General features: G+C 42.3%; 1 protein-coding gene across 1 annotated transcript; it reads left to right on the top strand.

Annotated features, from left to right (window-relative positions):
* Positions 1 to 18,689: 18,689 nt before the first annotated feature.
* OPRM1 (opioid receptor mu 1) lies at positions 18,690 to 42,882 on the top strand. The gene is made up of 4 exons (XM_064447064.1): positions 18,690 to 19,217; positions 33,236 to 33,588; positions 34,557 to 35,077; positions 41,316 to 42,882. The coding sequence occupies exons 1-4, from the start codon at positions 18,865 to 18,867 to the stop codon at positions 41,352 to 41,354; spliced, it is 1,266 nt and encodes a 421-aa protein (XP_064303134.1). The 5' UTR covers positions 18,690 to 18,864; the 3' UTR covers positions 41,355 to 42,882.
* The last annotated feature ends 19,329 nt before the right edge of the window (positions 42,883 to 62,211 follow it).

Here is a 62,211-nt window from a genome sequence, read left to right on the forward strand (position 1 = left end):
TTAATGAACACGTAAGTCAGGAATTCATTTTGCTCTCCTATTAGGACAGCAGACATACAAGTGCCCCAACCTCCTCCTGAAGTACTGGTGCAGTAACAATTCTGCCAAAAAGTGCCATCCATTGCTTCTCTGCTCCACCTCCTGAAACATTTGCTATTACTGCATGGTAGCTGTACCATCAAATATGGCTATTGTACAATCTCCCAAAATGGGCCCTGACACAGCTGCAGGGGGAGGTTGTGCAGCCCCAGGCATCGCCAGGTAGGTGAAAGGCTTATTGTTGCTGTTTCCTTTCCCCTTGGCAGCCCCGCTCCATGGGACCAAGGCTCTAGCGACCTTATTTGCCATGACTCTCTGCCCTGGTGCTCCACACAGTTATTTAGAGCAATAGGAAGACTTTTCCCCCCAGAACTTACAGTCTAAGTAAACCAATATACCAGAGAGAATCTGTTCCCCCAGGTAATGATAACTGACACCAAGTCTTTCCTCAAGTTCCTGTTGCCCTGTGCAGCTCCACTGATTTCTGCAGAATTATATCTTCCTTACTCTGGTAATATCAAAGCCAAATTAGTCTCATAGTTTTTTTTTCTGATTAAGTGCTTTATGGTACATAAAGATAGTAGCATCCACAAAAGGAACAGTTTTGTAATTTGAATGTGATACTTTGGGTAGCATACCCAAAACAGACAAGAATAAGGCTAACACAGATATTACTATCCTATCATTTCAAGCACCTCACATACATAAAAACACTCGAAAACAAAAAAAAATTATGCAGCTGCGGCATCCATGTTTTTAGTCATCCATCACACAACTTTCCATTGCACTCCCCATATGTGCTCCCATTTACCTCAGGCAAAAATGCACATGCTTCTTCACTCTGTTAATTCTTTCAGGCAAAGACAACATCAAAGTCACACTTCAGAGGTTACAAGAGATCCCAACTTAATAGACTACAGATATTTCATAGGAGAGAGAAATCAGAGAGAGAAATCAAAGAGATAAAAGTTTTTCTAACACAGCTGAAATCATGGAACTTTCCATAAACGATCATTTCTACAATCCAAGTGGGGGAAAAAAGGCTATTTTTTTTCTTTCACTTCAAATGTCAGTGTACCTCAACAGGACACCTTTTTATTGCTAGTGGCTGTTAGCATCCAGAATTTCAGTGACAAACTAAAGGTCATCTTCCTACATGTCATCTCCTACTTCAAATTAACTTTTGCAATCACTAATTTATGAAAAATTACAAGTGCTTATTATGGAGACAAGTGTAAAAGCCTCACTTGAAGTTGTTTTCTTTATAGTATTGTGTTTTATTTGGAAGTGAATCATCTTCTATGCTCACTTTTTAGTAACTGCAAGCTACATAAATAAAGAGAAAATAGAAAAGGAAGGAATATAGAACAAAACCCAGAGAAATCAGAAACAAATGTTTCTTTCAAATTTTAGTTTCTATGTCACTTAAAAATATGTAAATAAATACAGGACATTCTTACAACCTTTCATCCTGATATAAGTAGTACTATTACGTCTTCTATACAAATGTGAAACTATGACTCAGGCAAGTTGTATAGTTTGCTGACTCTGTTATGCATTTGATAAAGAGGCTTAATAATTCACTGAGCAGAGTCTATGCATGCCTGTACGCATTCACAACACAACTACCTTATGGCACTCTGAATGCAATAATACATCTTCATGTTCCACTGAAATGCTATGCCATGTGGCACTAGAAAGATTACTACCTGTTCGTAAGTGTCTCTTGTACTTGCTTCAAAGAAATAAGCTGAGGAGGTATACCTCTCCTGCAAAAATCGATCAGGAAAATTCTTTTTCTTCCTGCAATGTCTCCTTTCACTGGGTTCATCATTCAAAACGGATTAGTGTGGGAACAAGGCTACAAAAGTTCACCTCTTTCCTCAGCCCATGAACTGACAAGTCACAGGTGAAAGAAGGATCATCCCAAGACAGTTCTGCTTTCTGAGGCAAGCGGAGAAGTCTAAGTGCCTTTCTTTGGTGCATTATGTAGAGACACAATACTTGTAGGATGCAATCCTGAACATTTGGCAAAGATATGACAAGGATGAATGCAAGTAAGGCGCTCAGAAAGAGAAGTGTTGTGTTTTCTGTCATAAATCTAAACTGAAGCTCAGGACACTCCATCAGCATTCTGCTAAGGTAGTCTATTTAGACATGTGATTATCTGGCAACAGTCATCTATAGAGGATTGAGTGGGTTGAGTTAAAATCTAAGGGTTTCTTTACAGCAAGCATTTGCAAATGTTAAAGGGAGTTTGAGCACCAAAATCAGCAGTTCTGCCTGGGACTTAAGTTCCCTTAATCTACATTTCAGGGAGATACCTCCCTCCAGCTTGAAATCACAGCCACGACTTCTTCCACTGTTGGGTGCCCATCTCCATGTCATTTCATAAATCACTGCTCCTGCCGTGATACTTTCTCCCTCATACATCCTAACCAGCACTTCAAGGACAAAGGACACCTGCCCAGGAGCTAGAAGGCCTCAGCTCATCTCTCTCATGATATCAAAAGGAGTTAAGGACAATTTTCAGCAGAGTGCCTAAACAGTAGATGATAGTTCAGGGCAGATGAGGAGAAAACATGACGTGAAAGCTCTTTCTTTTTGGAAGCTGTTCCACTTTGCTTTGGATAACTAACCATTTACTTAGCTGGAGCAAAGGGACAATGATAATTCCCGATTCAGCAGCTAAGGAGCTTTCCTTCCCGAGGTGAGCCTTAGTACTAGTTCTCAATCCAAAGAACTCTGTAAGGATAAAATATTTAGCATCTAGTGATAAATGGCAGCCAAAGAGAAGTGTGGAACTTTACATTTTAGAAAGGTTTGTGATCTGGTGGTTGTGGATCTAAACCTTTTGGTCAAACTGACCCTTTGTGGCTAAACCGATGACTTGACCTTTGATGACTTGACCATTGATGTATCTCAAAGTGATTGTTCCCACCACCCAGTGACCAAAATGAGGTTCAGCATCCCTCATTATTCGCAGAGGTTTCTATGGCTGCATCTGACGTGTATGAGAAGCCAGAGTTTGACATTAGACTCTTTATGGAATTCAAGGTTTCCCAGCATGTCTCTTCCTTTTCTGTTCTTTATGTCTTTGCTTAGTCTTTAGCCCTCCTTCTGCCTTCTGGTCTACATCTGTTAAGTGCAAGCTTTAAAGCGTAGTGCTCTGTTACAGAAAACAGGCAGTCTTCCAGACCAGTTCTGAAAGAAGCTGTCATGGTTCAGCCCCAGTCGGCAACTAAACACCACGCAGCCGCTCGCTTACTCCCCCCACCCCAGTGGGATGGGAGAGAAAATTGGAAGAGCAAAAGCAAAAAAAAGAAAACAAACCGGTGGGTTGAGATAAGAACAGTTTAATAATTAAAGTAATAATGGTAATAATTATTATGATAATCATAGAATCATAGAATGGTTAAGGTTGGAAAAGACCCTTAAGATCATCGAGTCGAACTGCTAACCTATCAGTGCCAAGTCCACCACTAAACCATATTCTCAAGCACCACGTCTACCTTTCTTTTAAATACTTCCAGGGATGGAGACTCAACCACCTCCCTGGGCAGCCTGTTCCAACATTTGACAACCATTTCGGTAAATAAGTTTTTCCTAATATCCAACCTAAACTTCCCCTGGCGCAGCTTGAGGCCATTTCCTCTCATCCTATCGCTTGTTACTAGGGAGAATGATCATGATAATATAAAACAAAGGAAAAGGGAAAAAGGAAAAAAAAAAAACAAAACCACAAACAATACGACCGCTCACCACCTGCTGACCAATGCTGCCTGTCCCCGAGCTGCGATTGCTGCCTCCCTCCCCTGGTCAGGTCCTCCCAGGTAACATACTGGGCATGACGTTACATGATGTGGAATATCCCTTTGGCCAGTTTGAATCAGCTCTCTTAGCTGTGCCCCCTCCCCTCCCGGCTTCTTGTGCACCTGGCAGAGCACGGGAAGCTAGAAATGTGCTTGACTAGTGTAAGCGCTACCCAGCAACAACTAAAACATCGGTGTGTTATCAACATTACATTCATACTAAGTCCGAAGCACAGCACTGTGCCAGCTGCAGTGAAGAAAATTAACTCTATCCCAGCTAAAACCATGACAGCAAGGCACGCTGCCCACAAGAAGACTGCACAAAAATGTTTCAAGGAGTATTTTGAGTATACATTGCAATAGGAGACAAATCAAGCGGGAAACAACAATTACTGTCATGAGCTGGCAAAGAGAGTGCCTTCTTTCACACTAATTGATAATTACTGGGAAGACAAAAGAGAGATTAATTCACCTTACAATATCGGTTACTGTGGAAAGATTTGAAAAGAAAAGCCCATGGCGTGCCTGTAGGTAATTGCTCCCAGTTGGGTTTGTTACTGGTGCCTTTTGCAAAAACTGTTGTGAGGACAGTGCTTTCATGATTTATATTAGCTTCTAAAATTATTTCCCTTAAGTTACTATGGATATGGTGGTGAAGTCTGCTTCCTCTGCATGTGGAAGAATAGAGAGATAAAGGCTGTGAGGAGGTGTGCTCAGTTTTTATTCTGCCTCAATCCAGTGGTGTCTCAGCTCTGTCTTATGCTTTCATGGGGGAGCAAGCAGGGTGTTTGTAGGACATACCAATGGCTTTCTCTCTTTATCCCCATTCAATATATTTTATTCAACTTGGTCTGAAAAAGAAACAAAAATAATAGAAAAAAAATCCTAAAATAAAACATTTACTCTTTGTTATGAAACTTCACATTTATTAGAAAATATTTTTATAGGATTTAAGGTCCATAATCCGAGCCAAATAAATAATCTCTTCCCTGCTTCTCTTCATAGTTATTTACAGTCTATCTAATATAATTTTTTATTAGTCCTTTGAAATCTTCCACCAACTTCATGAAGTATTCAGGGTTCCCCAGTGGAGGACTCTGAAACACTATTATTCCTTCAGGTTTTCTGAATGGCAGAAGCTTCTTCTAGGAAGTTTATTTTTATGTTTTACATTAACAGCAAGCATATTTCTGTCAGTATCAAAATAAAAAGCTGGGGTGTGTGAATATATATATAAAGATCATTTGCTATCACCGCTGGCTTCTTATATTAGAAGCTATCTCAGTACAAAGAATCACTATAGTGTTTAAAAAATCAATAATTATCTGAAAAACACAAGTAATATCTCCCCACAAAACTCTGGAAAACGTGTTCTTAACTTTTCCAGTGGTGCTAAGAAAAAGAGATCATAACTCCTTGATTAAGATTTAAATTTAAAATACTGTCTTTAGGACGTATTCAAATTCAAAAAGATTGCTTGACAGGCAAAATGCACACATACATAAAACTCTAAATCACCAATTTAACTACCACAGCATTGACTACTATGTCCTTAGCCAACCAGCTGGTTTAGCTGTCAAATTGAGAACACAGAGTCCAGAGTTCTTGCTTCCCTGTGCACCAAACAAACAGGTTTAAGCACCTCTGAATGTCATCCATCAAACTGCCTGCCAAGGATGTGACCCTTGCGTTAGCTGACATGACACAGCAAGGACAAAGGTGAGTCTGACACCCTGCCCTTCTCGGTGCCTCAGAGATAACAAAAGGTATCACCCTCCACTTACTTGATCCTTCTCTCAACCCCTGCCAAGAAAAGACAGTTTTGTCTTTGAATATAAAGCTGAAAGAGATTGATTTTAGACAACAGTTAGCAATTCAGAACAATGAACAGACATGGGTTCAGATCCTTCCTTTACCCTGTGAAAACATCTGGAAAGCAGTCGCTATTCCTCTAGAACTTGTCTGATCAATAGGAGAAAATTCAAGATTCAGTAGATGAAGAAGAGGAAAGCAAGCACATAAATCTATAATCTAATAATTAGATCATAAAGACCTTCTCTTCCCCTAAAAATAAATTATCACTTAACACAAAATACACAAACAATCTTTGCAGCAGGACCAGAAATCTCCCAAAAGCCCAAAAATCTCCCAAAGGCACATACCCTTAGCAAAATAATCCTCGCTCTCCTTTTGTGGAGGGTGAAGTTCATCTAACCATAAGCAAGAAGTTTCTGAGCAACTTTAACAATGTCTATGGATCTCAGATTTCTCCAGGATTAAGGAACAACTGACAGGCTCATAATTTTGAACCTCAGAGCTTAAACTGTGCTGACATCCTGCTGACCAAGATCCAAATGATATTTGATATTTTTGTCCATGACAGGATGTTATTTGAGTTCACTTAAGGCAAATTACAACTCCTAAGTAACTGCATTGAAATTAAGGGAGTATCTAAAGGGACTGAAGACAAGAAGGAGTAATTCACTAACCTAAACAAAGCTCACTAAAAACATTCTGAGGTCCTTCCAGAAGAACACAGAATTAAATTCCATTGAATGCTCATAAAAACCAATGTATCCTTTTATGGGAAACATTACCAGGATGATCCCCTAGTGTGCTGAACACCTAATATTTATATCTAACCAACCCTTAAAGTACATCTCATCTGCAAATGAACCTCCCAGAAGAAAAAGCATACATATCTCTGATGCAGGCAAGCTGCTGACACTGCGCTGCCATCCATCGGCTTCAGTTGCACACTTTCCTCAGCACTTTCATCTTGTCTTAGTGTATTCACCCCTTGTGAGCAAACAGCAGCGAAAAGCAACAAAGTATGAACATCATAACACAAAGAAGCAGCAATCCTCTTCTGTGCAGCGTGACTTGTGCAATACATATAACACCAGGATGTCACTATGAAAAAGGGAAAGAAGATTTGCCAAAGCCTTGCCAGTCATTAGATTTTAAATCGTCGTCTTGAAATTTAACAAAATATTGCTATTACAACTTAAGAAGGCAACAGTTCCTGCCACTGAAAAAAAGGAAAAAACCTTTGCTAACCAGCAGGAACTTGCAGATTTAATTTTAACATGATGCTTTCAGTTCTTGTGGTTAAGCTGTTTTCAGTAGGGGGCTTTTAAAAGTAACTTAGCATATATTTTTCGTTAAGTTGCATAAACTTCAGATTGGAATAACAGATACTTTAATCTTGGCCAGCACAGGGAGGAGTAATTTCCCAAGACAGGCCCGTTCTGAGAAGTTAGACATTGAAAATTCTCTATGAAGAGATGTATGAGCAACTGAACTTGAAGTCAGTGCTTATTACTCCTTGTGCTTTTTGGACTTTCACCCCTCTTTTTATATAAAGAACAACTGCACTGTTGCATGCCAAAAGACAAGTCTGAGAATCTGACTAAATCTGACTAAAAGAGGTGTCAACAAAGAGAAATATGCTTAGCGGTACAGGGCACCTGCCCCAGGGGTAAGTTAATCAGCTGTTTAAATCAAATCCTGTCTCCTCTCTCTCTATCTTTCCAGTAGCCAGGATCCAAACATTTTCAATTTTCCAACCTTAGAAGCTTACAGCTGGCTTTCCTGAGGGCTGAAGATCATGATTTTGCCTTGAGAGCAAGCTGCCATATGTGCTCCACCTAAACTTCAAAAAACTGAGATGCATATTCCGATATGGATATTACCATTAGGGAAGACAATTATTCAGACTTGGCATCCTATTTTTCTTTTCTCTAACTGTGAAATTTTAGAAAGGCAGGAAGGTGCAGCTCATATTGTATTTTTATTAGCTTTCTACAATTTTGTTCCCTGCACCACAGGAACCAGGGGAGACCTGAAGCATACCAAACATGAGTGACTGCATGGCTCTGTGGATGATCCAACTATGGGACCCCCTTTGAGGATCAAGAACTACTAGGAAGAGATGCAATCCATCTGCAGTGGGGCAAAGAGAGAAGCACTGGTGGGACATGTGGCAGTTGGAGGCCGTCTTGAGCTTAGCAACCATGAAATGATAGAGTTCTCAATTCTTGGTGAAATAAGAAGAGGGGTCAGCAAAACCACTACCATGGACTTCAGGAGGGCAGACTTTGGCCTGTTCAGGACACTGGTTGGGACAGTCCCTTGGGAGGAAGCCCTGAGGGGCAAAAGAGTCTGGGAAGGCTATGCATGCTTCGAGAAGGAAGTCTTAAAGGCGCAGGAGCAGGCTGTCCCCATGTGCTGCAAGACAAACTGGCAGGGAAGATGACTGGCCTGGCTGAACAGGGAGCTTTTGCTGGGACTCGGGGGGGAAAAAAAGGAGAGTTTACCACTTTTAGAAGAAGGGGCAGGAAACTCAAGAAGAGTACAAGAATGTCATTAGGTCATGCAGAGAGAAAAGTTAGAAAGGCAAAAGCCCAGCTAGAACTCAGTCTGGCCACTGTTGTAAGAGGTAACAAAAAATGTTTTTACAAATATATTAACAAAAAGAGAGTAAAGGAGAATCTCCATCCTCTGTTGGATGCAGAGGGGAACATTGCCACTGAGGATGAGGAGAAGGTTGAGGTACTTAATCCCTTCTTTGCCTCAGTCTTTAATAGTCAGACCAGTTATAAGGGTCGGATCGCAGAACAAACCCCCATAATGCAGAAGGAAGCAGTTTATGACGTGCTGAGCCACCTGGACACTCACAAGTCTATGGGGCCAGATGGGATCCAACCAAGAGTACTGAGGGAGCTGGCAGAGGTTCTTGCCAAGCCACTCTCCATCATTTATCAGCAGTCCTGGTTAACAGGGGAGGTCCCAAACAACTGGAGGCTTGCCAATGTGACACCCATCTACAAGAAGGGCAGGAAGGAGGATCTGGGGAACTACAGACCTGTCAGCCTGACCTTGGTACCGGGGGAGGTTATGGAGACGTTCATCTTCAGTGCGCTCACCAGGCATGTGCAGGACAACCAGGGGATCAGGCTCAGCCAGCATGGCTTCATGAAAGGCAGGTCCTGCCTGACCAACCTGATCTCCTTCTATGACCAGGTCACCCGCTATAGTGGATGAGGGAAAGGCTGTGGATGTTGCCTACCTGGACTTTAGCAAAGCCTTTGACACTGTCTTCCACAGCACCCTCCTAGAGAAGGTGGAGGTTCATGGCTTAGACAGGCAGTCTTTGCTGGGTAAAAAACTGGCTTGGTGACCAAGCCCGTTTAAGTTGTGGTGAACGGAAATAAATCCAGTTGGTGGCTGGTCACGAGCGGTGTTCCCCAGCACTCAGCATTGGGGCCAGTCTTGTTTAATATCTTTCTCAATGATCTGGGTGAGGGGATTGAGTGTGCCTTCAGCAATCTCCAGACGACACCAAACAGGGCAGGTGTGTCGATCCACTTGAGGGTAGGAAGGCTCTGCAGAGGAATCTGGACAGGCTGGACCGATGGGCAAAGGTCAACTGTGTGAGGTTTAAAAGGCCAAGTGCTGGGTCCTGCACTTGGGTCACAACAACCCCATGCAATGCAACGCTACAGGCTTGCGGAGGAGTGGCTGGAAAGGTGCCCACCGAAAAAGGACTGGGGGCTGCTGGTTGACAGCCAGCTGAACATGAGCCAGCAGTGTGCCCAGGTGGACAACAAGGCCAACAGCATCCTGGCTTGTACCAGGAATAGTGTGGCCAGCCGGAGCCGGGAAGTGATTGTTCCCCTGTACTCGGCACTGGTGAGGCCGCACCTCAAATACAGTGTTTGTTTTTGGGTCCCCAACTACAAGAGGGACATGGAGTAGCTGGATTGTGTCCAGAGAAGGGCAACGAAGGTGGTGAAGTGTCTGGAGAACAAGTCTTATGAGGAGCTGCTGAGGGAACTGGGGTTGTTTAGTCTGGAAAAGAGGAGGCTGAGGGGAGACCTTCTTGTTCTCTACAACTACCTGAAAGGAGGCTGTAGCGAGGTGGGTGTTGGTGTCTTCTCCCAAGTCACTACTGATAGAACAAGAAGAAATGGCCTCAAGTTGCATCAGGGGAGGTTTAGATTGGATATTAGGAAAAACTTCTTTACTGAAGGAGTGGTCAGTCGTTGGAACAGGCTGCCCAGAGAGGTGGTGGAGTCACCATCCCTGGGGGTGTTCAGAAACCATGTAGATGTGGCACTTCAGAGCATGGTTTAGGAGGCATGGTGGTGTTGGGTTGACAGTTGGACTTGATCCTAGAGGTCTTTTCCAACTTTAATGATTCTATGTTTCTATGACAGACCCACAGGCTGGCCAGCCTGTGAGACCTTTGAACTAGGAATGATGGGGAGGGAGCGGATGATCAACAATCAAGTGAGGAAGTGGTGGACTGTGCGCAGTGAGCAGGATGATGTGAACAGGACATAATTAACAAAACAGGGCAGAAGGGGGCCTCCCCCAAAAGTAAGCACACAAACTACAAGCACCTACATGACAGCATGGTGCAGGAAGATCTAACACCTCTTCTGAAAAACCCACATGACTGGATGTCTCTGTGAAGTGCCTGTACAGTGACGCATATGGCATGGGGAGAACACAGGAGGAAACATAGGCCTGCATGCTATTGCAGGGCTAAGATCTCATTGGGATCACAGGGAAAAGGTGGTATAACTCACATGACCGGAGAGCTGCAATGGATGGCTATGGGCTGGGGAAGCAAGGAGGGGAGAGAGCAACAGGAATGCAGACTATGCCTAGGGATGGATGAGGAGCCAGCTGAGAACTTATGGGTCAGGATTATTGGAAAAGCTAGTATCTTAATTGGGTAGAAGATCTGTTCACAAAGGACAAAGAAACGATCAAGATATTCAATGCATTCTTCACTCAGCTTTTACAGATAAAACTGCCCTTCAGTAATCGCAGGCCTGAGCCCCTGGAGAAAGCCCGACACAAGACTTACCCTTGGTGGAGGAGGATCAGGTTAGGGAATGTTTAAACAAACTGGACATATACAAGTCCATGAGCCCTGATGGGATGCACCCAGGAGTACTGAGGTAGCTGGCTGGTGTCGCTGTGAGGTCATTCTGGATTATCTTGGAAAGACTGCAGTGATCAAGGGAGATTCTGGAGGATCAAGGAAAGCAAATGTCATTCCTGCCTTCAGGAAGTGCAAGAAGGAGGCTCTGGGTGATGACAAGCTGGTCAGCCTCAGCTCGCTCCCTGGGAAGGTGATGGAGCAAATCTTTCTGAAAAACATCGCCAGACACCTCAAGGAAAAGAAGGTGATAAGGACTAGTCAGCATAGATTGTTACAGTGAGAAAGTCATGCTTGATCAACCTCATAGCCTTTTACAGTGAACTGACTAGCCTGGTTGATGAGAGGATAGTAGTGGGTTTTGTTTGTATTCTCTCTATCAAGGTTCTCAACACTGCCTCCCATAAGATCCTCACAAACTAATGACATACGGACTAGATAAGCAGACAGTGCGGTAGACTGGCTGAGTGGCTGATCTCAAAGGGTTGTGACCAGCCGCATAAATTCCAGCTGGATACCAGTCAGTCATTAGTAGTGTACCTCAGGGATCAATAAGGGAGCCAGTGCCGGTTTACAACTTCATTAATAGCCTGGAAAATGGGGCAGAGAGCACTCTCAAGAAGTCTGCAGATGATACAAAACTGGGAGGAGTGGCTGATACACCAGAGGGTTGTGCTGCCATTTGGAGGGAGCCCAGCAGGCTGGAGAAATGGGTCAATATGGAATCTCATGAAGTTCAGCAAAGGGAAATGCCAAGTCCTGCCCCTGGGGAGGAATAACCCCTTGCACCAGTACAAGCTGGGGGCTGAGTGGCTGGAAAGCAGCTTGGAAGAACAGGCCCAGGGGATCCTAGCAAACAGCAAGTTGACCATGAGCCTGCAGTGTCTCCGCGCAGCAAAGGAGGCCCATAGACTCCTGGACTGCATTAGGAAAAGCATTGCCAGCATGCTGAGGCAGGTGATCCTTGCCCTCTGCTCAGCATGGGTGAGGCACGTCTGGGTCCAGTTCTGTGCTCACCAGTACAAAAGAGACATGGACATACTGGAGACAGACAAGCAAAGGGCCACAAAGATGATTAATTGGACAGCTGTTGTTGACCAAGTTATGCATTAGCTTTGCCATTTTTATGTGTAAGAATAATTAGGAGTAAAACTATCAATATATTTAAAACTTTCCATTATTTCAAATTAAGAGTATTCATATGGGAACATGAATGATGGCAATTATATCAGTAGAGTTATAATGGACAGATTTCCCCACGGTACATCAAATGTACCTCTTTCTTATCGCTTCTTGCAAGTGCTGCAGAGGAAATGAGAAACAAGAACGGACTGGGAAGGGAACAGGACATGAGTTTGAAGGATGGAATAAATAATGCAGTCCTAAAAAAGATCCAGAAAGGATGCCCAGGAAAAGGTTTCAGAAATGTAAGCAGATAGAAGCAATGACATGTTAAGTTTGATAAACATGTCAGGCAACAAGATCTCAGAGTTGGATTTATGGAAAGAATCATAAACTCACACTTCACACAGGAGCAAATTGAGACTATTTCCTCATTTGAAAATAAGTAGATCTTGTCAGATTTTAAATTCTGTAGCTTTTAACCATTTCTAAAATTAACCAGAAAAGACATTGGAAAATTCTCAAAAACATTATCAACATTTTCCTTCTCCGTTTAATTTTAAAAATATTTTATTTCTCAAAATAAAATCACATCGAGAAATAAAAAAGCTAGGCATCACCATAACTGCTCTGCAGCGATTTCACTAGTGTTCTTCCACTCCAATAAATCAAATTCATCTCTTTATTCTGCAACAGTGTTTTATTTAATTTCATGAAAAAAAATAATGGGTGTCAATTGCTTAGTGTCACGCAATGCTCCATTTTCAATGCTACCAAAACGGCATTAAACTGTGATTTAGAAGATATATTTGTTACAGGACAATTTATGATTGCTTCCTAGAGTCTTCTGTTTATTTCAAAATGCCTTCTGGAACCTGTGAGGCCCATAACAAGTACTTTACTAGTGCATTCTGAGGATTTCCTAAAAGTATGTAGATTTTATTTTATATTGCCTATTTGAATGTCCTCCCTTCAGCAAAAGCTAATTGTATCACCACAGAAACGTTTTTCCTTACATGACCATCTGCAGCTGGCCAGAAGACTCAGTCTCTTTGCGGACAGTATTTCTCCAACAGGTGCATCCTTTGCATATGTCTAATGCTGTCTTTCTGGCATATCAGAGAAATCAGTATTTAGTACTGAGATTGCCAAAGATGACTCTTAAGTTATGTGATACATGTCTGCACGTATGCAAGGAGCACAGAGAGCAGCAGGCAGGGGAACCTAAATAATGCTCGGCCCTGGCTACTCCAGGGGCCACCACAGAAGCCATCAGCCCGTCAAAGATCCATCTCCCCACATGGGAAGGAGCACCGGGACACAAGGGCAGGTGGGAGAACCCCAATAATGCCATTAGAGAAATGAGATCCCTCCCTAGACTGTCCCCAGGCTGTCACAGGGGAGCCTCAGCCCCATGGCCAGGCATGACACCCAGCACCATGGGTCAGCCAGAGAGGGGAACAGGATGAGGCCGTTGGTGCCGTTTGTGCGTCTGTAAGTGCTGAGTGTGTGTCTATGCTGGTCTGTGTAGGCAGCTGTGCGCACAGGTATGGGTTCTATACAGGTGTTTGCATGCATGACTACAAGCCCAGCCTTGCTAGTGGTTGGACCTGAGGGCACAGAGCTGCAGCAGCCTCCCCTCCATTGAGCTACTGGATTTGGAAAGCCTAACCAATGACCATGAATTAAACTTGCAGAGTCAAAATATTCAAGAGTTAGAAAACATAAGATTCTATGAACTTAAGTGTTCCCGTTACTACAGTGTTTAATTATATCACATACTAACTTCCTCTAGACCTCTTTCAGTACAGTGATAGTTTTTCAGAACACCTTTCATTCTTCTCATTCAATATGTAGCTTCGACTCAGCAAATGCAAATCTATTAGTTTCTTCAGGGATACTTCTGTTAATACCATCCTTAACACTAATGAATTTGCCTAGTAGCCTTGCCATATTAGGGAGTCCAAGTCTATATTCCCAAACCATGATGCCCTTCAGACTTGTTACACAAACACAAAAGCTATCACTCATAGCTACATTTATTAAATGTTGAAGATACATTTTATTTTCCACAAGTTCAGAAGAACTCAGAGATCCTAGAAGTCAAAGTACTTATTTTCAACTAATGCATTTAGTATTGGCCACACTGCAGATTACCCTTATTTGCAGAGTTACTGTCACAACTTAGCAAGGAAACACAGGTGACCTGGGTCACTAATACAAAAGTAATGCAAATGACTGAGACTGCTCATTCAATGTGAAGAAGGAAAAAGCTGAACACAGAAACTTCTACTTTCCATAAAGATAATTGACTGGAGACCAGCCTTGTATATGAGTTATTAATACTTTATTATTATCCATATGTTAGAAAACAAGGCAAAAATGTTAGTGTCAAATTTGTTAAAGCATTCAATTAATTTTAAGGACCCAAACTGTAGCAAGCACGTCATATAATCCTAGCACCCCAGAATCCACAGCAGCCCTCCAGGCCATTTGAGCTACTGGCACTGGTGTCCTTCATTTCCAAAAATCACTCCTCACATGGCTACTATAGAGCACAAACTAGCCAACTCTAAACATACTGCTTTAATGATGCGCACACAGATTTTATGCCAGAAGTCAGGACAACCTTCATTTCCCCAGGTCAGCATCTGGTTCCCTCACAGCTAAACACCTGTAAGAGGGAAGGAAAAGCTCTGCTACCTCAGACCAGTGATCTACCTCGCATCTAACCTCTCTGACACTGGCTTGTACTAGACACCTAAACTGAGCTGGTTTTGTCTTTGACTCCATTAGCACCTGTCCATCTCCCTGTTAGGAAGGCACACCACAGTCCTAGCCAAGCCTCTCATGTCCTGGATCTTTCCTTCACTACTGCCTACCTCCTACCAACTGCTCTGTACCCTGAGCTCTGCATTTCTTCTCATCAGCTACCACCATTTACCCTAATCTCTTCTTCGTCTGACCAGCTCTTGGGCCCCTGCCACCAAAATCCACCCAACTATTTTCATTGTCTATGAAGATTAGGAGCATAATTTTCAAAAGGGCACAGGTCAATACTAATTATTTTTACAAATCCTGAAGTTATATCCAAAAAATGTTAAAATCTATGGTTCTAGATTACACATATTTGTCATCATATGAATTCTGTAGCCTAAGTTCCAGGATTATGTAGCATCATTATATAAAAATCATACTTAAAATCCTTATACATTGACCAATGGCTGTTTTGTTTACTTCAGGGAAGAAAGACAAGTTTTGGATAAAACATTGAAACATTGCACTGGCACTAAGGAGACAGAGACATGCTGATCTCAGTGTGATTTGGGGTAAATCTTAAAAACTTAAAGAAGAAACAAGACATAGAGAATTTGTCTGAGCTACCTTAGATAAGATCTCAGTCCATGTGTTCACAGTCAGCCCTTCTGGCCACTGAAATATTAATAATAATTAACAGACTTGCCTCTAAATTCTTAAATAGCATTTTCTGTGCCACACATTCCTTACATTGCATGGTGAGCTGGGCTCTGCCTAGACCCCAGCCAAAGCTGAGACCAGGTCGTACAGCCTTCTAGTATCATATATGTGATTTAAAACATCCTTCACAATGCTGCTACCAAAATATTATCACTCTATCACCTTGAGGATGTCCTTGAGGGGAGAAAGCAGGATGTGTCTTTGGAGGACTTCAGAACAGTAAGGCAATGATGCAAATGGCTCTGGGATTACTGAGATAGTGCCCTTCTTCCCCTCTCGTGTGTAACTTCTGCTCCTCACTCTGCTCAGGATACATGGATGTAGCACAGGCTCTTAGGTAACACACTGCAAGGAGAGGGAATACTTCCACCACCAGAGAGAACAGCCTGCTTCTAGGACCCTTCGTGCCCTTTCTAGACCCCTTCTTTCTAGAAGAAACAGGTCACACCACCACGCTACTAGTACACAGGCCATCTTTACAAAGTGCCAAGCCACAACAACCCACCTCTCAGTGCTCTTTCTTAACTAGACTGTAAGCAAGGCACATGGTTTCCATTTAGTTTAGGACTCATGGAGAGGCTGTGGAAGTGAATGTGCTATATGAAACTCTGGTTTTGCTATTTTTGTATGTTCTTATATATATATATAAAACTGCACCAGAGTGACCACTACAATAGTTTATCTTTGACAAACTATTTTCATCCTAAAATTCTCTGCAAGTGTTGAGTCTTTCTCAAGCCTTCAGCCCATCCATTTCTAGTTACAGCCCCAGACACTTTCCTATTGCTAGCGCTTTGGCGGAAAAGAGACAAGCAAAAATCTGATTTGAGATGGAGGTTGCAATTCTGACCCCAACCTGATGTCGAGGCATCCATTTAAAATGTACATGTCTTAAAGCTATGTATTTCCCTTTTCTACATGCACTACACTACTACCCACAGGAGGGAATTACTGGTCTGCAACTTCACAAACACCTTTTCAGCAGAATATTGAGTACACCGAAATTATTTGAAGAAAGGGTCTCATGCATTATTATACCTAAAATGTCCTTCACCATCTGAGAACATTATTGTAAAGATATATTTCATATTGCCTATGGCCTTGAGGAATAACATTGGTAATAACTTCACAAAGAGGTGCATTTAACTATCATTCCCCTACCATGAAATTTTGCTTAATGAGGCCTATCTTAAACAAGCTCAATCCCCAGGGCTTTTTGCCAGTCCTCTCTGCAGCCGGAGTTTTCATCTGCACCTGCCAAAAGGTTGATTTAATCAGGTATAACAATTCCTCTGTCTTTAGTAATAAAGACTTGTCTACAACACTAGATTTGCCTGGGCATCTATTTTTAAGGCTTTTTTAAGACTCTTATTTTTAATACACCAAAGGTCCTTCTGACAGAAAAAATGATACAAATTTGGCTATGACACAAGATACAGAGTGGATCTCCTAGCGGCCTTGATTTTCATTTCCCATCTTCCTCATCCCTTCCACAGCCAGGCAGAGGTGTACTCAAAGCGCTAAATACCAATTGTCCAGGCTCACATTAAACTCTTCTGATGGCTTTGGTGGAACAAAGGGCAAGCACAGAGAAAGGCTCCTGCACACTGTGCACGTGCCCAGAGATAAAAGTCTTTGAGAATGGCCCTGTTTTAAGGCCTTGTTGCTCCCATTCTGTGTATGACTAAACATGCTGTACTTCAGAAGGGGATAAAGAGGCAGTGACTTTGACCATGTGAAATCTCAGAGTTCTTGCTTTCATTTCCCCTTGTCCATAATTTTTTTCCAGCAACAATGTAACTCCGATTCTAAAGCTCTTTTTCTGAATATGATGCCAAATGGCTTTCTCCTGTCAACAAAGGATGCTGAAAATACTCTCTCTGGACATGAAGCAATACATGCTATCCACAAAAAGGGCCCATTAACAGCTTACTTGATCTTCTTCCTCCATTCCACTACATGCCTGATGAGACTTGACAGCATATAACTTGAAAAAAGGGATACGAGTTACCCAGATCTATTGTCCCTCTCTAACATCCAGTGACACCCCTCTCCCTTTCCCTTTTCTTCCTCCCCACTAACTAATGATCAGAGATACTCTGGAAGAGCATGTAGTCTACCTCTGCTACTGTTCCCTGATTTAATCGGCTCCAGCTCCCATTGCTTGTGGCATGGAAGCACATGAACTCCTCAGACTAAAATGCCTGGGGTTTTGCATCTTTCCGTCAGGGTGCAGCTTGCTGCTGCTTCTCCATTTCTGCCATTACCACTCTTGAAGTAGCAGGAGGTGCTCTGCACATGGTGAGCAGATACACTAAGCCTGTGTCCATGATGAGGCAGAAGGAGCAACCACTGCCACTCTAACTTCTTCCTGCGCACTAGGGGGTATTTTTTCTACCTTACCAAGGATCCCCTCTGATTTCATAGATAAGGCAGGAAAAAAGCTAGGTCCTAGTAATTAATGATCGGCCATCCAGCAGGCAGTCCTGGAGATGCACCTCTGTGCTCATTTGGAACAAACTGATCACGGAAGTGCGCTGATGCAAATAAGCGGTGTGCAAGTCAAGCACCAGGTAAAACGCATGTGCAATACAGAGAACAGTTTTGATGTCTTCTCAATCTGTGATATCGCATCCGTCCGATAACAATCTCACCGCTGGCCAAGGGAGAGCATCCTAGGAGCTCTAGAACACAAAGTCCTCTGAAAGTCCTGAGGATCCGTGAGATCCGAGCCATTTCCAAAGCACAATTCTGTTCACAGTCACCTCCCCCAGCTCACCACATTTTGTTACTTGGCTCCGCTCTCTCTTCCCCAAGCTCTAGAATCATAGAGGGCATCGCTTTGTTAAGATCCCTGCCTCATTACGTTAATCAGTCGCGCATTGACCTCCTCCTTGCCGCGCTCCTTAGCCCGGGAAGTCAGTCTCCCCCGGTACTTTCTCTAATGCTCGCCACCGACGCCTGCAGCGCTCGGGAAGGGAATATTTTGAGCTCTTTGCTTTCAAGCAGGGGAAGGGAAGCCTGCTGCCGCGCCCCCCGCCCCCTCGGCCCCCCAGCGGTGCGACGGCGCGGGCAGACCCCGCTCCGCGCCAGGTGCGCCCCGGCGGGGGCTCCGCTCGCCGGGGGGGGGCGGCCGCGCGGGGGGCTGCCGGTGCCTCCGCCGGGGCGGGCGGGAGCCGGGCGGGGGAGCCCCGCCCCCCCACGGCCCTCTGCCGCTCCCGCCGCCGCAGGCCCCTCCTCCCCCCGCCCCGCCCCGCCCCGCCCGCCCGCCCGCCGCACACATGTGCCCGCACCCAGCGGCGGGGCGCGCCGTCGGGGCGGGCGCTGCCGCCTCCCGGGCACCGCGCACCGCGACAGCACAGCGCGCACCGCGACAGCACCGCGCGCACCGCGACAGCACCGCGCCGGGCGTCCGTCGGGCGCGGAGAGCCGCCGGCCGCGCTGAGGCCGCTGCGCGCCATGGCCGTCGCCTACCTGCTGGGCAACGGCTCCGCGCCGCTCCTCGCCGGCGCCCTGGACGTCCCCTTCGCCGCCAACGCCTCCGCCGCCTGCCGCCCCTCCGCGCCGCCCTGCGCGGCCGCGCCGCCGGGCCCCTGGGGCAACGCCTCGGCTGTGGCGGCGGCGGCGGCGGCGGGCTGGAACCGCTCCGAGCCCTGCGGCGGCGCCAACGGCAGCGCGGGCGGCGGCGGGCCCTGCGCGCCCGCGGGCGGCGGCCCCTCCATGGTCACGGCCGTCGCCATCATGGCCCTCTACTCCGTGGTCTGCGTCGTGGGGCTCTTCGGCAACTTCTTGGTCATGTATGTCATCGTCAGGTGAGTGCCGCCCTGCCCCGCCACGCCCCGCCCTGCCCGGCCCCGCAGCCCCCGGCCGCTGCCGTCGGGGCGGACGGCGGGGAACCGGGCTGCGGGCCGGCGTCCCGGCTGGGGATGCTGCGGCCCCGCTCCGGCAGGCAGCGCGCAACGGGCCGCCCTGCGGGGTGCGGAGGGGCTCCTGCCGCCGCGGGGAAGGGAGGGAGGCTTTTGAGAAAGCGCCGGAGCGGGTGATCGGGGACGGGAAACTTGCGGTGGAGCCGTGAGGACGGGCCGGGCCGGGCGGTCCGTCAGAAACCGCCGCGGGTCCGGGGATGCTCTACGGCCCCTCCGCGCCGCAGCGCCTCTGCGAGCTGCTCTGGCCAACGAGGCCCGAATCCCGCACCTGTGCGCTGAGGACGGAGGATTTAAACAGACTTTAGCCACTGCCTGCGAGCCTGTGCGGGTACCGGCTCGCACACGGACACCCGGCACACATCCACGCGTCTCTCCCCCCGCCTCTCCCGAAAGCACCGGCAAAATGTAAATGGCATCGCGGCTAAACGCTTCTCGCTGCCCGGGCTTATAAATCCTCTGCCTCAAGTCGTGATAGATGTGCTTATATGCATATACATCTCTCTCTCTACACGTACGTGCATATACACGTGGATAAATACGCCAGGATCGCGGCCGCCACCGGTGATCCCGGCTGTGCTGCAGCACTTTGCAACTTTCCCGCCCCGCCACCCACCCGGGCTTTTACGGGTCACTCACAAGCGTGTCTTTCACGCAGGAGAAATCCCACACCCGTAAATCGGCGCAAAGTGGGTGAGAGCGAGAAGAAACGGGCTGCTTTGCCCGCCTGGGAGCGGGTCGGGCGGCTTCCGCGGGGGAACACTGCCACCTCCCGGGAGCGGGAGCGGGAGCGGGAGCGGGAGCGGGAGCGGGGCGGCGGGACGGGACGGGGCTCACTGAGCTGCCCTTCCTCCGTGGCTGCTCGTCGTTTCCAAATGAAGCATCCGCTGAGCCCTGCAGAGCCCAGCGGGCGCTGCCGCGGGGGTGTCTCTGGGGCGCGCTCTCTCCCTGCCAGGGCAACCCCAGCACTTCCAGTTTCCCCAGGTCTAGAGAAGGCATCCCTTTCCCCTTTGAACGCTACGTTTCCCAAGGAGTCGGGGGGAGCAGCCGCCAGGCATGGGTGCCGTGGCCGCAAGGAGCCAGCAGGCAGGAGCAGAGGCTGGCACCCAGCATCGCTTGCAAGGCCAGCAGCACCGCGGTGGCTTCATGGTGGGTGCAGTGTTGACAGCACTAGGTGTAAAAAACCGGGGTGATGATAGCGGTCCAGGTAGGGGGCTGGAGCAGGGCAGAGGGTGATTCCTTCGGCATGTGTTGGGGATGTCACTGCAAAGCCTGTGCAGCTCATAGACCTAATGGGAACATGAGTAATGCACATCAGTGGTTCAAACGATAGTAGTTCAGAAACCTAGTGGTTTTAACTATAGAGACTGCATTTTAAATGCACAGAGCTGGGGAGATTCTCTTCTGCCCTGTGGTTGTGGTCAGTCCGAGACTTAAGCTATATGTGTAAAGACACAGCTGCAGAAAGGCTTCTGAGCAGAAGCATGGCTGCAGTCAGCTGAGCAGTGTTGAATGCATTCCTCTGGGAGAAAAAGCAGATGCACAATGTGACAGAGCCAGGATAGCTGTCAGCAGAGGAATATGCCACAGGTTGTCCCTGGAATTATATATTTATACTAGGCGTAACCCATACTAGGTTCATATTTCTTACATTAATTAATTGAATTACACTTGCACCACAAAGCCAAATTGAATGAGGCACTTGCACTTAGATTTCCATCTAAAGAAAGCATCTTTCCCTGAGGTTACAGCTTAAAAACAGAAGCCAGAAGCAATAGGAGAAAGCAAAAATGGGTTTTCATTTTACAGAGGAAAACACAAATAAATGGCTCCTCCAAAACCATCCAGGAGTTCTACGGCAAAGGCAGGACCAAACCCAGGTGTCCTGTGCAAGAGCAGCTTTTCGTATGACAGAGTTCCTTCCCAGTTAATAGCATGCAGCTGTTTACCAATCTGGGATGAAAAAGAATTTACATGTTAATGGTGGAATAGGATCTGCAGTTTAAGCAACATAAAAATACGTTTCATTTCTGTGCTTCTCCATAGGTTTAGTATATCTGGAGAGCAATAGGGACAGTATTCCCAATCATATAATGTGGCTATTTGAAATGGTGAGTGTATGTGCTCATACTCATGTATCCTTGGCTCCAGCTACACATAGGAGGCAAACCTTTCACTGGTTTGGATTTGGCATCATATGAAGCTACCTTTCTTTATTTACCTTTCACACCATGTCTGCTCAGGAAGAACAAAACTTTGAAATTAGTATTAGTTTTGAGAAGAATTGAGACTACTGGAAATAAGATTTTAAAATTATACTGGTACCTAGTTTGCCTTGAAAATACTAGGAGGTGGGAGGTAGATGCTTAGACATTTGAAACTCTGTCCCTACTCACCTTTCAGAGTCCAGCCCCAATGAAAGCAACAGTGACTTCATATTCAGCATGCTGCATGCTAATATCTCATGCTTGGCTTCTTTAGAAATATTTTTAATAATTATTATATTGTTCTTGTAAACATTATTGCTCTTACAATTTTTCTGCATGAAGCAGACCTGTGGGTTTGGAGCCAGAGCCGTGCAGATGCTTGCCTCATGCAGAACTGTCACCGTCAGTCCACAATGCCGCCCTGTTATCCCAGCTGGGGCAAACAAGGGTCAGAAAGCAAACACGTCCAACAAGGAGTTAGAAATGTATTGTCATTATCGATACAAAAATTAAGCTTTTCATGCAAAGCAGGTCCATGGATTTCCAATTTATATACATGTTACTTTATAATTAATGCACTCTCATCCACCCTTCTTATTCTCCTAAATGGTTCCTGTTCAACTGAATACTTTCATCCTTGAATTAATATTTACATGCTATATCTGTAGTGTGTGAGGCAGAACCCCATGTTACTAACACTGAGCTGTTTCCTTTGTCAAATACAAAAGAATGCCTTCTGAGTGACAGCAGTAATAGTGAGGTTTTACTGCCAGCCATGAATGTCCTGTAATCTGAAAAATTTGCAGATAAATTTTATTATCTGTTTTCCTCATGTGCTTTGTATAAGTGTAAATTACTAATATGAACACAGTGTTGTTACGGCTAGGTCAACAGCAAGTGCTACTTCTAGCTGCTGCAGAGTACTAGACCGTGTACAATTAGTACCGCGTGGCATTGAATTAATTTACACAGCAATCTATAGGCTTTTCCAGCTTTCTCATCAAGTCAGTGGGATATTAGTCACACATTAGAATGGGAAGAAGAATATACCCTGTAATTAAGGCAATATGCTAGAAAGCTGTAATAGATCATAGATGAAAATCTTTAGCATTGCTGGTCTGGAAGGGAGGAATAGCTCCTGGGGGCCCCAGTCCTCCACGATGCCAAGTGGTTTAAGAGGAGTGTAGTTCCACCAACAGCCACTAAAGACACTCAAGTCAAGAGTGATTCCTTAGTTGCTTTGCTCTTAATTTTGACACCTATAAACAAAGGGGCCTCAGGTTCTCCATGATCCTTCACAGGAGGAAGGAAATGTCTTGTTTTCTTAGAGTAAATGATTACTCTGTTAAAAAAAAAAATTAAAACAGGGAAAAAAGTCCTCTCCAAAAGGAAGAGATTTCTTTCTATGTTTCTCAAAACAGCCTCTTAATAGTGTTTTGCAAAAAAGAGCTGTGACTGAAACATCATCTAATCTGGAAAGGCTGTGCAGTACTGAAAGCTCTTGTTACTTCAGCTTGGCTCACTCACACTTCAGGAAAACTGTTTTACCAAGTAGAATGGAATTTGGGGTGAATTTTCAATTGTAGAAAGAATTGATATCACCAGAGGAATAAATATTCTCACACATGTGCACAGAAAGGAAAAAGTGAGGGGTTTGGAAAGAGCTCATAACACATAAAGTGGAGAGAGCCTGTTTAGAGAAATAAGCTGAAAATTATCACAAGCTTGAAAGTGCCTGAAGTGAAGCAAGTTTTTCTAAAAAGTAGAGGTTCTTCTTTGCAAAGTGACATGGACTTATGGATGCAGTGTCAAAGGCGGCCTTCAGCATCTCTTATAGCGGCATAGATCAGGGAACTTAGAAACCAAGAAATGCATAAAATTAATTCTTTTCTTTCCTGTCAACAGCCACATGAACTTCTCTGCATGTGGACGGCATTGCATGGGCGAACGTGTGTCCTGCCTGTTCCACTGTCTGCAAAAAGAGGTTCTACCCCATTGCTAAGAGCTGTTAACTAAAACCACAGTGGCCTCAACCAGTCGTGTCAATTCTGAGTTGATACTGCACACCAGCACAAGTCAGAGAAGATCTGGGGACAGTACTGAGGGAGTCAGGTTGGGCAGGAACAGCCCAACAGAACCTGAATTAAATGAGCAGCATAGCGAGGGGGTGACCCTCAGCATCCTGCATTACAGAAAGGCAGCTGTCCCTGTGATAGAAGTTTGCCAGCCTCTGCCAGGGGGTAATTGTTTGACTAGCAAGCAGCTCCCCTCCCTCTCCCAAGATCAAGGGAAGCAGACAGATAAAACAGCATGTATACCTTTGTATTCACTCTTTTATTTTTTTTATTATATTGATACTGACATGGTCAAAATTTGTCCAAAAATACGTTAGCCTGCAACCTGAGGATAACCCCCATCTCCCTGAGGGAGCAGAGGCGCTGCGGGATGAGTGAGAGCTCTGCAGCCCCACACTCATCTCCAGACCCTGTGCCACCTTGTGTCTGGCTCTCGCTCACAGGATAGCACGCCTGCCCCAGGAGGGCAGACACCTCCCACCCCGGCTCTGCTAGCGGCTACCACCAGGGACTTCTGGGCAGAAAACACCCCCTTTTACTCAATCTCTCTTGGAAAAGCTGCTTTGATCCCACTGTATTTTTCCTGGAGTATCATTCTGGTAATGACTCCCATGAAAAATAATGTTAAACACTTCCTGGTTATTTTTTTTTTAATTTCCTTATAAAAATAAGTCAAATTGTACTGACTTTTCATGGCTTCAGTAAAATTAGAAAATATTGTAAGAGCGTATTGTTTACGTTATGTAATTATTGCCAAGCTATATAATTTTTCTAGACCAAAAGGTGACGTATTTACAAAAATTTCGACCATAACCTGACGTAAGCCCAAATGTCTTAGAATCATAGTCTACCTTACTATCCTTTTTTCCAGCCGTAGCAGCTGGCGTTTAGTCAAAGAGTGCAAGAAAAAGGGGCATCACTATGTGAGAATCCTTCTAGCAGTCTCTTAGATTGCAAAGAGGCTTTCTGAGCTGAGTTTGAATCTGCATTCATCCAATAGCTTTTTATGGGCACTTCTAACATGCAGCAGCCCCAAAAAAATCAGAATCAAAAATCAGGTTGGATATAAAAGGTTGCAAATATTACCACTTCTGAACAAAGCTACTTTGAAACAAATATTTTTTGAAGTAAAATTTCAGAATTCTAAAACGTTTTTAAAGATTCCAAGATGATTATTTTTATGCTTAGGTGTTCTAAGATGGATGTTGTGGAGACCCTGACTGATAGACATTTTCAAAAATTATTTATTTTCACTATGTTTCCAAGTGAAAACAAGTTTTTAATCCTTGACGATTCTCTTCAAAATACAAATCCACTCCTTATAACTTATATTTTTTAAAAACCTGAAAGCAACTATTTTCTAAATTGCTGTAGTTAGGCTGATCTCAAATGAAGTTCTTTTTATAGTCATCTGTGTCTTCTTTGGTTTATACCGTGAAGTTTGGGCTTATGGTATCATATATATAGGGGGAATGGTATCATTATCTTTCAAAGCCCCTGCTCCCTTTTGGAAGATGACTTTTAATGGTATTCAGTAGCAAGGAGTTCCACAGCTTAGCCCACCTGTGTAAAGAAGCATTCTCATTCATGCGTTTAATGTTAAGCACTTCTCAGTTTTATTTGTATTTCCCTTTGAATTTACATGATGAAAAAAGGTAGAGATGGAAGACCATAGCTGATCAAATAACTGTGAAAGACATGAAATAGCATATTTTTTCCACCTTCTTACTGAGAAGTGTTCAATTATCAGCTATAAGATCTTGTAGCTCAGATCACGAATAAAACTTCAAAACAAAAACGTTTGTGTAAAATGGAGCAACTCCTCCTCGTTGTGGTGTGTGGAACAATCCCAGCTGAGAGAAGTCTCTTTCTTAGGGAGAACAGGGAGCAGCAGTTTTTTATCTTTTCCTATTTTCCCCTCGCACAGTGCTAACCTCCAGCCCTGGGATGTGCTGCCTCTACAGAAAAATCATCCAAGAAGCCAGTTACCTAAATCCTGCTCGTAAGGTGATGGTCTCAGTACCTCCCTCAGAACCCCAGTTTCAGGCGCAATCTCATCCTTGTCACATGGAGACTACATCCATGATTCCCAGTACTTTTGATTGGGTCTTCTCAAAAGACATAATCGTGCTCCTTCTTTCTTTGATGCCTGCCCCCACCCTCTCCTGCTGTCCCCTTTCCCCCTGTCACAGGCAAGTCTTCCTCCACATTTATTCTCTCTCCAGTCCCTTTGTGTCACCTCTGTCACTCCTTGCCAGATCACACTCAACATCTTCACTAGAAGATTGCGATCTCGTGTATGTGAGAGGCCATACCTTGTATACTTAGCAGTGCTTTGATCTGTACAGTCAGTGGCATTGCCTCGAGCCCCATGCTACCTCCCTGATACCCTTGGACCGGGGAGGATTACCACTGCTGTTCCCCATCACACCTTTAAGGATCTCACATCTACTAGCAGTAAAACTGTCTTCAAAGGCTTCCCTGCCAGCTGCCCTGCTGAGCAGGGGATGTTTCATGTACAGCTCTCACCTGAGGCGATCAGTCTACAACTCAGGGGGAGGGAACCAGTGCCTTGGAAACTGGAAAAAATAGCTGTTAACTTGTCCCCGCTAGAAAAATGTCACCACAGTTATCATAGATGTAGTCAGTGGTTTTACTCTCATCATGCTTCCCTGAAGGCAGAGGGGAGACAGTTAAGTTGAAGACACCGGCAGTTTTCCTTTCCATATCTTCCTAGCAAAGCAAAAACTTCAGCAATAAGCATGTGCTGCTGGATAATGGCAACGTATTGGAGTTAGCCTTTTTAGTACCATTGATTTATTTCAGAGGTGTGTTACACAACTCTGCGAAAGCAGCAACCTTTACTGGAGACCCATATATGCCTCCACCAGGCAACCAGAGACTCAGCTAAAGGTGGTTTAACACACAGGCCAGATTAAGTCCTGGAGTAATTGGCAAATAATTTTTTCCCCATTTAACTAAGCTGGAAGGGAAGGAAGTGTACCAGCAGATGACTGGGCATTGGAGCATACATATTACTGTCATTTGGTTTTCATCATTAAGTAGCTTTTTACGGTGCCTGGGAAAAGAAAAAGAAACAAGGGTAATAGGAGTTATAAGACATTGCAATGTCTTAAATGTTTGTGTGGCAAGTTAATATGAATCTATAAAAACCTGTTCTTGGCTGGTTCCCCTCCCTTTTTGGAAAATAGAAAGAATGCATCGCATCAGCTTTATTTCGTACAGATTTCTGCCAGGATATTTTGCATATACATGTAATTTAAAAAGGCATGAAAATAATAGGAGCAAAATAATAAAATGGTTACCTGTTACGATGACTGTGGGGTTTGTGTGTTGTGTCCGAAGAAACCTTGCTCGTTAATCCTCTCAGGCATCAGGGAAAGGACCAGCCTTCGTCCCAAAAATAGCTATTTTTCCCAAAGAAAGAGCTTGTTTTGTTTTCCCTAGGGAGGGACTAAGTTCACTGATTCAAACTAAAAAGCAGAAAGAGGGCCTCTTTATGATGCTTTTCGGTAGGAAAAAAAGCAGGAAGAGCCCTAGAGAAAGCAACTAGTGAATTTTAGCCCAAAGCCCAATACCATATTGTAATTAATTGAAAACAGGATGAGTCAGATGCCCTCCCAACTCTCTTAGCGCCACATCATTCCCACAAAGATGGACACCAGGGTCTGAAGAAAGTTGCCTCTGCCTAAAAGGCTTTCGTTTAGTTCTTTCTCTCCCAAAGCTGAGGTCTGAGAGAAGTCGTTAATTGCTTCTGAGTACAGGAGAAATGGCCCTGAGCTGGTGCTCCTCCATGAGAAGTGGTGTGGTCTGCTTGCTTCTCCTGCCTGGGTCCTGCAGGCAAATACTGGTGGATCTGCACGCGCCGTGATGCTGCCCCGGTGCAAGGAAAGGACAAGCTGGGAAGTCAAAGATGCTAGCAAGATAATCCAAGGGAAGTAAACTTTGGTGAAATTCTGGCTTAATTTCATTTGTGTAATGAAAGAGAACAAAGTAAAAAAGGAACTGGGCAGTTGGAAAACAAAGTATTAGGGAGAAAAGAGGTAGCAGCTGAAGCAACTACAGTCCAGCAGTTATCTGCTGGATGTTCAGATCCAGATTCTGCACACACGCTCAGATTCCTTCAGGAAATGGACATCCCCTTGCCAGTGTGTGACAAAGGGAGGGGAAGGCTGCTCCAGCATAATGTATGTGAAGGCCTTGCTGTGTTCCCGACCTAGTATGCTAAATAACTAGGCCGTGCTATTTTGGATATAGTACACTCCCTTACTATGTCATGCCTTGACACCTAAAGTGATGCTTGATATTCGTATGTTTTTTTAATCTCTGTAACTAAACCACCGTCACGGTCACACCAGTGACCAGGTAGCACTGTGCTGGGAGTCAAGATGCAAGGCTTTAGCAGGAGGAGACAACCACTGCCTCTGTCTTTCTCAAAGGCAGTAAAATCTTGTTCTTTTCCCCAGTTCAGGTTTTACCCCCAAACTCAGGATTAGTGCTGGAAGTAAGTGAATGTGCTGCAAATTGCACAATTTCGTTGTAGCTAAGTGTGAACATCTTCTGATATAATGATGTACCTGCTGGAGGGTTTTTTCAATTTGTTGTTTGGTTGTTTTCCCTGAGGGCTTATTATTTTTAAATTAGATCCTTGTATATGATCTCTTCAGAAGAACATAAATCAAAAGGATGAGTAGGTTGTTAACCACAGTATGGCAACTCGGTCTGGGTGGCCTGACCACCCAATAACATGTAAGGATTGTACACAAATTTATGGTGCTTGTACCCAGAGCTTGAACTTAATGGCTTAAGGCATAAGCATTCTGAAGTAGCCATGAACAGAAAAATCAAAGACTGAATCTTAAAGCTGATTAAAGCCTGTGCTCCCAGACAGGCAGGTTAGGCTTATCCAGAATGTATATGACTTTAAAACTTTAATAGGTAGCAGTCTGCCACAGCACAGGTCACAACTGTGATTGAGATACAATACAGGTCTTTCACTCTATAGAAACCCACTACCATGCAAAGAAAGGAAAAGTACAATAAGATAGGATAGCTATCAGTTAAGTCCATCATTTGAGAACTTTTAGCTCAGAGGTACTTTCCAGAATATGGCCTAGCTGAGAGACTTCATTTCAGAGTCAAACATACTAACTGGATTGGCAGAGAGAAGAAATTTTTGAGGGTTTTTCTGGACCATCCTGAATATGACATGACCTTTGTCAACACTTCGAGGGCTCAACAAAAATGGAAAGTGCCTGATATCTCAGGAAAGCACACAAAAAAATCCCTCTTTCCTACCAGTTTTGACCTGCATACACAAGATGCACCAGAACAGCCATGGAAATAAATGTTCATTTAAATTTGTTCAACCAGGCATAATTCACATGTTTTAATCTTCCCACCCAAGGAGACCTCAGCTAATCTAATGTATGCATGTAATGATTCTTCATTTGTATAACAAGTCATTTATGCAAGAAGAACATGAATTTGAAACACTAACCTGATCTCCTCAAGCATCAACAAGAGATATGTCAGGTTGTCTGTATGCAAGACCTAACTGCTGGCTGTTGTTTCTTTCCCAAAGCCAAACCATCTTCATGAATGACTGCTTTCTGCAAAGAACCTCCTGTAATTAAGCTGGTTTTTTCATATATTTTGCATTGAACTTAAACACAGATCAGTTGAAGCAGTCTTTGTCTCCAAATTAGCATTCTGAGGACAAAAGCTTGCATGCCTTTGTGTCGCTGAAAGTGGTTATTACCAGTCTATCATTGGCCAGCCCATTTCCAAAGTGCAAAGACTGTTTCTGCTTTTCTCCTCACTGTTGTTAGTCAGATAGGAGCAGTTTCCAAATTAATTTGTAATGGTATGCATTACTATATTCATTGAGCTAAACATGGACCCTCTCTCTGGCTTCTTTGCACCAGCATAGTGGCACAAGGACGTTATAAAACTGATCTGGTACAGAAGGGCTGAAGGGTCTGGAGCAGGGTATATTTCAACAGTCCAGATGAATGTAAATGGCTTGTCCAAGAAGAGGTAGGAACAAGGATCAAGTGGCAGTATACTAACTGTGTCTATTAGGCTTAGATAAAGTGTGATGGGAACTAAAATTTTCATTATTTTTTAAGAAAAGATATGGTCTTCATGTTATTTGTTCTTTACTTTTGAGCCATGGAGGCTTATCAGAAAAGAATCTTCAAAAATTTTTGGAGGTGATAAGGTAAAGACTAAACCATCGGAGGGGGCGGGCCAGAAACAGAGCTGTGACACTTCTTGCAGAGAGAGGGGCACAAGCTTACTCACGTCTTTTGGCGCATGACTGTGAGGTGAAAGGGGGAGGTGCTCGTGGCTCCTGCTCAAGATGCTGTTACACTTTGTGCAGTGGAGCTGGGGGGTCTCTCTAGGTTAGTTTGGTAAACCTTTTATTTGCTTTGCAAACTACAAGTGGCCCATGGACTGCCCGTTGAAGAGGTCATTTCAAGGCTTTCTATTTATTGAACGCTAGGAGCCTAGTGACTATCCGAGTAGGATTCTCATGCTTTTCTCTATTGCATTTTCTTATTCCAAGCAAATCCCAGTTGAGTGGACCTCTACAGCTCAGATCTTCAAACTTCAAGTATATTTCAAAGCATTGCTGGAATGAAGATAAAGGCAAGGCTGAGTTTTCCCTACAGAATTAGACAGATATGAAGTATATTCTTAGTGTGGTAAATATCATCTATCATCTACTATTACCAACAAAAACATGCTTCAAAACCACAGATATTTTATGATACAAAACCCACACTGAAAAGATAGAAAGGGCATACTAGTGGGTGTCATTATTATAATGAGCATAATTAATTTGATTATGTATCAAGAGCAGTATTGAGCTAAATATTCACCAAAAAATTGAATCAGCATGTTGCTCTATTAGTCTTTCATTGCAGATTTGTAAAAATAAAAGTGATGTTGCCCAAGCCAACTTCTCTCTTCACTTGTGACCTTGCTCGTTGTCATGCAAAATTGAATATACTTAGTGTTTTAGATGCTGAAATTTCAATGTAATCTAAATACCAGCATTCAGATTTTCATGGGTTTGCATTTAAGACTCACTCTTTACGCATCTGTTCATTTTTAGATTCTCTAGTTGACTTGAATGAAAGTGTGAAAACAGTATCTGTTAAAAGATGGCATTTATAAACACAATACTTTTGGTATTTTAAGTCATACCAATATCCTATGACTTTAATTACATATAAAATCCAGTCCCTCTGAAGTATAGAAGTCTCATCACATACACATGTATGTCTGGATGATGGAAATGTTTGAATGTTTGTGCTGCTTCTTCAAATAGGTGGACTTAGCAAAAGATAGCATAACAGATAAGATCAAGGCTTTGAAGAGCTCCATTTTGAGGGACTGTTACTTTTCATGCTGTTAAAATGACTTTTAATCAATTGCTTCAGTATTTATTTGTTCATACCAAAAAAAAATTCCTGGGGACACTGATAATCTACTTATTTGGAAAAATACATTTTTAACAAAATGTACCTTTCAGAAATAAGCCCTTTATAAAATCTTGAAATATTCAGTACAGAGAAACACCCAAATCCCATAGAATTGACTGAAAAGAATATTGTGGATTTCAGTAAGCTTTTGTTGATTAGGCAATTGTGGAGGTAAATACTTTATCACCACAAAAGCTCTCCCTCCTTTCTTTATAAGAACAGCATGATTAGAAATATAAAGATTACAGAGTACATCAAACAAAAATCCATCATTAATAGGCTATAGAGCCCATTAAACAAAATAAGTCCAAGAACTTTTGAGTTTAAACTGACAATGAAAGCAAGATAGCAAACTTGAAAAATGTGTAGCACATAAGTGGGATAAGGCCCGTGCCGGTCCCAGTGAAGAAAATTTATTCCATTTATTTAGAGCTTGTCACTGCCCATCTTCTGGCATGCTAACCTGAGAGTCACATATCAGTTGACATTTTTTAGCTGTATCAAACATTTCCTTTAAATCATAAGAATGGCTTTAATTACTGATAAAAAAAAAAAAACCCTGCATTATCATTATCATCTGATGATGTGCTCTCCAGACGGAACTTTGCCAGCATCACATGTGATGGCAGCAGCACTGAGCAGCATACCTAAGCATCCTCTCTTGTCCAGCGATAAAGACAGGGCAATCACCTCAGGGCTGAGCAGGGATCAGCAGCCTGGGTGAAGACACAGGATCCTCATCGCCTTTCATTGTCTGTGCAGAACTGAGAGCCACTACCCCTCTGCTGCTGTTGCTGCCTGAGCAGATCAGACTGGAGCAAGCTAGATATGTCTGCTCACACGCAATCAAACCTCCAGGTTAGCTCTCTGGACACGACCTTGGCTAGTCCTGGATCTGTTGTCAGACCTATGCAGGACATGCATTTTTCATAAACATCGGGGGACACGGCAAAAAGAGGACTTAGTACAACGTTTTCATTCTGGGTAACAGTAAAGTCATTATTAAAATGTTGCTATTTTCATTCTCTTCTGCAAGATTCTCCAGCAAACTGCCCAGAAAATATTTTCTCCTCCCTCCGAACTGTTTTTAGAGCTGCAGCTTATTGTGTCTCTCTCCCACACTTCAATCCTGTACATTTTTTCTAAATAACTCCCAACACGGAGGCGCAAGGATGCTTGCAGCATCTACCTCTTCCTAAGTTAGTATTACAGTCTTGTTGGCTAAATGGAGTGCTCCTGTAAGAAAAGTTTTTACGGTACTTTCAGAATATACAGTTTATTTAAAACTTGGAAGTATCATACTCAGATCATGCTTTCTCAAGAAAGCAGTCAAAAGCGAGCTTAGGTCTACCTGAAAATCTTTTTTAAAAAAAAACCTAAATTGAGATTAGGGTTGTTAGTGGCTCCTCATGCAGAGTGCTAGAAAATAAGAGAACAAAGCCGTACAAACTTTTTCAGATGTTCATCATAAAAGCTATCTAGGTACATTCATCAAAAAGTTTGCATTGCTCTAGACCTTACCAAAAAGGTTCCAAATGTATGTTCCCTACACAGCTTTGTCATGGGTTTTTTTGCAGCTGGCTCAATGTTCTGAAGAGGTCAAAGCCGGAGAGAAAAAAAAAAAGCATTAAATACAGAATTTTACACTTTGTTTTCCCCAGCAGGTTGCCTGAAAGATCTTTTCAAATGGGCTATTACTCTTGAAAATCACTCTATAAATGGTAAAATGTTGGATCAAACGCTGTACTTATTAGTTTGCAGAAGCAGAAGGAAGTTTTACCAAAAGAACAAGCCATCTGAGCACCCGAAAGCCAAGCAGCCACGGTGCCCAGCAACCTTGGCAGCAATCAGGACAGCAGGGTACCATGGCCAGGAACATTTGTGTTAAATTAGCTTTTCTTTCTTACACCCTTTAGCTAATGCCTCACTGAACTGCAGACATTATTGTAGATAAACCATAGCAAGTTAATTTGGTAAAAAGCAGAAAAGATGATCTTTGACAGTATCTAGCACATTATTCCACAGAAGTTTCTTATAGATGGTGCGCAGGACTCAATTTTGTTTAACATCAGTTTTGGTCATTCACATGCTTTGCTGATTTTTTTTTCTAGGTACACGAAAATGAAGACTGCCACCAATATCTATATTTTCAATCTTGCATTGGCAGATGCCCTAGCAACAAGTACTCTGCCATTCCAGAGTGTGAATTACTTGATGGGAACATGGCCATTTGGTACCATCCTTTGTAAGATTGTTATATCCATAGACTACTACAATATGTTCACCAGTATCTTTACACTCTGCACCATGAGTGTGGATCGCTACGTAGCTGTTTGCCACCCAGTTAAGGCCCTTGATTTCCGTACCCCCAGAAATGCCAAAATTGTCAATGTCTGCAACTGGATTCTTTCTTCTGCCATTGGCCTGCCAGTTATGTTCATGGCAACTACTAAATACAGGCATGGTAAGTCTGGCTTTCATTCCTAAATTGAGTATTTCATGTTTAAACTCCTTTCTGCACTGTTTCACTTTATTGTAGAAGCGTTGAATTAACTTCTGACCTCCAACCTGTATAAAGCAGGTGTCAGTGCAAAGGGACCCCTTCAACAATTTTGCCTCTGGCTGTAGTTGAGTGGACACAGCACTGCACATGATCTGTCTTTTACAACAGGCAGCTCCAGCTCCTTCTGTGGGTCCGTGCGAGTCTTGTTGGCCCACACAGTTACTGTAGCGTTTGGAAAAGCATCTGTGTCTTCCTGCCTTCTGCTGTGGGGCAGTTATGCACTGTCCTACAACACAGAAGCCTGTGCTTTACCCAGGATATGCCCACTGAGGTTGGTAGTCATAAATATGTTGCACCTAGTCTGGCAGGATGTGATACAGGGCAGAGATTGTGTTCTGGATCACTGGTGCTCAAAGACGTTCATGAAGTGAGAGCATCTCAACATAAATCCAAACCCTCCACTGTGTAGTTACCAAGTGTCTTCTCATTCTCTTCTTATTGCCCTGTCATGCCCAAAGTCTCAGCAGATAAGGTTGTTAAACCATCTTCTTTTCACCAGGTTTTATATTGAAAGTGAAAATTAGTCAAAGTTTAAGCTTTTATGACAATTCAACTCTTTTTCTTGTCCAATATACATGCAATTCCATGTTGCAATTCATGGAATTCCAATATTGCAATACAAGCAATAAAATGCAAAAGAGAACACATGACTTCAGTTTTGTTTTTCTAACTCACACTTCACAGCTGTTTTGCAGCATTGTGTCCTGTCAATGTTTGTGCCAATGACAGATCACAGATTGCTTCATTTTACCTGTTGACTTAGTAAATCTTCGTATATTTGCCTATGATGTTTAATAAAAAAGGTTTAAAGAAAAGCAAATGCAAAACTGACTCGCTTGTTCTTCTCTACTGTTTTCCTTTCTCTGCAGGCTCTATTGACTGCACACTTACATTCTCCCACCCTGCCTGGTACTGGGAGAACCTCCTGAAAATCTGTGTGTTCATCTTTGCCTTCATTATGCCAGTCCTGATAATTACCGTATGCTATGGGCTGATGATTTTACGTCTGAAGAGTGTTCGCATGTTATCTGGCTCCAAAGAAAAGGACAGGAACCTGCGGAGAATCACGAGGATGGTTCTTGTAGTGGTGGCGGTGTTTATTGTCTGCTGGACTCCCATCCACATATATGTCATCGTTAAAGCCCTGGTCAACATCCCAGAAACTACTTTCCAGACTGTCTCCTGGCACTTCTGTATTGCTCTAGGGTATACAAATAGCTGCCTTAACCCAGTCCTTTATGCATTTCTAGATGAGAATTTCAAAAGGTGTTTCAGAGAGTTCTGCATCCCCACTTCCTCAACCATTGAGCAGCAAAACTCCACCCGAGTCCGACAAAACACTCGTGACCATGCTTCCACTGCCAACACTGTGGACAGGACTAACCATCAGGTATGACTAGCAGTGGAGATGTCATCTCGGGATCCAGGCCTCCCGCTTGGAGATGACATGTATTCTGAAGTTACAGTTTATACTGATTTGTAGCTATTTGAAGGTCTAAACACCTTCAAGGTTATATCTGAAACTGGTGTATGCATACACAGAGACCCCAGCCCTGCATGGTGCTAGTTGTTCTCTCCTCTAGTTGATGCTCAGAAGCTGAGGGCTTTCAAAGGTACTTTGCATGACCAGGTCCAGCGTGCATGCAAACACAAAGCACACAAAACAGTGTATCATTTGCAGGATGTTTACCACAGGTGACTGCTATAGAACTCGTTGGAGATTAATCACAGATTTCGCTATTCATACTCCTTGTCTGCTGATGGAGACAGGAGCGGGACAGAATATAGATCTCTTCTTCTCCCATTGCAACAGTGGATAAAAAAAGAGAAGAAAAGTGCTTGTACATTTTTGATTGATGTACAAAGAAGGCCTACCTGGCCTTGTTTGTCCTGGCAGACATGCAAGAAGTAGACAAAGGCTTGTCTACATGCAGTTCTTGTATCAGATAATTACCTGTGTTGGCTAAGGTGGGTTTTGAGAGATTATATATATGAAAATATATACATAAATGTTAAAGGGTATTGTGCCATTTTGCCATTTAAGGTATACTAAAAATATACCTTTTTCATGTAGAAAACACCTTTGAGAAGTAGGGATTTTATGGCACAGCAGATACCAAGAGAAATAGTTTGGGGTTTTTTGGGGTTTTCTGTTTGGTTTTTTTTTTTAATTCAGGCTATTTTTACTTAGCTTTTGCAAAGAAGCTCTTTGTTATGTGTTCAACATCCATATTCCTGTTATTAGTCCTGAGAATTTCCAATCCCCGTCCCTCAGTGAACGTCAAGCAAAACATGAAAGCAAATCATATTACATTCATGAAAGTAACTCAAGTGCATCATAAGCACTAGAAAAAGTTTGAGCCATCTCTGTAATTCGTTAAAAGAAGAACAAAAGACCTTGTTCATTCCTTGCCATATCACTTTTCAGCAATACACTTCGGTTGCTCCTGCGCCAGTTTCTCACTGCTGCCACTTCAGCCACAAGCTAGCTGCCTCCTCGAGGTGCACAAGTCAATGGCTTCTCGTGAAAGCAGTTGCATAGCTGCCACTCAGCTGCTGCCAGAAATCCCAGATCAGAACATTACCATCTCCAAACAGACAAAATAGTAATCGCGCCAGAAAAGAGGAGGGAGCAGGCTAACGGGAGAAGCTTTATTAAGCATCTGCAGTTTGTGTTGCCACTCACCAGCGTCTGATTCACACATGCCAAACTGTGGCCTGTGAAATCAGTCAGCACCTGCTCAGTCTTACACAAACTTTGGTGGCGGAGCAGAACTGCCAAACTTGGCATAGATGCATACATATATGTATGTATGTATATACACGTCATATTTACTAGGAGTAGCGAAATTTTATTAGACAGATTCAGCTGTTAATAATGCATTTGTAAGCCTCAGTGGAGTCAATTTTGTGCATGTGTCTGCAAAAGGATTGTAGCAATAGCTAGTACAATTCCAACTTTTTACTGTGCAGTGTGTATGCACACATTTTCTATATCTTTATATTATTTTTAGGAAAGCTGTAGCTTTCTGAACTCCTACCCTTAACAACGATTAATGTGGTACTGCTCAGAGGCTGAGTGAAATAAAGTCTGTTTCCCTGGGCATTGAGCAAACACAGAATACAAGATGATCCTTCCCACAAAGATCTTCCAACCAACCCCAACATGGGAGAGAGCCAGCTGAGGCAGGGATGGACCAGGCAAATGAAGCGAGCTTTATAGTGGCAGTAAGGAGGAAGCTAGTCTCATAGTTGGGTTCTTTGTTGGTTAGGAATTTTTCTTCCATTCAGGGAACAGTGATTAAATTAGTTAAGAAGAGGTAAAGCACATGTGGAAAGAAGTGAAGGGAAAGACGCTGAAGGGAAAGGGAGTTGAGAGAAAGAGTGCAGAGGAGAAAGGGGACCATCAGGGATGAGGAAGTAAGGAAGGAAACTGAAGCAAAGAGCCGCTGTGCGTGGAACAGAAGAGGTGTATGCAGAGCTGTAAGAACTTGTTTGACTACCCAGCTTTGACTACTTTGGTAGCTCTTCCTAGCAAATAGCTACCAGTTTTCCCCAGGGCTGGGGAGAAGAAGACAAACTTGGAAGCTCATGTCTTCACAGATGGGTGGGTAGGTCTCTTCGGATGGTCTGGTACTTGAAAGAATTTGAAGTGGCCGTAAATGGGCTCAATTTAACTTCCTGCACCACCATCCCTGCAGTCCTTGCTTTGGCAGCTGCTCCTGCCACCACTGGTTTATTTCTGCCAGATCTGTTCGCTGGATGCTGACCTGAGCCTTCTCGCTGCTGCACTCCCTGGAGTACAGCACACCAGCTACGGGCGCAGTCTTTCTCACTCTCCACAATGTCTATAGAATACATTCTCACCAAGCCATGTTCAAATCTGAATATTAAACTTGATTTATTTTTTTTCTCCAGCAAACATTTCTGTAAGAGACAGCATTTTTGTTGTCTGCTACAATCAGAATGAGAGACAAGGTTGTAGGACTAATCTAAACCAAAAAGGTTCTTTGGGATTAATTAATTACAAGTTTAACATTTAATTTTTTAAAAAATCATCATTACTTTTTTAAACAGAGAAAGCCCTAGGGTGAATGCAGCTTTTGCTCTCAGAAGAGAAAAAAGAAAGGAAAAAAGAAAGAAAAAAGAAAACTCAAACAAACCACTGGTCAGACAGTGAGCTTTTGTAAATTCTATTGACAGGGCAGTCTTTTTACAGGTAGGTGCTTTCTGAACAGGAAAGTCTAGCTAGTGTATCTGTATTGATCTAAGCATACTGACAAGTTCTTTCTTGTACAGACAAGGCCTTGGAGAGCATTTGGTATGCATTCTAATTTCAAGACTCTATAATACTCAGCACAATTCACATCATTTTCAAAGAAACAGATGTTCTACGGGTTGCTTTTTTGCCAAGTGAGCATTCTTTACTCCTGCTAAAGTTAATGTGAACTGCAAGCACTCAATCACTCAGCAGCTCACACTCTTAAAAATAAGCATTCACTGGTGGAAGGAACAACCGTGTTTTCTCAGTGCAAAAGCAGTACCAGGAAACATCATAAATATTCATATTATTCTGAGTTAAGATACTGGCCTTTGGCCTACTCTGTGGCTGTTTGGCATTACTAACAAGATCTAGATGAAGCATTTGATTATTGTTTTATCAGCATTTACAAAAAGTGGAAGAGCCAAACAAGGCCAAAACTCCTCCAGAAATGCAGCTCCTTTCAAATGCACAGAGTGGCGTCGGATTCATAACACTGATGGTGTGAGCCTTTATAGAAATGGCACATGCTCAGTGAAGCAACACATTTCTAAGGGAGAAAAGGCAGTGGCTGATCAGGCATGCAACAACTGGAAGAGCTGTAATACTGAAATGTTTCGTGGCTGTGGGGGATGTAGCCTGTGTTACACTCAACCAACCTCTGCAGTAAAAAGCATAGGTTACATTTTTTCCAAAGTGAGCTTAAAGGCTTGGCTCCCAGTACTTTCCAGGGAGACATATGCAATCTTTTAAGTGCCTTTGCATGCAAAGTTAAAGTAAGAGTAGGAGTGATGGAATCCTGGAAAAATTGCTTGCAAAACAAAACTGCTTACTTTGAACTTTAATCTGTATGACCCAATATTGGTAGGAAATGGTAATAAAGGATCAAATAATAGCTTTTGCAAATGGCTGAGGTTTTTTGACATCATTGACATTAACCTGATTCATAACAAACATCTTGACGAGTATTTTGAAATAGCTTTTACTTCAGGTGCACGGAGGGTCTCTGCTTTAATTTATCTCTGAGGTTAAAAAAGTTTGAATATTTTTTTTATATTTAAAATTCATTGATAATTCTTTTTTTCTGAAAACTGTTATCCAAATACCTTTTATTTTTGTTAATATCTATCTGTTAATAACAAAAAAAAAATCCTAAATCCTTAGGAAAATGGAGCATTAATAATTATAGAAATCTGAGAAATTTAATTTGTTTCAGTGGGTTGTTTCTTTGTGATCCATTTAAGTTTTTATAGCAGTCTCACCTGAGTGTATCCAAGCAACTAAGCAAATTATGTACAGGCACATTGTTAGTACTGTTTAGTCATCCTATGTAACTATTTTTTCTATTTTTAGCTTCTGATGCTTTCTCCTTAACCACTGAAGTGTCTAAGTGCCATAATGGAAGCTGCAAATCCTCCTCATATGCTGAAAATTAGACCTTAGATATGTTCAGTAAACAGAAGCTCTGGTGTTCATGCTCAGCACTGAAAGCTTTGCCCTTATTGCTTGGATGGGCAGCCACGTGTAGAAATAAAAAGGATATTAGATTAAAGAAAAAACTACTTTTAAGTTGAAACAAGGAAAATTGAAAGCTAGATTAACTTTGATTAAACAAATGAAGAAAGTACTTCCTTACATTTTAATTTTCCTGGTGCTATATGACAGATTGCAAACAAATATGAGGAATGCTGGTGAGTCCTGTGCAGAAACATGACAAAAGCTGGGCAGATTCTGTAATTCCAAACCTCATCAGATTCACATCTGCCTGTATTAATAGAGAATGGCCTTTCTGTGTATTCTTAGAAAATGGACATATCTCCTTTGTAAATAATACTGTATTTCAATAGTAATTATAAAGAATTGATTTCTTACGAAGCCCATTCCTAGCAAGATAATGACATCTATGAAAATCTTGTCTAAATTCAATCAATCCCTAAAACTGGGCTTTCTTTTGTAGCTGATTTGCACTGACATGGCCCTTTGTGAATCTTCTAGGTAACAGAGAAAACAGAATGTGTTTGTCAGACTGTTTCATGAGAGGAATCAAGAATCAACTATTCTATGAGGACCAGAACTGCTTAGGTGTCTTCTAAGGTTGCCTGTATTTGCGGCATTCCTTAAACTGTGAATTAGAATAAACAGGGAACAAAGCATTTACATTTTTTCCTTAATAAATTAGAAAAAGTTCATTGGTTAAAAAAATACAAAAGAAATGCTTCTGTTTTATCTAATTCGTAAAGATAAGTGAATATTGACTTCAAAATTCATTTCTGGATCTAGACTTCTCCAAAAGAGAGGGACATTCACATTTAGGATCAGGTCAGTTTCTGGCCAAAAGGAGCTGAGGAGATGTATTCCCAATACAGAATAAAGAAGATCCCTAAATACAGCATGTCAAATTGAACAAGCATTTCAGTTATGTTGTGGCCTTGGAGAAATTTATCTCTAGTTCTGAAGTCCTAACAGCCTCCACTCTGCTGAACATGCTTGGAAAGCAATGCAGTTACAAAACACACTTTCCTTCTCCCTGCCTCAAAATCCTTACCCCTGTCTCATTACTTTTACAGGAGCACATCCCCTCTCTTGTCTCAGTCAGGCTTCATCTGTCACTCTACTTTCCATACCATAAACCCTTTATTTGCGGTGTCTCCCACGCTGTTTTCAACAGGTTCTACTGCTGCAGAACAACATTTGCTGGGCAGTAAAAAGGGTTGCAGACTTTCAGGACGTGCTGTGCAGTAGGCAGATCTTCTTGATGAAAACATCTGTAGTGCCATTGTGCCTGTATGCAAATAGGACTTAACACGGATACTGTGGACACACAGGGCTGAGAAGTTGTTGGGTTTGTTTGCTGATATAAGTCAATCTGACACAGAATTTAAACTAGACTTTAACTCCAAATCCAAAACTTAGCCAATGTACTGACATGAGCACAGAATGTTTCATCTAAAATATTAACTCCCCTGCAATTGCCACAAAAAGAGTGCAGGGAGGGAGTGAAATCCTTCTCTAATCATGAAATTCATAGAGAGATCTCCTCTAGAAAGAGAACAACTGGCATGGTATTAAATATATTCTACTTCTAATTCAAATTCCAGAGCTCCTAATGTTTTTTTGTCTTTGAAGGTCAGACATGAAACTTTTTCTGTGATCGTTTGCTTTGCCCTTGTTGCTTTATGGCAAAGGCATAGTCTTGTCTTATTCTCTGGGCTACCTGTTTAGCTTCATACAGCAGGACAGTAGCTGCAAATGAGCAGTAAATTCCTCTTAAAAAAAAATAAACGACACATACAAACACACACATAAACTTGTGGGTGGGAAGAAATCAAGCAATTGTTCATTGTATTTGCAATTTCTTTCCTTTCAGTTGGAACTTCAAGAAGCTGAAACTACTCCTCTGCCGTGACAGGGTCTCCTGCCGCATAGCTCTCAGAGCAATTGCACACCAGCGCCACGGTGTGTCTGGGCAGTATGCTATGGGAATGTGTAGGATACGCTTTCCCTCAAAAAAATACCACAGAGGAAAGTGCCCGCTTTTCCAGTCGGTCAAAAATTGCTTCTGCAGCACTTCTACATTGCGCATAACAGAAGCATGAAACTTAACAGCAAGCAGAGCCGAGAGATACGGGAGCTTGCCAGGCTCCAATGTTCAAAACAGTCACGTTTACCAGGAATACATACATTAGTCTAAAACAAAGCTACTGTACCTGTAGCGATCTGACATGCTCTTGACAAGTTACAGTAGTGTTAAACAGGTTGGAATCAAAAATTCAAAGGCTAGACAACTCCAGTTTGAAAAATGAAGGTGAGCTTTTAATGATGGGAAATAATGGGAAATGAAGTTGTAATAACTGTTGGGTACTTGATTTACTCTTAAAATTTATTTGTAGAGGTGTTTTCTGTGCAGGTTTTTTGTGTGCTGATGTCTCACAAGATCATCTAGAGCAACGCATTTGCAGTTCAAGAGGTTTTCTCTTACAAGGATTGCATGTTCCACAGTTTCAAAGGGAAAATATTTCTTTCAGTGCTCACTTAAGGAAAAACAAATCTCCAAGCTTCACCTTCTGCTTCTGTTTCACACATAAAAAACAGACTTTAAAATCAACACAATGAGCTATCACTTCTTCTAAAAGAGATGAGTAAATGAAAGTATTCCATGTTGTTACTGATTGCCAAATGAGCCCCAAAACAGCATAGACTCTATTAACATAAATTCCTATGTGAACAGAAATCTAGCTATAAGCCTGTCGGAGCTAGCACAGGCTGAATATGACTTCTCTTTCAAGTAATTTCTCAAATTTCCGCTGCCCTGTCAGCAACATTTTGAATTTGTAAGTCATTGACAGTCCCTATGTGAAGTGCTTGGAGCAGTTAATGCATTAGACCTTTTCTAACAAAAAAAAAAAAAAAAGAAAAAAAGATAATAATAATTTACATTTTTCTAGACATCTGGTTTTTCTTAACCAAACCCATAATATGTTTGCTCTTCTAACGTAACACAGTCTGCATCTCCATTTTGTATTACCTGCTAAAACACGTTGACATTTATGAAAGAAACATTGTACTGAAGTAAATGCCACCTTAGCTGTTTTCTAGTATGAAAAATAGAAATATCCATGTAGATAATTTGTGGTGCAATGGTATTTTCTAGCCATTGTTTGGTACTTGCTTTGTAAATAAATCATCGGTAGTTAACCAGGGGAAAATGTACATTGATGAATTTAGGTGTATTCAGAAATGCAACTCTATGGAACAGGGTTGGTTTTGGGTTTTTGGTGGTTTGTGTTGGTTTTTTTTTAATTTCTACAGCCAAAATGTATTCCTTATTTTCATTGTTAAAATCTATGTAACAATATGCTTTTAATGTGAAATTGTTTTGCCATGGACTGTGTAATAAAGATTGAAGGCCAAATCCTTGCAAGTTGAAAATTAAAGTAATATTTGAGTTTCATCACTGTGTTGCAGCTAAATATGTAGCCCGATATATCAGCAGAATATGAAGCTAGATACAGCAGAAGTGCCTTAATTTTTTTTCCATTTCTGTTGAAAATTCCACTGTGCTGTCATAGGGATTTAATATTTAATTTTGTATTAATTTAGCAGGATATCCTCATAGTCATCATTAAAGTTTAAACCAGAGTCGTCACCATTCAAAGAGGTTTTGCATCTAATTTTTAAACAGCATAAGGTAGGAACTCAGAAGAATATGACATATTGTTTTGCACTACACAGCAATATTTGTTAGATATCAAGAACAACATAGAATGCACCAGAAATGCAAATGGATTATCATTGTAGGTTACTACTATCTGACAGGTTCTGAGTAGTCTGCCATGCCTGTATACACCAACCTCACAAAATTGAAATACGTTGAATGACTGTTTGAAAAGTGTTAACTGATGGATCAGAAACACGTTTAAATAAACTTAAAATCATAGTTTCATGACTAGTCAAAAGTTCATCAGTTTTCCAGAATTTACATAATGAATTGAAACCATTAGTTCTTCTGTACTTAGCATGGAATGAAGCTCACTGGCAAATTACTATGACTTGCCAACAGACAGCTTAATATTTTTAAAGGTATTTTCAGTTTCTACAGTCCAATAATTAATTGAGCAACCTGACTGCAAGTATTTTTAGCAGTCGTAAAGTTGTTGTAGCCTTGATGGTCTAAGGATATGAGGAATCAAATTTTATTAGCAGAGCATTAGCAAAAATAAGTTAAGTGTCTTGGTTTTTTTCCAGAAAGCTTGAATGTTTGTTCGTAATGCTTTGCAGTAAGTAGCAAATTACTACACAACTTCTGTATCTGCACTGTAAACCTTTAATAAAAATGTTTGTGTTTCTTTTATATGTGCAACGTACTGTATTCAAATACACGTTGATTAGCACATAATGCCACATATTAATAGCTTAGCTTTAATAAAATGCCATGCAATCAAACGATACCAACACAACTTCCTTGAAGGTTCTCAGATGAATTACCTGTCTGCTTTAAAGAATATGTTGCATTTTTTATTTTAAAAAGGGGAAATCCCAATAGTTCATTATTTAAAAAAAAAAAATTAAAAGCATATGGGCAGAAATCGGGTTTGATCCAAACCGCACACGTCCCTCCTGTGCTGAGAACTCACTGTAGGGGCTCAGCGCCAGGAGCCAGCCAGCACGGGAGCCTGTCTCCAGCAGCAGAAAGACCGGGTGAGCAGAAACTTTTCCTTCCCAGGTTCTGGCAGATGGAGGTTTCCCAGACTCTTTCCTATGAAATTAAACAGTGTGGGCACATGCCGAGGCACTGGAACAAGCTTGCTTGTACCACTAAACCCAGAGGCAGGGTAGAGCTTGGCACTGCTGCCTGGCTCCCTGCTGTCCTGCATGCTCCTATACAATTTAGAGGCTAAAAGAATTTACTAGCTTAAATGCAAGCTGTTTTGTCCCAGTGGGTCTTATTGTCTGACAATGCTAGCAGGCACATTTTCTCTATTGTTGTACAAGTACTCATAATTTTTAAAAGACTTTGGTGAATTTTTCTTTATGGAGTGACTGCACAAATTCCTTATTCTACAAATTGATAGAGGTTGTTACCTAAAACGTCCTCTAGCAAGGGGTCCCAAGGTTGAGTTGTGCTGAAATAGTCTTGTTTTGTTGATTTTTAAAGTTCTGCCAGATATTTTATTTGGGCATAGCTATGTCTTATATCTGGGGAAAAAAAAGAAGTGAATAACGGACATTCAGTACAACATTTGAGCAAGGTGATATGAATATGACTATTCAGTAAAGAATAATGACTATTTTTATTCTCTTCTTCATGCTGGTCATGATTTTACAGATTTTATTGTATAACTCCTCAGTTGTTTCTTCCCTAGCATGCCCATTGCCATTTTGAACACTCTTGAGCACTACATGGATGTTTTCAGGGGATTACGCACAAGGACTCTTAAGATCTTTTGCCTGATCAGTAACAACTAATTTACTACCCACTGTTGTACATATGCGGTTGGGATTTTTTTCTCCATATGCACACATTATTTTGAATATATCAACTTTGCATGCCATCCATGGTTTGATCCCCCAGACACCCGATACCATGAGCTCTTTGTCATATCTGGCCTAGCTTTGACTATCTTAAGTAACTGTGTTTTTATAAATGTTACTTCACTCTTACATGAAACGTATGACAAAATGGGACATAAAGTTTCTGGGACATCACTGGAAACCTCCCTTCCACTTACTACTGTTTGTTTCTTGACTTTCATTCAGTTATTAGTTCACAAGTTTTCATTAGTTCATTAGTTTTTTCCTTTATATCATTATACTTTTAGTTTATGTAAAGGCCTTTGGTGAGGTACTGCATCTAACAGGTTTTCCAGGACTGATGCACACTGTATCTCAGCTGGATCACTTTTTTCCATATGCTCATCAGCTCCTCCAATGACTTCTGAAAGGCCGGGTCAGTTCTTCGTTCTGTCATACTTGCCACCTGTCTATCCATTCTGCTCTTCTACCTACCTGACTTAGTGAAAAATCAGAACTACCGGTTAGTAGTTCCCCTTTCCTCAGGCTCTTCTTTTTTGTAAAAAAAAAAAGAGGAGGTTCCCGACTGCCATATATTATTATAGCTCTAAAGTCAGTTTTAAAGTGCATAATACAAAACAGTAGCTCAGCAATTTCATACCTGAGTTCTTTTAGAACCCTTGAGTGAATAACATCTGGCCCTCACTATTTGATCATATTGGAAAATCTGATTTCTTCTAAGCCACTTCAGCTGACACTTCATTCTGAGATGCCTCTTCAGGCTTCTCCTCTATGGATGATGCAACATAGAAACTCTCCTAAGCTCCTCTGTAATGAACTGTCATGTGAAGGATTGACACATCTTTTCATTTTCCACCATGTTTTTTATTTCCTAGTTATACATTGGACCCTGGCAGCCTTCCAGTTTGTCATGCTATGTTTACTCTAGGTCTGAATATTTTGTCATATTGCTAACATGTAACAGGAGTAATCAAAGAAGCTAAGTCTGTAGCAAAAAAACCAAACTGACCTATGATCGCTGTCAGTCAGACACTGCATCATTTGTAGGAACATCACCAATACCAGAGAAGTAACCGACTATATCCAGAGATCCCTTCAAAACACCATTTCTATGATCCTGTGATTGCATAGTACAGCACACAGGGCCTCAGTGAGGTTTTGCATATAGAAGAAAGCAAATAAATGCTCTATATAAATCACCTTGCTTTATGTCCATTCTGCACCCACATTTCTCTGTGAATATAAGTGAGACGAAGCAAGCCAGCAGCTGCTGAACTCACTGCTCTCAGCCATTCTCCAGCCTGCATAAGACCCTGGAGAAGAACCATTGTCTGCAATGAGCACATCAGCTGACATCAGGAACTAGCCTAATGACACAACGCAAGAGGATCCTGCAGAGAGAAAAAGGGTGAGGCAGAAGCACATCAATCCCTGAGTTCCGTTTGTTTCATAGACACCACCTGGCTAGAAAGTAAGTGAACATCCAGATAGAAAACCATGTTTTGGTGTCAAGACAGGATGGGGAGGTAACATGAAAGAAACCACAGAAGGTTCAGCTCCCAAGGGCACATTTGTGTGTAGTGGGCAGCCACAATAGGTCAGCCCCCTGGCCCTGAACTGTGGAGCATGGCCTGAACCGCAATGCCACTTGGGGCAGCACTGGCAATTCAGTATATCCAGATTTCAGCCTTTCAATGATTTTCTTGATTTGGAAGAGATGAAACCCCACTATGTGATTTTACATCTTCCCTGATGCACTATCTACTGCCTGGAGAGGAAGCAGTGATAAATTCTGTTTATGATCCAAGGGAAGCTGCACAGGCACTGCACAACTCCCCAGCAAGACACAGATGACCTCTGGTATGCAGAGCCATCTGCAGCCTCCCAAAGTCCCACAGTAAAATGACTCATTTTGTTAAGGGCAGGACCTAGTGTTTTCTTTGGAGGAGGATCTTTGCAACCATTCCATACTCCTGCTCTCTCTGTTAATATTTACAGTAAGGATCAGCACAATAACTATACACAAACCTGTATTCAGTTTTTAGTGTAGCATCAGGTTAATTCCACTGCACTAAATTCACCTTTGGCATTAACTGAAGAAACAGAAGATATTTTTTCTCTGTGTTGGATAATTCAGTGAAAGTTTTGGAGTCATTTGTAACATCAGGCTAAATTCCTAAGTGCTACATTAGTGAGAAATATAAAAGTAGTATGGCTAAAGGTGAAAGACAGACATTTATTGTTTATTACTCCAATTAATCACCTCTAATCCAGCAGCCTTTTCTAGAGTACATGTAAATTTGCACATACCCACAGATTCACAGATGAATATGCTGCTATTTGTTGCAACAAAACAAAACACCTTGAGCTTGAAGAAAGGTGTGTTAAAGCCTGTAAAAATTATTGAACACACAGTGGTTTTTGCTTCATAATACTTTGTAGATAACATTTTATTTCACTGTTCTTTTCATCATAAACTTAGAGGGAAAAAGTGGTGCTTCTCTTTAGACTATCATTGATATCTCTGCAAAAAGCCCAGCAACAGGCATCAAATGCGTTAATAGGAGCTACACATTTAACTAGAACAATCATTTCTAAAAAGGAATAGGGCTGGAAATAAAAGCATTACACAAAGAACAGAAGATTGCTGCTGTGTTGGGGAAGGAGCAGCAGTATGATCACTGAGCTTACACCAGACAGGAGGTAATACAGCAACTACAAAGCAGAGGCAGTAATGTTAAAGGGAAAGGGATGGAGGAGTGGGAAGGGGAAACCTTAGTAAAACAGCCTGTGGTGATAACCACCACTGTAACATTTAAAAGTTGCCTTCGGTTTTTCTCCAGTATAGGTAATCCTGATTTCACTGAATTTTCCTGCATAATAAATTTACTTATACTGTTCTGTTTGGGGTCTTTTGCTCACTCACTTCTAAATTGTATATTATTGTTGATGTATGTTTGTTCAGGGCCTGTAAGAGATTTTCTGAAGTTTTGCCATGGTTACCTAAAATCTACTGCTACTAGTGACCTGTATTATTACTTTTAAACCAAAACGCTCCAATGATTTTTTCAGATCATGTTTTGCTCATCCTTTACAGGCAAACTCACCAATCCAGTGATTTAAAGGCCCAAACCAAATGCCATAACCTTCCATTCAGACTTTCTACAAAACCATTCTGCTAGTCTTTTACTAAGTCCAAATGAGCCCACAGCATGAGGTAAGTTTTTTTTAAGAAAAGTGGGGAGGGAGGGTATTCTTGATTCAATTAGTTTAAAGGACAGAAATCCCATTATATTGTCATGATAATTCTGTCCAAAACATGCATCTGTTACATACATTTTGCACAGGGGCGCTACCTGAATTGGCCATTGCTTCACTTCCTACCTATTAGAGTGCCCTTTCTGAGAGCTTAAGGACTCCCTGCTATTAGAAGCCACTTCCTTGGATATTGGGTCTGTAAGAGATGCTTCTTAGAGGGGTAACTTTGATCTAGTGAGTTTATTCTCCCAACTTTCCCTTGAGTAAATTCAAGGCAGAGAGGCAGGCTCTTCCAGGGCAGTTCAGAGCATTTATCACTGGGAGCCTCATCTGAACCAGGATGAGGTTCAGCCTCATTAGGAAAAAACAGATCATTACAAAATCTTTCTACTTCTCTGACTACATTAAATGAAACAATTTGCACTTCTTAATTTTCTTCCTATAACGCATGGTTTTCAAATTTCCATTCATTATGTATCACTTACTGACAACTAGCCTGCTAATACCAGCGTCTGTGTTGGTGTGGAAATGAGAACAGTACCCAAAGTTTCAGACACATGCATAACATTTCAGAAATGCATTCCTACACTAGCTGCTTTCCTTCCCTAAAAATCTTCCTGAAAAATACATCAGGGGTGTGTTCATCCAGGGGTTATATTCTCCAAGGGTTTTATTCACTTTATCAGCATCATACCAGGAGCTCCTACCCATTTAATTGTTTGCTTTTATCTGCAAATAAGTCACAGTTACTCTATTTCAACAGGTTTTTTGTTTCTAGATCAATGATTTTGTATCTGCCTGTATTAAGACATACAAGGTTCAAATGAGTCTCCCTTACCAAGCTCAATCACCAAAAGCCAAAATAATAATGAGCAAGCATAAGTTTGAACATGAAATTGAAGTAAACTCTTCAAATTCCCAAAAACTGTCTTGAGAAAATTAAATAGTGATAAAATAAATAAATTGTTTTTTAAAATACTTTGTTAGCTATCCACATTCAAATTTAAAACTTCTGGCTGGTGAAGGGTCCAGAGAACAAGTCTTATGAGGAGTGACTGAGGGAACTGGGGTTGTTTGGTCTGGACAAAAGAAGGCTGGGGGGAGACCTTATCACTCTCTACAGCTACCTGAAAGGAGGTTCTAGTGAGGTGGCTGTTGGTCTCTTTTCCAGAGTAACAAGCAATAGAACAAGAGGAAATGGCCTCAAGCTGCATCAGGGGAAGTTTAGATCAGATATTAGGGAAAATTTCTTTACTGAAAGAGTGGTCAGGCATTGGAACAGGCTGCCCAGGGAAGTGGTTGAGTCATCCTCCCTGGGGGTATTTAAAGGACATGGAGACGTGCAGTGGTTTAGTTGTGGACTCGGCAGTGTTAGGTTAATGGTTGGACTTGATAATCTTAAAGATCTTTTCCAACCTAAATAATTCTATGATTCTGCTTCAGCACAACCAATAGACAGAAACATAGGTAGTGTGACTGCAAATGTGTAATTCTTCTGCTACTCCTCCTATTTTTATATAATTAACATCAAGTTTCTCTGCCACGCTTTCTTAGGAGAGAAGACAAGCTTTCTTACAATTATCCCGTATTCAGATTCCAAATGACAGAAATAATGATGGCAATATAAAAAGGCAACATAAATGCTCCATCAAATACTTTAAAAAAATTAGTATTGTGTTGTTCTGTAATGAACTGCATTAAACCCAAGACCATCAGCACAGAAGGAGGTTATAGTTATTAGCAACACCAGTGGGATGCCTCCTGTTCAGAGTTCATCTAGTGATGATACTCATTTTCTCCATTACCAAGAATTAATGTCAGTGCATGAAATTCTGATTCATCATAAGCTGATGCTTAGATTTGGTCTGATCCTCTCTTGGGGAAAAAAAGTTCTCTTAAACATTGTGTAATAACTTTTGTGTTAGTCAGTGTTATGGTGCCACCATTCTCTGCTTTTATCTAATTGCATCATGATATACAGAAGCAACCTTCTTTGTAAATCTTTCAGAGCAAGAGGGTTTGACTGCCCTCATCATCAGACCCCTAACACATTCGGATCCACCAGGTTGTGTTTATCCCTCTGACTCATCATCCAGGGAACTGGGAAGAACACTTTCTTCTGATGTCACATACTAACAGCACTACAAGAGAAAAATAAAATAGATATTTACAGAAAGAGGCTGTGACACTAAACAGATGTGCAGAAGCACCCAAGTGATGCATCATTTGCATGTGAACAGTGCATGCCTTGGGCCCTCCCTTTCCCTGTTTTTTTGTCTTATGATTCTCTAGAACATCAGATACAAGGAAATAATCCAATGAAGGAATACCAAAAAATAATTGAATTTGAACAGCCTGTATCATCTCTGCATTATTGACTAAACTAAGCAAACATCCAAAAACAGAGGTTGAATATGTACATTTACAGACTTGTTAAGCAATGAGAAAGAATTTGGATTATCCTGCACTAAATTGCACCTTATTCAAAAATATATTGCTTCTTCAAAAAATTTGAAAGAAAACATTAATTGTTAGAAATATGGGGGGGGACGACGGATGGAGGGGAAGGCGAAGGGGAAGAATATGATCCTGTGCCTGGTAAAAATTCAGCCAAAATATATGAAAATACAAGTAGTTTTGCCTTCAGTCTGTTTGCTACAATGTAATACATGGAAGCACTAATCAGGAGAAAATGTTAAAAAGTACAAGAGAAACAGCAGATAGTCAGATTAGAAACTGGACACCAGGGGAAGGTAAAGTGTTGTTCTTACCTACTGGTTTGAAGATTTCAGTATTGATAATCCCTATATGATGTATTTTCCAATCAGTTTTCAGTCCTGCCACAAGAGTAATGAATTTGATCCTATATGATGCAGATAAAAGTTTGAAACAAAGCAAAAATTGAAAGGAGATCTTTCAGTTTATTTGTAGGAAAAGGCTCCCAAGAGAACTCAGCATAACCTTAAAAACCATAGTTCTGAGAAAATCAAATAACCCACAAGTCAGTCACTGCAAAAATTATTGAATGGTCTTTGGAAAATCGTAACTAATCTTTTTTCATGTTAATTTACCAAAACACTGACCCTCTACTGAAACCTTTTTTGGTCAAAAAAAACCCCATTGAATAATAGGACAGGGACACCCCCAAGGGACCATGGCTGCAGGCAACCCACGCTGGGGCAGACACTCACCTGAGGCCACCAAAGTAGTATTTTGACCACTGCAGCTAGCACATTTTAGTTGATTTCCAGAGCTTTTCCTCAGTACCTGAACCCTGATGAGAAATTTGCGTTAATTGGCAAGATTTAGTCAAGACTGGCTTGCTCAGTGACACAATCTGCCATCAGTGCCCTATCTTTTTCAGTCAGTTTGGAGACGTGGAAGGCCCTGATGTGGATTTCTAAAGCAACCTCCCATTATTCAAAATGAGAGGCAGACACCTCTAGCATAGGTAAGCTTCCTCATGCTGCCTTGACTTTAATAACAATAAAGCAAAAAGACAGGGAGTTGGGCTGTTGAGCCCCATTCCACGTGGTGCCAGCTGAGCTCTCCCCTCCCTCTTTAGCTGAGTGAACTGGCACAACCCAGCTCAAAGCCAGCTCAGCTGCGTATTTCTTCTGCAAAATCATCTGCAGTTGCACATGGCTGTATTCTGGCTTTCAGGAGAGACAAAGTCACACAAGAAGAAGTGGGCTTATGAGGTCTAACTCTGCAGTGGGTAATGTCAACTCCAGGATGCAGCACCCTTTTTCAGAGGGAACACTTAAGCAGGAAATCTCTTCAACTTTCCTCTTCCCTTACACAGAGCCTCCTGAAAGTATATAGGGAATTGGCTGATGTAGTTGCCAAACCTCTCTCCATGCTATTTGAAACGTCATGGCAGTCAGGCGAAGTCCCTGGGGACTGGAAGAAGGGAAACATTGTGCCCATCTTTAAAAAGGGTAGAAAGGAGGACCTGGGGAACTACTGTCCTGTCAGCCTCGCCTCTGTGCTGGGGAAGATCATGGAACAGATCTTCCTAGAAGAGATGCTAAAGCACATGGAGGACAAGCAGGTGGTTTGAGACAGCCAGCATGGCTTCACCAAGGGCAGGTTCTGCCTGACCAACCTAGTGGCCTTCTGTGATGGAGTGACTCCATCAGTGGACAAGGGAAGAGTTACAGATGTTGTCTTTCCGGACTTCTTCTGTACAGCCTTTGACATGGCCCCCCACAACATCCTTCCCTATAAATTGGAGAGCTATGGATTTGATGGGTGGACTGTTCAGTGGATGAGGAATTGGTTGGATGGTCACATCCCGAGGATAGCGGTCAACGGCTCAATGTCCAGATGGAGATCAGTGATGAGTGGTGTACCTCAGGGGTCTGTACTGGGACCAGTACTGTTTAATAGCATCATCAATGACACAGACAGTGGGATCGAGTGCACCCTCAGCAAGTTTGCAGGTGATACCAAGCTGAGTGGTGTGGTTGACATGCCATCCAGAGGGATCTGGACAAGCTTGAGATGTGGGCTCATGTGAACCTCATGAGGTTCCACAAGGCCAAGTGCAGGGTCCTGCACCTGGGTCAGGGCAACCCCCAGTGCCAATACAGGCTGGGAGTGAACAGATTGAGAGCAGCCCTTCAGAGAAAAGACATGGACCTGTGGGAGCAAGTCCAGAAGAGGGCCACACCTCTCCTATGAAGAAAGTCTGAGAGAGTTGGAATTGTTCAGCCTGGAGAAGAGAAGGCTGTGAGGAGACCTTATTGTGGCCTTTCAGTATTTAAAGGGAGCCTATAAGAAAGATGTGGACAAACTTTTTAGCAGGCACTGTTGTGGTGGGACAAGGAATAATGGTTTTAAACTAAAAGAAGGTAGGTTTAGACTAGATATAAAGAAGAAATTTTTTACAGTGAGGGTGGTGAAACACTGGAACTGGTTGCCCAGAGAGGTGGTAGATGCCCCATTCCTGGAAATATTCAAGGTTATGTTGGACGGGGCTCTGAGCAACCTGATCTAGTTGAAGATGTCCGTGCTCACTGCAGGGGAGTTGGACTAGATGACCTTTAAAGGTCCCTTCCAACCCAAACCATTCTATGATTCTATATTGCCAGCAGCAACCCACATATGAATCATCAGTCCTCAAGATCTGAAAGAGTCAGCATGTTACCATTGATTGTCACAGTCTGTATTGGCAACTCTATGTCATTCTCTATTTAATCAGTGGAGTAGCACTGCTGGATTTACAGCCCTCTGCAGTAGACACTTCTCATTACCAAGTTACAAACAGGGGACTGAGTGACTGGGTAGGAGCGATTTAATCAAAATCACATGTGTTATCTGTGACTGGAAATTGTACTTTGGTCCTTCAAACATACACCCAACATTGTACACCTTAAATTATTTTTCCCACCCGTACACATTTCCTCTGCACAACAAAATTACAGGCAGGAAATTTATTATTATTCAGAGTATACCAGACTCAGTCTTCTGGGGTGAAATCAACACATTATGTTACACTGCTACTTCTAACTTGCCTGAGCACACAGTGCCATGTCATAAATCACTTCTTTTCATGCAGGCAGGTTTCTTTGCTGCCCAAAGAAACACCCGGCATCACTTAAGGAGCATGGCAGGAGGGCCAAACTCAGAGCACGGAATGGCTGTGGAACATAAATAGTGAAAAGCCTGCACTGGTGTCTCCTTCTGTGGTTCTAAAATATCCAAATATATTTTTTATTATTTTACACTGCCAAACTTTTCTACAGGAGAGTTCCTAACAGGAAGGTGTAAATCCATGGGCAGTCCTTTCATGGCAACCCCACCTATGAACTACCTCTCAATGGCTCCATGTTTTCAAATCCTTGAGTGTCTGCTAGGCTTCTCTGCCTCTCTGCCTGCACCAGACCCAACCCAATCCCACCTCCTAGCTCAGTGCATTTAAGGAAAGATCCCCTAGAAACTCTAAAATTCATTCTGACAATGTGAACTTACCAAATATAGCAGTTTTCAGTATCTCAACATCTACAGGTGAAGATTTGTCCGCAGAAAGGAGTCAAAGTCCCTGAATTTAGCAGGAAGCAGCTGAGGTCACCTGAAGAGACACAAGCCAGACATCCCTATCCAAGGCTGTGCAAGTTTGGTTTCACTTGAGCCACTGTGTTCTTTTTGCCAGTCCTCACGTACACTAAATAGAACAATTATGCAACCCTTTTTCTTGCACAGTCAAAGTGTGACTTTGTCAGAGCTGATCCAGGATTTCTGCCCTCTGCCTCCGCCTTTGTCAAGGCACAAAACTGCCCTCTAGAACTGAGATAAAATTTTAGGGGAATATTTATGGTCTTTGAAACAGTATTCAGCCTCTGTCTACTTAGGGATAACACTCATCTAATTAAGGACTGATGAGCCTGCAGCAGTGCTGGGTTTAGAAAGAGACATCAAGTTACATTAAAGGCTATTCCAGACAAAAGTGACAAACAGGGCACAGGTAGAACAGGTCTAGGGTGGGCAGAGACTAACAAGCAAATGTCAGCACATGGCCTAACCCTAGCCCAAACATTAGTTGACACCCTAACCTGAGAATGCCACCCAACCCCAAATCAAAATTAAAAGAAAGGCAACAGCCTTTGCTAATCCTAAAATATCCTCTGAGCATTTTCTGCTACCTGGAAAATAATCTGTCCCTTCAGCTCTCACTATGCCAAACTGAATGCAACCCTAGAGACAAGTTTCTGTCTACCCCTGGATCTCCTATCTTAAATTAATCCCATTTGTTCATGAAGGACCTAATAATAAAGATCCTAAATTATTTCTGTCCTGAACCGTGACACAGTCTAAGCCTAAATTCAGTCATGAGCATCCCCTTGTCACACACCAGAGCCACTGCTAGAAACAAAGCAATATAGGTGCATGATGAGGTGCTCACTTACCTCCATGACCTCTCCGACACCCAATACTAACTCACACTTTCTCTGACACAAAAGCTTACCTTAACTTTAGACTAATCTTTATCAGCAAAAGCAATTGGTCCAACACTGAAATATGAACAAGAAACCCTGGCCAGTCTTAGACACAACTGCAGTCCAGGACTTTCACAGGACGAGGCCAATAAACCAGGCATTCAGCCACTGCTGTCCTACACCATGCTGCAGATGTTCTCAGGCAGAAGTAGAATTGCAGAACTAGACCAGGTGATCTAAGCTAGGCCTGGATCCACAAATCAGCATCATGCCAGAGAACAGCTAGCATGGGTGCTAATGTCCAGAGGAAAGGCCTGGCCACATTGTCTCTCATTCCTCTGGCCCAGCACCTGTGTCTGCCTGGCGTATGGCCCAACCAGGTTGCCCTGCGATCACTCAGAGCAGCCACGCTCCCAAACGAGCCAACACCTCCCTGCATCTGGACTTTGTTCCCGGGATTACTTTGCACTCAGATTTTTGTATGAACAGTGCTATCACACAAAATCTGCCTTCATCATTCCTCTGATTCTTCATGGGACAGATTTCCTTCCTTTGTTTAATGAATGAGGTTCCCACATCCTCTTTTCAAGACATATACTGCCTCTGTCCTGAGACTCTCACCTGCTTCTTCCAACCAGTATCAGCACCATAATTCATCCTTTTTTGTGTGTTAGAAAACACATTTCAGAAACAGCACATAAGATGCAGCCACCCAAATTGCCTCAACTTATCGTCAGCAAGAGGGGCAGAATAAATTATTTCACAGACAACAAATTATGTTCATGATGAAATACCACATCAGGCTGGAAAGGTGTTGTGCATGTTTTACAGCAGTATGAAATCCTATTTGAGACTCGTCCTGGCATTTGTAGAGTGAAATTTTCAAATTACACAGGAACAGATACCACCACCAGGGTCATCTTCACTGTTGCTGTAATTTATTAACTTAAGGGCTAGCCAAGGTGAACTGAATTTACTGTCTGTAACAAAAATAAGATTTAAGAAAACACACCTCAAGAACATGCTTTCTTCTTCAGCAACAGGGCCACAAGAGCACAAGATAGGCCCATAGATTACCAGGACATGGCTGCCATTGCAAGGACTGAGGACATTAGAGAAGCCTCTGAATTTTCAGCTGTCTTCCTATGCCACACCATGATGGTGGCTTTCAGGTTTTACCAGACTTGCACAGATGTTTCATGAGGGACAGAAACATTCCATGGTCCTTAACACCAGGATGAGAGCATTTTCCACAAACCAACCTCCAGTGTATCAACCTTTGTCTTTTAGAGTGGTCTGCAAAACAGCTTTAACAAGTTACTGGCTGAGGTTCATGGATGTTAAAGAACCAGATACTAAAAATCATCCCCTCTGAGACATCAGTTGTAAGGCAAGTTGTAGACTTCCACTGATCTCATGCCCCTCATTTTCCCGCAGGTAATAATTACCCCTTCCCCCCCAAGATCTACTGCCCCTCCTTTCCTAGCACCTGCCTTGGCCCCTGAGGTATTAATTTGCTTTTCCTCACAAAGCATCTTTTTCCTCAGACTGTACTTGGTTTCAGTTTACTGCTTCTGCTTCAGGTCTGGAGAGGCCCAGTGTGCCAGACAGCATCTCCATTTTTCCACCTGCAGCAAATGCTCTCACCTCACAGTAAAACTTTCTCAGATGTAGACTGAGACCATCATGCCTACAGCAGTAACACTATTACCGCCCCTCTTGCATGCAAACCTGTAATTCCCTCGCTTGCTGTCTCGCTAACAGCCAGCAGGCTGCGCTAAGGCATCAGTTTTCTTCCCATCAGAAAAACTTGCTGAGACCTGTTCGCAAGAAGCTGCGGTTTCCCACCGGCAATACAAGGAGAACTTGTGTGTCTGCTGGAGACTGACACCACTCTGACCAGAAGTGTAAAGAGGAAAGATACACGTTTCCTCATCTAAGTAGTAAAGCAGTTTGTCAGCATGCACAGCATCCCATGCACTACCAAGGCTTCTGTCAGACAATTCTAAACATCCCCTAGTGACACCAAGGTCATTTCTTGAGCACAGGAAGATTATACGGGAACTTTCCCCGTGACAGCAGGTACTTTCTTCCAGCAATAAGAAACAGCCTATGACAATGTCAGAAGAATGATGACTGAGCTTTTCCAAAAGGTGAAGTAATGAAATAGGGTCAGATGTCAGGAATAGCGCCGTTGCCCTCTGTGTTGCCAGTGAACATACTGACCCCAAGCTCATAGGGACTGTCTGGAAGCCCAGTGAAGCCCAGTGTTCTTTCTAAGCAGACAAAAGACAAATGTCCAAATCATGCTGAGCAACTCACTTCTATTCTTATAAAACTTTGGACCCAGTACTACTACCACAGGAGGGTGTAAATCAAAAGCCAGAGGAAAAATAAGAGGTGGTCCAAGCCAGAGAGGTGCAGTTTCATAGCTAGTGTAAACGGGTACATATAAGGTGCTCCAGCCCAATCACTGCCTCTCTCATGGCTGCACCAGCATCCCTGCAGCAGGCATGCCAGGAAGCATCCTAAGGAAATATAGCATTGTTTTTTGTAGAGTTTGGCTTTCAGGCCTAGAAACAAAATGTTTGGCCATGCATGAAGCATGGAAAGCAAGAGCACAGGCTGAGATCACAGTAAACCCCACATGAAAACTGTTCTCTCAGGTTGTCTTCACAACCATGTGTTGCAGGGGGAAAAGGGAAATCTTGGTGAAAGTGAAGCTATAGCTTTGCAGAAAGCTGAGTGAAAGTAATGCTCTGCTCCTAAAAGGAAGAGGTCCTCCTCTTCTCTCCTGCTTACACGGTTCTTCTTCCTTCTTCTGCCTACACAACCCAGCTGTCTCCCTTGTGAGGGCTCTGGCAGGCACTGAACCTCTCCTTGAGCCAATTTTATTCACCATTGCAGTAGACGACTATCCAGCTTGCTGCATCTGTTCCTTGCTGCCTGATTAGGTTGAGCTGACAGAGTTGCCAAATCACGAGCAGATTAGCCCGAGGCAAACAGTGGGAGCATGTAGGAGATTGGGGGAACAGAGGGGGACAGAGACATTCTTCCTTCAGGGCAGATAAGCCCTTACACAAGCTAATTTCTTAGGAAATACACCTTCACTGTGCTGCTACTTGGCTGGCCTGTCTGGCTAAACTGAAACTCTTTTGACAAAGATCCCAATCCTCTTTTAATTGCAACAAGTTGCTCTGTGAGCTAAAAAAATAAAAAAATCCAACAACGTCCCACGCCTGTCAGAAGAGACCATCCTTTCTTAAGGGTGGCTACAGCACCCGGTTAAAGAGAATTAACTAATTTAACAGCAGTTTCAAAAATCACATTGCCAACTAGTGGAAGGCCCTCCTTAATCAAATCATTCATTTCCTTCCTGGTTCCAGATTATTCAACTCAATAGTAATATTAGTCCCAAGGGGAAATCACTTGTTTAAAGACCCAGCAAATCCTTATTTTATTGTATAGCAGTAAACTGAAAAATCCGCAGTGAAAAGTAAAAAAAAGGCTGAGCAAAATATTCTCACATTTCAGTGTTTAATTGACAAGTGCAAACATAAGGTTCTCATTCTGCAAGATGTGTGTATCATTCCATTAAAATCAAATCACATGTGTGGGCAACAAGCAGTAAAAAGGCAGTGCTGGGTGCAAACATTGTGCTTTGAGTTTGAAGCCAGTGGAAGAAAATATAGGCTTAGCAAATAAAATACCGAATTGGGATTCCATATACCTTCATGGTGCTGCAGGCCCTGGCCCTGCCTAACAGTTATCCTTACAAATACTCCTCTATGCGTGCCTTCCCCTGTCTATAGAGAGGGTAATGGAATAGACACCTCCATTCCTCCTTTGGGCCAGTCCTCAGAACTGAGAGCTTTGAACAAGAGCACTGCTATTAGTATGCACATATGGCATTTAACCAGGTGAGTATTTTGCTAAATGTTCCTAAATAAGGTAACTTACCTGAATCTTTGCTAGACTAGTGCCAGTTTGTCAAGAGTGGGAGACATGTTTTCATATCCTCTTTTCTTTAGTTTTAGGTGGGAGAAAGTAAAACTTCCATAAGAAACTTCAGAAGTCAGAATAATTTGGGTAGCTCCTAAGGCATCTAGGACACAGGGAGTGTGAGAGTTCACATGGCTCCTAAGCTATGGTTTGATGACGTAAGCTATTTACCCTATAGAAATGCCATATGTCTACATTCTCAAAATGAACTGCATGTGGGCCAGGTGGGGTACATAAGCCTCAGACACAGTGATAGCTACAATAGTTTCTCAAAGAAATGGATTTGCTGCATTAAAGGCTGAGTCATCTAAAGTCAATCATTTCAAGGTAATACATCAACATTGATGAACTATTAATAAATTACATGCATATATCATTTTAACTTTCTGCCAGCTTATAAACCACTCCCTTTGGATTTTTACCAGGAGGAAATAAATTAGAAAAATATTCATTTTTACAGAGCAGACAGGTCTTGGAACTCCTCCCGTAGCAAATTTCAAGGAGTGTAATACTCTCCTCAACACCTGACAATCTTTTTTTTCAGTGTTGAAATGCCTAGCTTTTGGCAAGTTTAGCTCCCGTTACCCTTAGGCACAGAGACAAGAATTTGAGCCTGATCTTAGCTCTGAGCTGTTCTGTTCTGTTTTGTTTTTCCTTTTCCTTTTTTCACCTCAATTTTTTTTAGTTAATAATGAAATGAATTCTTAAAAATGGAAGAATGTGGCAGCTTGAAGCAGGCCAAAATGGGATAAATCTTCAAGTCATCAAGGAAATGCTGACTGACATCTTAAAATGTCTGCTGCTTTGAAATGCCCCACAGAAAACAGGAAATACCACTTTGCTCTACTACTACAAGAAAACCACTTTGGCTTCCTGTTAAAAGAAAGACACATCTCATATAAATAAGTAAGCCCAGGCCCTCATTGCAATTGGTCATTTTTGTACCACCAAACAAGCAACACAAGAAAAAATGCCCAAACCCCAAACTTCAACTACAGTACATGGAGTTACTCATATAGAAGTGTGTTTACATGGACTCCCTTGCTACTTCAAGAGTTAAAAAAAAACAAGTTAGATCTGTAACAGATGTGTAAACTTACAGATGTAGCATGCCCATAGTTTTTTCTAGTTAGAAATAATTTTAAATTCTGAAATTCTACATAGTTTTAAATCAAATACCACCTCTTTTCTTCCCCTCCTTCCTTGGCTACCCCAAAACAGCCTTTTCTTTCAATATGAAGGTTTCCTCCAAAAAGAAAATTATTTGGAAAAAAGTTGTAGCACATTATTTGTTCCTGTTCATTCCTGTTTCAGGTGAAACCCAGTATTGAGTAAATCATCAGAATTAGATGCAGAAAGGATTCACAGGTCCCACATGAAATCTCTCCCATCTTAGGAAAGGAAATGTGATCCCATCTCATTCTGGTAGCCTGTGAGATCTACACCACCAGAACAGAGAGAGTCGATTTCCAGAAAAAAACACCAGAGACAGGCTGCAGAAACAGCTGAAATTAGATATTGTCATTAGCTACTCCAAAAGCTGCGTAGCTGGGCTTACTGCACCAATACCAAAAGGCTTTACTGACAAAGGCATGATTGTGCATGTCCACACATCCATGCACACACACTTTCTCCTGCAAAAGAACATAAAACAAGTCCATGATGGTTAAAGACTTCTGGACATTCAGTAGGGATGCACGGTTACCCTACGCTATGAGCCAATAATGCAGGCCTTCCAAATTCAGACCAACAGATACTGTTTATCCTAAGTATCACTGAGCAGATCACAGAGTTGCCCAAGTTTCTCCTGCTGAGGTGGCTCCCTGATGCATCCACTAGTTGCAGCTGTCAGCTTGTGCACACTTCTTTCTCCGACTGCGGCTTTCATGTTGCTGCACAGCCCCTTGTGATGAATCCAGCACCAGGTCAAAACTGTCCTCATTAAACTTTTGTTAATTAAAATTAAATATTTGTTTTACTACAAATTTTGCTTCACGTTTCCCACACTTAGCATTTGTTTTGGTTCTAAATAGTAGCTGAAGAGAATAGGGGTAGACTCCCTGCACCGCACTTGCATAAACTCATACATTTGTTTTATTGAACACACAGAAATTTGTTAAAATAACAACTGCATTAAAGTAACTTGTTCAAGAATTTTCTGTTCTTAATTTTCAAAATCTTATTAATTCAACAGTATGTATCTACTGACAATCTGAAAAAGTAAATTTAAAGCTAGTTTAGGCTATTTAATCTCATTGAAACCAATTGCAGAGTTTGAGCAGTTCGAGGATGTTTGTCTGTATTTGGGAAACCTGCTTTGTATATGCTTATACAAGTACAGTGTGAAAAGAACCAACAGAGAGTGTGCAGACCTCATAGCATTTTGCTTTTCACAGAGCAAATCTACTTCAGCAAATGGAGTTGACTAGGACTTTGCTCAGAGCTGCAAGGCACTGACTAGTCTGGCTCGATTTGACAGGCCACTTAAGCTCATGCTTGTTTTTAAGATCTAAGTGAAGACGCTTTTGAAGAAAAATGATGATTACATGCTTTGTTTCATGAGAAACTGAATGGTCTGTACCTGCAAGAGAAAATCTGAAGTGTACATTCAATTTGACCTCCATTATTTATCAATCATTTAGAGCCAAGTAGTTAAAACTGAAATGGACCAAGCAGATTAATCCCTACACTCCTAACTTTCAGTGTGTGTTAGGTGGTTAATTGACATGATGTCAAATTCAGGGGCTGTCCCTGTCCCACTTATGCACCTGCTTTGAAGAATTTCATTCAAGAATGGGACAGTCACAGATGTCCACTGGACAGAGGGTCCTCTAGGAATGGTGAAAGATTAAAAAAAAAAACTTAAAACGGGCTCGATTTTTAGGAAGTGATTATTCTAAACCAAATTGCAACAGGTATTGAGCTTGCTTAGTTTCTATCAACTTCTAGTTAGAATTAGTGAAGTGATAAAATCACTGCTCATATGACAATTTCCTGAAACAATAGCTTTTTAACCAGCCTGGGTTTTGT

Source organism: Phalacrocorax carbo, chromosome 3 (assembly GCF_963921805.1).
Source record: "Phalacrocorax carbo chromosome 3, bPhaCar2.1, whole genome shotgun sequence".
NCBI classification, from domain to species: domain Eukaryota; kingdom Metazoa; phylum Chordata; class Aves; order Suliformes; family Phalacrocoracidae; genus Phalacrocorax; species Phalacrocorax carbo.

Bases quoted from the DNA above. Each gene is read 5' to 3' on its own strand.
- OPRM1 (XM_064447064.1), top strand. From the start codon at position 18,865: ATGGCCGTCGCCTACCTGCTGGGCAACGGCTCCGCGCCGCTCCTCGCC. The intron at 33,589-34,556 runs GTAAGTCTGGCT...CTTTCTCTGCAG, and splicing joins AACTACTAAATACAGGCATG to GCTCTATTGACTGCACACTT. The intron at 35,078-41,315 runs GTATGACTAGCA...CTTTCCTTTCAG, and splicing joins TGGACAGGACTAACCATCAG to TTGGAACTTCAAGAAGCTGA.